A 60,948-nucleotide genomic window follows, 5' to 3' on the forward strand; every position below is an offset into this window, starting at 1 on the left:
GCAAGAGCCTTTTTGACCCACCTCCTAGAGAAACGGAAATAAAAACAAAAATAAACAAATGGGACCTAATGAAACTTAAAAGCTTTTGCACAGCAAAGGAAACCATAAACAAGACAAAAAGACAACCCTCAGAATGGGAGAAAATACTTGCAAATGAAGCAACTGACAAAGGATTAATCTCCAAAATTTACAAGCAGCTCATGCAGCTCAATATCAAAAAAACAAACAACCCAATCCAAAAATGGGCAGAAGACTTAAATAGGCATTTCTCCAAAGAAGATATACAGACTGCCAACAAACACATGAAAGAATGCTCAACATCATTAATCATTAGAGAAATGCAAATCAAAACTACAATGAGATATCATCTCACACTGGTCTGAATGGCCATCATCAAAAAATCTACAAACAATAAATGCTGGAGAGGGTGTGGAGAAAAGGGAACCCTCTTGCTCTGTTGGTGGGAATGTAAATTGATACAGTCTCTATGGAGAACAGTATGGAGGTTCCTTAAAAAACAGAACTACCATACGACCCAGCAATCCCACTACCAGGCATATACCCTGAGAAAACCATAATTCAAAAAGAGTCATGTACCACAATGTTCATTGCAGCTCTATTTACAATAGCCAGGACATGGAAGCAACCTAAGTGTCCATCAACAGATGAACGGATAAAGAAGATGTGGCACATATATACAATGGAATATTACTCAGCCATAAAAAGAAACGAAATTGAGTTATTTGTAGTGAGGTGGATGGACCTAGAGTCTGTCATACAGAGTGAAGTAAGTCAGAAAGAAATACCATAGGCTAACACATATATATGGAATCTAAAAATAAATAAATAAAAATGGTCATGAAGAACCTAGGGGCAAGACGGGAATAAAGACACAGAACTACTAGAGAATGGACTTGAAGATATGGAGAGGGGGAAGGGTAAGCTGGGATAAAGTGAGAGAGTGACATGGACCTATATACACTACCAAAGGTAAAATAGATAGCTAGTGGGAAGCAGCCACATAGCACAAGGAGATCAGCTCGGTGCTTTGTGACCACCTAGAGGGGTGGGTGGGAGGGAGACACAAGAGGGAGGAGATATGGGGATAAATGTATATGTATAGCTGATTCACTTTGTTATAAAGCAGAAACCAACACACCATTGTAAAGCAATTGTACTCCAATAAAGATGTTAAAAAAGTAAAAGAAATTAAACAAAAATGTTTTGGCTGACAAATAAAAAATTCGGAAATCAAAAAAAATATACAGATGTCTAGTGTTAATAGTACTTCAGGGAAAGACGGAAGGGGGTGGGGTCCCCATAGGGGTGAGGTGACAGGAGCAAGACCTGTAGCTGCAGGAGGTGAGATGAGGAACAAGACTTCATCACAGCCATTCAGAGTGAGAGTGACTTGAAGAACATAAGCCAACACGGCTCCCACTCGCGCTGCTCCTCTGCTGTGAGCCATGCCACACCCCTGAGCACCTGCACTTGTGCACGCACACAAGCGCACAGAAGTGCCTGACCCACCCCACAGGCCATCTCCCCTTACCTGTCATTAAGGTCTCTTCATTTAAGTGATTGAATTTTAGTATCAGATGCTGTGTGTACTCCCCGATTCAGTGTGTGTAAAACTAGGAACACTTAGCACGTGACTGTAACAGAAGTAAATATACAAGATGTGACTTGGGTCTCGAGGGTCTTTTTTTTTCTTTTTTTTTGGTGTTTTTGGGTTTTTTTTTTTTTAATAAACTTATTTATTTTTGACTGTGTTGGGTCTTTGTTGCTGCGCTCGGGCTTTTCTCTAGTTGGGGTGAGTGGGGGCTACTCTTCACTGTGGTGCGCGGGCTTCTCATTGCGGTGGCTTCTCTTGTTGCGGAGCACAGACCCTAGGCACACGGGTTTCAGTAGCTGTGGCACGCAGGCTCAGTAGTTTTGGCACACGGGCTTAGTTGCTCCGCGGCATGTGGGATCTTCCCGGACCAGGGCTCGAACCCATGTCTCCTGCACTGGCAGGAGGATTCTTAACCATTGTGCCACCAGGGAAGCCCTCGAGGATCTTTTTTATCCTAATTCATTCTGTGTCAACTGAAGAAAACCGCACAACCTAAAATTAGCGAGTTAAGTTTTATTTGGGGACTTTACTGAGGACTGTAGCCCTGGAGACAGCCTCTCAGAAAGCTCTGAGGAACTCTTCTGGGAGGAGCCAGTATACACAGGAGTTTTTACTGGGAAAAAAAAAAAAGTGTAGTCGAACATCAAAAGATTACTGCTATTCACAAAAAAACAGACATCTCAAGTTAATGGTTTTAGTGCTTTTCTATGTACGGGAAAATGCAGGAGTCTGGGCTCATTGAAATTATGGGCTTCTTAAGTATTTAGGGCCAGTATTCAGAGCACAGAATGTTTTCTGGTTTTCTTCCCCCTGAATTCCCCTCAGGGCGCACCATCAGGAGGGCAGCTGCAGTGGCTGATGACTTGCTGGCTGGCAACATTCATTGTTTATTGGGATGGCAGGGGACATTCCATTTCCACATCTGTTAGCTTCCATGACCACCGCAAGCTAAAGAATGGTCCAAACCCTCTGTACTCTTGCTGCCCTTGTAAAAACAAAGTTTAAAGTAGAAGATCATGAAACCATTCTGTGAACCAGAACTTTCTTTGGTTATTCATGAACATATGTGAGTAAATGCCTTTTGGGTAGGATGATTATAAGTGGAACAAGATGGGGGGAAAATTCTATTAGCCACTGGTGCAAGCATCCCTCTCAGGGAGAGCTTGCCTCCCTTAGGAAAATGCCATTCTTGCCCGAGCTAAGAGCTGAGTCTACGGTGGTGGGGTATGTCTTGTTACTCTGCAAGGAGCTCCTGGGTGAATTTGGGAGGGGTGTGGGGAGAGGAAGAGAGGGAAGGACAGAGGCAAAGGGAGAGAGGAGGTGTCCAGTGCTGTGCCACGACTGGGATCTCCTGAATCCTCAGAAAGTTAGAAGAAACCCAACACAGAATATTTGGTGTGATTGCATTTCTCGAGGAAACCCTCAGTGGGACTGAGAAGCCAAGTAGCTAACGCCCATGCAGTCACAGGGAGAAGAGCCCCTGTGCGGGTGGCAGACAGGATCAGCCTGCTCGGGGGAGATGGAGGAAGAAGCTTAGAGAACAGAAGCCGAGGTCTTCAGCAGGCGTGCACACTCGGGAAGTGGACTGAGATGGTTAGTGAAAAGATACAGATGAAAAGGACAGATGAAGGAAATGTCACGGGTTTGAGGGAAGGCTTGAGTGGAAGAGCTTGTCCTGTCCAACAGGAACATAGGAGCCCAATCCTTATAGGAAGAAGAAAAATATACCTATCTTATTGTCTGTTCTTAAGCAGAGTGCAGGCATTCTTGGAAACTGTGTCATAAAGTGGAATGTTACAAAATAGAATCTATTTTCTCCCAAGGAAAATTATTATAGCAGAGTAGCATCCCGACTGAGAACTCAGCATTGCATAAACCATAAATACAACCAACACATATCATGAAAGCAAAGATGCATATAAATTTACATAACCACTTAAAACTGTAACATTATTCTTGAGTTCTTTAAAACAGACATAAATGTAATATACACAGAATTTTATAGAAGACTCCAGTATGCTATAAAGTGAATAGCTGTAAAAACAACTAGTGTAACCAATTTAACATGAAATACGTTAGTGATAATAAAAATTAAACAATAATATTGTGTTTGCCTTCTTAGCACTTAAATGTAGTTTTCTGGAACAGTAAGTATAAGCCTTAAAGGGGGTTATTCAAGAAAGTTTGAGCTAATGCCTTCTTTTTTCTATTAAATGTCCCTGAATTAAGCAATGCTGCTGGCAGTCAGTCAATTAATCAAAAGTTTCTTAAGGAACATAGTTGATACTCACTACTTGCTTGCTGTTCTTGTTGAGGGTGAAGATGATGTCTTGTCAGAAAACCATGAATAGCATATTTAGAAGAAAGAAGCAGAGAGGAAGCTATGAGAGGAGGATTCTCCACTGTGTCACTGAGTTGAGTGGGCTGCAAGTGGTTATTTGCACTCTTAGGAGGTAGGACATTGTATCAAGTGAAATTCCTACTATGGTTTAATTAGTGTGGGCTGACTGGGAAGTAGTTGTTTAGGGGTGTTTTAACAGTCAGGGTTGCATTATATTGCATGTAATGGACACCTGTCTACAAATAGGGGTTTATAGTTCCCAGTAACAAGAAGTGCCCGCAGCCCTGGGCTGACCTAACTGCTCGAGGCAGTCATCAAAGACCCAGTCTTCTGTACTCTCCTGCTCTGAAGCCTCATGCTTGAGCTCAAGATGTCTTTGGCACCTCCAGGCATAATGACCACACTCCAGGCAGGAAGAGGGAAAGGGCAAAAGTATGTTAGTTCAGTTTATCCCTTTTTATCAGAAAATCAATAGCTTCTCAGAAGTACTAATGAACTTCTGCTAGTCTCTCATAGGCCACCATGAAACATGGCCACCTACACCATGGAAGCTGAGCATATTCCATCCCAAATGAAACCAGTGTTCCATAGTGAAGAAGGAGGGGAGAATGGATATTCCATAGACAGCTAGCAATGTTCTTCCACAGGTTGATTTATTTGGGATAGGAATTCAGGGCTTTGTGGTGACATATTCCATATTACAGGCTGTGTTCAAATGTCAGGGCCATTAACATCTTTCACATACATTGTCTGAGTTTAAACTGATGTGCTGCTTATAAACCTGCCCACCTGCCCTCTCAAGATTATTATTTACCATTTTAAAATATATAAAACTAAATTTTAGGTTAAATGACTTGTCCAAGGACAAGTGGGCTCAGTACGAACACTAATTACCTTCATCTGGCATTTTACATGGAGAAAGTTGTCAGCTGTGGATCTTGTACTTAGAGATAGAAAAGGCCCTAGAGATTACTGGGACTACAAATGATGGAACAGAAGCCCAGACAGCAAAACTGGTTTAGCCAAGGTCTAGTCACCAATAGAGACATAACTAAACCCAAACATTTTGACTTCAGTCTCGTATACTTTCCAAGATCTGCCTGATAAATATTCATCGAACTTTTGAACTCCTTTCTTTTGTGAGGAAGAAGAAATGAGTTTCAGAGCTTTCATTTGATCTCCATCCATTTCAGGCTCTCCTAAACCACTTCTTATTTACAGAGCCCCTCAAGACAACCCTAATAACAAGGCTTGTTACTTTGCGGACTTAGACACATACATCATGGGATAAATTCTATTTCCCAAAATGGTAGGACTATATAAATAACAGCCTGGCGTGGTCCAGTTAGTCTCTGACCCTTGAGCTTATTCTGTGTGCAAGAATAAGTGTTCTTTAGTATTTTAGTTCTCAAGGCTCACCATCCAAGGGGCCAAATAGACACCCTCTTTTGATGTGGTGATTTTGTCTGGGAAGGTTTAGAATTAATTTTTATTGCAGTATAGTTGCTTTGCAATGTTGTGTTAGTTTCTGCTGTACAGAACAGTGAATCAGATATACATATACATATATCCACTCTTTTTTAGATTCTATTCCCATATATGTTGTTACAGAGTATTGAGCAGATTTCCCTGTGCTATATAGTAGGTTCTTATTAGTTATCTGTTTTATATATAGTAGTGTGTATATGTCAATCCCAATCCCCCAATTTATCCCACCCCCTCCTGGGAAGGCTTTGTGTGCACACCCAAGTGGCAGACTGGAAAGGACCATGGAATTCACATGGTCCATACTTTCCCCAAGGAAGGTAACCCCTCTCTGCATCCCTACATGTGCCTTTCTAAGGCATGTGTAGGAAGATCTGAATGACGAGGAGCCACTATTATTTAGGTGGCTCTAAATTATCTGAAAGTTCTTCCCTCTCTTGAGCTGAAATCCACTGTTCCATAGCTTCCATTCATTGATTCTAAGTCAGTGGTTGGGAGCTATATGGACATTAACTCCATCTTCATGGGACAAATATTTGAAGAAAGCCACCGTGGTCCTGGTTAATCTTTTTCAAGTTCCTTCTGTTATTCTTCCTGGGGCATCTCTAGATCCTTCATCATCCTAATCACCACCCTCCAAATAAAATCCAATTTGTCAAGGCCCCTAAGAATCAGGTACATTTGGAACCAGACACCATGGATGAGTGACACATAGTAGGGCCATTCCCTCCTTTCTTCTGGATACTCAATTAAAGTGGCCTTAACTTGCATTAAGGAAGTTAATACTCCTCCCACTGTTGTTCCATCTTGAGGTTGTTGGTCAATCAAAGGTATTTCTCTTTTTCTGGAGCACCGTTGTTTGGCCACGTCTTGTCTTCTGGACTGTCATATCTATACTCACCGCAGGTATACACAGAGGCATTCAAATAAGTGAATGTGTCACATCAATTTGTTTTGAGGTTGTCAAAACAGTAATTCAGTCACAGTGATGTACATTCATTGTGCACTTACCTGTTCCAGGCTCTGTGCTAACAACTTTATGTGTATTATCTCCTTTGATCCTTACAATGACCCTCTTGAGACAGTTATCTTCTAGTTTGATAGATGAAGAACAGACTCAAAGAGGCTCATGATCACATACAAAGGAAACAGAGAAGTGGGGAGTTCAGATCCACGTCTCTCAGAATTCAAAGCTTTTTCTCTTCACTACAATTCTATTCTGCCTCTTTATGGTAGGCACACAAAAAACCAAAAAAGGGATGAAATGAGGGCTCTTCCTGCAGCTTTATAATAACCAAAGAGAGAGGGCATAATAAGAGAAATGGGTTTGAAGTTCTGGTTTGGTTAGTATCTAGGATAGATACTCTGGTCATAAGATCTCATAACCCTCTACCCTCTGGGGGTTAGAGCTACATTGCTCTCGTAAGTTACAGAAGTATTGAAAATGTCAATTTAATAAGTCTACCTGGCAGCTGGCATTGCTGTGCTCATAATACAAAGCAGCTGAAAAGGACACATGGAATGACACCCAGACATTTATTAACATATTGGGAATCAAAGTGCCATGGAAACACTAACTACAAATATTTATCAAAATATTGGGAATCAAAATGCCATGCAGACAGTGGCTACAATTATTCCCAATGAGAGCTGGCTTGAGAAAAATTCAACAGTGACATAAGGGGAAAAAGAGCTCTACGATTTATTTTAAAACTATTTTTTAAATGCCCTGGTCTACTAACAGCTGTTTTTTCCTGCTGTGTTAGTTCTGTCCTTCAGCTCCTCACGACAAGAGTGGCTGCAAAAAGAAAACTGCTAACATGAAAACATGATCAGAATAATAGGCGGCCCCCAGCAAGGAGCAGACCTTCCCCAAGTAGGACTGGGGCCTTGGATTTGGCTTTGGCTTTGTGTTCTGAGCTTGGTCTCTCTCTCTTTTAGGTAACAATCCTTTGAAACTATGTGTAATGATGGCTTTGAGAAAGGCTCCAGAAAATGAGAACTGTCCAGTGGATGGAACCACATTTAGCTAGCTAAAACAAACAAAACTAAATCTTGCTCTGGTTGTTGCAACGGGGAAGTAGATAGAATCCAGAACTTAAGTTTTTTCTTGCTTTGAAACTGTATGCTTGACGCTAAGCAAATCCTCTCTTTACTGTTGGTAAGTTCTGTCAAATGGCCCACCCCGAGCTCCTGTAAATGGAGTTGCTTCTACCTCAGGGCCTTTGCACATGTTCCTTCTCTCTGGAAATCTTCACCCTCATTCCCACCCCATCATCCTGGCTGACTTCTGCTCATCCTTTATATCTCCGCTACCCTCCCACAATAGGCCTTACAAGGCTACCCAAACTATTTTAGGTACTGTAGGTTTTATGTTCTTTTACACTGTACATTTTCTTTTAATTGCTTGTGGTAAGCAGAATAATGCCCCCCTCCAAAGATAGTCCTGTCCTAATCCCAAGAATCTGTGAATACATTACCTTACATGGTAAAAAGGACTCTGAAGATATGATTAAGTTAATGACCTTAAGACGGTGATTATCTGGTGGGCCCAATAATCACAGGAGTCCTTATAAGTAAAAGAGGGAGGCAGGAGAGTCAGAGGCTGAGAGGGATTTGAAGATGCTACGCTGCTGGCCTTGAAGAAAGAGGAAGGAGCCAAGAGCCAAGGAATCCAGGTGGCATCCTAGAAGCTGGAAAAGGCCTCGTATCCTTAGGACCTAGCCCAGTACCTGGCATGTATAAGCACTGGATAAATATTTGAAAATTGATTTTGCTCCATAGGAGCAAGCAGTAATGGCATCACAAGATCTCCCCCAGTCTTCGTGATAATAGACAATAACTCTGACCAGAATACCCCTTCATTCATTCATTCATTTTCATTCCTTCACACATTTGCTTTTTTTTTAAAATTTATTTTTGGCTGTGTTTGGTCTTAGTTGCTGCAAGCAGGTTTTCTCTAGTTGTGGCGAGCGGGGGTTACTCTTCATTGTAGGGCACAGGCTTCTCATTGCGGTGGCTTCTCTTGTTGTGGAGCATGGGCTCTGGGCATGCGGGCTTCAGTAGTTCTGGCACGCAGGCTCAGTAGTTGTGGCTCGCGGGCTCTAGAGCGCAGGCTCAGTAGTTGTGGCACACGGGCTTAGTTGCTCTGCGGGCATGTGGGTTCTTCCCGGACCAGGGCTTGAACCCGTGTCCCCTGCATTGGCAGGCGGATTCTTGTGCCACCAGGGAAGTCCCTGCTATTATTTTCGAGGTGCAATGCCAGACAATTGAGATAAGAGAGTAATCAAAACAGACCCGATCTTTCCCTTAATGATGAGTCTAAGTGGTGCCACCTGCTACCCAGGAGCTTCCTTTTCTGTCACACGGTTGTGCCCAAGTATCCAAAGTGATTGATTGTGGGGCGGGGGGGAATGCAAATCTTTGGTGAAAAATCTTGTTTATATTTGCTATGTCATTTAAACATGGATTTGTAACTGGAAGATGTATATGAGAAGGCTGTTTGTAAGCTCATAGTTATAGGATGTAGTTTTAGTAAGCAGCAGGTCACTATATATAAATTCCATCATTCTCTCCCCAAGGAAAAGAAACAGGTACAAGTTAAAGATGATCAGACTGGTTGAGACCAGGCCCAGTGACAGGCTTGACCGTGGCTCTCTGTCAGGTCAAGACTGTGTGTGATTATTTTTTTCTGATTCCATCAAGTAAAAGAATAAATATGAGATATAAACTAGAAAACTAATAGCATCATAGTATTAAAAAGTACAAATATTGTGTAAACAAAAAATAAGGGGGAAACATACACGTGTCATCACACTTATACATGCTGAAAACCTCTCTTGTAATCTTGCTTAATATAGAGGCCTCACTCATGTAAAACAAACTCTAAGAGAATCTAAGAAAAGAACGTGGGCTGCATGGTTTTGGAAACTATATTGCCTTTTGCTGAAGGTTTAAAGTTACCACATTAAAACATATAACATATAGTATTAACATACAATATAGTATTAACATACAGTATAGTATTTACAATATAGTATGTCACATTTTACATTATGATATATCGTATATCATAGCATATAAGGAAAATATCATACAGAGTCCCATTTGGTGAGATTATATTTATAAAAGAGGCCTTACATACTCTGGATAATGTTTTTTTTTTAAGATTTTAATGTAAATGTGTATTTTATTAAAATGAAGGAAGATTCCATAATCATTAGATTTTTCTTTTTCTTTTTTTTTTTTTTTTTTGCGGTATGCGGGCCTCTCATCGTTGCGGCCTCTCCCGCCGCGGAGCACAGGCTGTGGACGCGCAGGCTCAGCGGCCATGGCTCACGGGCCCAGCCGCTCCGCGGCACATGGGATCCTCCCAGACCGGGCACGAACTCGCGCCCCCCGCATGGGCAGGTGGACTCCCAACCACTGCACCACCAGGGAAGCCCAATCATTAGATTTTTAATGAGCTTTTTTTTCCTCGAGACATGACCTGTTTTGTGATTCCCTCTCTTATATTTCTACTTTTAGCATTCAATTCCCAAACCTGGCTTGAAAAAACCTCAGCATTACATATACGGGGAGGGACAGTAGAAGTGAGGAGCGGTGACAAGGTCAAGGCCCTGAAGTGCGCCGCTAGGGAACCCTGTCCCCAGGCTCTGCAGCCCAGGGAGCTCAACACCCTGGAAAGCTGGACAGAGTTCAGCATGCGCTCTACTGCCATCCGCTGTCACCATTGCTTCAGTCAAACAGGGCAGAGACGTCGAGTCTTAACATCTTTGAGATACCTGGAAAATAGTCCAGTCTAATAAGACAAATCCTCTCACTTTATATAACATAGCATCAGTCATTTGTTCCACTTCCTTACCAACAGTTGGTATTTTAAGTTTTAAGATATTAGCCATTTTGATGGTTTGGTAGTAGTTACCTCATGATTTTATTTTGCCTTCTCACGATGACTAAGGTTGAGCACTTTTCACATGTGCTGGTTGGTCATTTGCGAACCCGGTTTTGGGAGATGCAACTTCAGTTTTTTGCCCATTTTTCCATTAGATTGTCTGTCTTTTCCTTATTGATTTGATGAGTTCTTTATTCTGGATGGAATGCTTTGTCAGATATATGTTTATAAATTTTTTTCCTCATATTGAAGTTTGTCTTTTCATACTTATAATGCTATTTTTTGATAAACAAAGTTCCTAATTTCAATGTAAATTGAAAATTTACATTTACTGTAAATATGCATAATTGTAAATTTAATGTAAATAGTGAAGTCCAACTTACCAATGGTCGGTCTTTTCTGGGTCTTAAGACATCTTGGCCTACACCAATGTTATGAACATATTTTCCAATGTTATCTTCTAGAAGTTTCATCATTTAAACTTTCACATTTAGATCTACCATCTGCCTGAAATTGATTTTTGTGTGTAACACTGGGGTAAAGATTCATTTTTTTCCCTTGTGATATTCAATTGAACATTGAGAAACCACCCTTTCCTCACTGCACTGCATGTCACCCTTGTCATAAATCAAGTGACTGTATACCTGTGGCTCTGTTTCTAGTCTCCATCCCACTGGTCATTTATCCTTGGGCCACAGCCATGTATTTCTTTTGTAATTAATAGAAGTAAAGTCACTTTTTAAATCCTACAGATTGCTTTGATTGGGCAGTTTGTCTACTGTTCTAGCACTCCCGGCAATGTGACAGTGTCTTAATACAGGCTCCCAGGGGACTAATCTGGGTCTTTCTTTCATAATTAAATATTCATGGGACTTACTACCACCACCACTACTATTACATAGCTAACGTCTACGTAGCATTTACTATGTGCCAGGCACTCTTCTAAGCACCGTACACCCATTAACTCATTTAACCTTCCCAATAACTGTACGATATAGGTACTATTATCCCCTTTTACAGATGAGCAAGATACCCCAAATCACCCAGCTACCAAGTGGTGGAGCCAGGACTTGAATACAGGCAGTGCGGCTCCAGAGTTTGTGTTCTCAGACACTATCCTTTACTGCCTTACTGCCTCTTATAGGCAATGTATTTTCTTGTGGACCATGACATGCAGCCAGGCAGTCTCCTAGCCCATGGACCACCAATTCTACCAGAGCAGTCTGCCTGTGGAAGGTCCCCTCTTGCCCCTCTGTCCATCCACTCCCTCTTCGGGGTACTGAGTATTCATTTGTAGGCAGGCTGGGAAACTTAGCTTGGTTAAACTCTGCATACACTGTGACTTGATGTAAAAGCCTTTAATGATATGGCTCCTGTTTTCCTTTCCAACCATCTCCCTCCGAAACCCCCAAATGTACTGTCGTGTGTTCCTTTATGGGAGAGTCAGTCAGGTTCGGCCACAAGAGGTGACACAGTAGAGGCTCAGGAAAACAAAGTTTATTATACTCACAGGTCAGAAACCGGAGGCACCCACGCTATGCAGAGCCACATGGGGAAGCACCAGTGTTGGTCAGGAGGCAAAGGGACAGGAGCGAGGGGAGAGCCTAGGCCATGGCCTTTATTCGTTTCTGCATTTCTGCAGGAAAGGCAAGGCAGGGCAGGGTAACAACTTAGAACTGGTTACTTTGAATAATTACAGCAGGCTCTAAGCTATAGGAGTGGTCCCTGGTTGCCTGGTACCTGGTCCTGGGATGACTAAGGCAGAGGACTATTGCTTCCGGGGGTGTTAAGGGCCAGATAGTGCAGGTATGGCTCTGGATTGGTGAGTTTGCATATCAGAGGCCTGCTTCTGCCTGGGTCCTTTGCTACCTCTAAGAATTGGTTAGTCCCAGCAGGGCAGTCTCTCCCCAGTCAGAAAAAAATTTTAAGATGTTAAAACATCATAATGTACAGAATATTTTTTAAAAAAAATATAAACAAAATATGTATTCCGTATTCAAACAATCTGTAGTAGCCAATGGCCATGTGCTTCACCTCAGAGTATATACTGTTCCTTGCTTTCATTGCACTTGTCTTGTTTATCTTTAAATCTTAGATCAAATACCACTCTGTCAGGTCAAAGCCCTGATGACCACAGATGCGCAGTTACGAGCTTTCCCCACATCACACCCTAGTGGCTGCAGCACTTTTCAGATTGCTGTAATTATTGGTTAATATACCTGTTTCCTCTACTAATTGTCTTACCCTTCTGAGGGGCTCGGGAGTGGGAATGGGTAGAAATGTTGCTTGCATGAATGTATAAATGAATAAGCAAGCGGAATAAACCCTCCCTTCCAGAGACAACATTCCACTCTCTACTCTTTTCCAATCTGTACCACAAACCACACCTACAACATGGGGTAACAGCTCCTTCTTGCCTCCTTTCACTAAAGGTCTGACATCTACCAAGGCCTCTTCCTTGTTGAGGCTGGCGTGACTGAGGCAGAAGGTCCAGGATTTTCATTGCTTAGTTACTGAAATCAGTAATCTCAGTTTTAATATCATAGAATTAATTTATTAGCAAGATAGAATATACATTTGAAGGCACATATTTCAAACTAAAATATTTTAAAATTCCAGGGTTCATAGTTTACTATTATAAGCCTATTTTAATGAAATAATCCTTACAACAAGTGGTAAGCAAAGGATATTATTTCCATTATAAAGATGTGGAACGAAGCTCAAAAATGCCAAAGAGCTTGGTGTAAAGTCACAAAGCTAGTAAGTGACAAAGGGCAAAATTCTAATTCAAATCCATGGCTTCTGTTACTAAATTTGGAGTATTTTTCCATTAAGCCACACTGCTCTTCAACTTACATTTATTTCCTCTCAGCTTTTTTTGTCAATGTTTACCAACAACAAAAAGGTACATGTTTCATGCTTGCAAGCACTGTGTTAATGGTCATTTTGAATGCTTCTCAATCTAGGTAAACAGAAGAGCCTTCTCAAAAGGCAGTTTGCTAGGGCAGCAGTATGAGAGAAGTAAGCAAGTATAAACATCTCATAATAGAGAGACTGATCTGCAGAATTATTTCAAGGGCCCATGCATTTCTAAGGAGGATAGAAAGCACACAGAAGCTTGTAAAGAACCTCTAGGTGAACCTAGGGTCATTATGAAATGACCAAGAGATTTATCAAATGTTTCTATGTAATCAGTAAAATTAAGGATATAATATACAAAGTACAGTGGGTTGGTTTTACAGAAATAGACAAAAGATTATGGGTCTAGTAGAAAATTAAGCACATGATCACAAAGTTTAAATCGTGGCAATATGAACACAAGAGTCAATAGTGTATGGAAACCTGTACATCCTTTTATGTATCTAACCAAAATAAAAATAATATTGTACAAAACTACTTTAAAATGATTTTAAATGTCTTTTCTCTGTCTTAATTTATCAGCAGGTGAGCCAACCGATCATATTTTTTGAAATTTCCACTTAGATACATTCACACGAATATTAACTTCTTTTATGTAGAATGAGAGTCGTATTTCTTTCATAAGCTTCTGAGTAGGTGGCTTTAAAAATCCATGCTGGTACATTTACTTATCTCTGAGGCTTTTAGAAAGGCATTTCTGTACTGTGACCCTTAAGAAACCAGAGTTTCAAATCCTCAACTTATTAGCCTCCCCTCTTCTCAGTCATCCTCAAGATTCAGAGAATGTAAAGGATTCAGCTTTAGCAATGGCTGGGGACACCCGCCCCAATACTGTTGTATTCCTAAATGCTATTTCATAAAATACATATTAATAAAACAGGAAAGAGAAACACCAAATGTTTTATTCTACATTTTCAATTCAGTAATATAAACAATATTTACATAGCATTACATTTAAGTATTTACACAGCATTAACATAGAAGGGAGTAAGAAATGTTGCTTTGGGGGTTAATGACCATTATACTTGAAATAAGGTGACTTTCAAGTTCATGATACACAATGAAAAGGATTATTAAAGAGCATATTGAAGAAAAATAATATCATGGAAAACTATTAGCTACATGGCTCAGGATTTACATTAATTATATTTTGGCTCCCCATATTTTTTTCCTTATTTAAAAAAAATACTAGCCTACTAACTTATGAAGCCTAAGTTTATTTTCAATAAATCACCTTGTTAACATAACTTACAGTTTGTTATTTACAATCTTTAAACATAATTGAAGAGCAAAGCTTTGGGAGTGCTCTTAAAATGTTATGTATAAATGTATAAAAAACTATATTGAGGAAAATGTCACATATTACAGCTCAATAATGTAAATGATATTAGAGATATAAACATACTTCATGGAAAGAGTATGTTGACCTAATAACACAGGTATACAAAGGAATGACTACGTACCAGTTCACGAGGTGCCTATTAATCCAATAGTGAATCAGTCCACTGCCAAACAGGGTGAACAATTAAAATGAGGCAAATTGATTCCGCCCATATACAATTTCAAATTTCTAAGTAAACGTGAAAATATTTTCAACATTTATTTAACCATAAAATATGTAAAACAAAATACTGAATTGAAAACCAGGCTTGAACTTGGAATCAAAATTCTTTTTCAATGTGAGAAAATATAGACAAATCTAGTTCATAAAATAATCTACAGAGACAAATGATGGGGACTGTTTTGAATATCATTAAAAAATGTTATGCTGAAAGCAATATTTAGATTTTTTTGGTCCCATTGTCAGAGCTATCTAGTCTATGAGCTGGTGAATTAAATGCCATGCATAATAGGAAAATAATATCTTCCATTGTATCACACTACATGTTCACAAAGCAAGTTATGTATCTACAAGTTATAAAAATAAATCTTTCTGTAGATTAAAAAACAAATAAAAATAGAATAATTTGTATTACAAGTTTTAAAAAATATGGCAAACTAACCTGATAATCATGACTGTTTTTGCCATGATTATAATTGTCTTTATCTATTCAATAAATTAAATCAGAAATCTTTGATCCACCAGTGTTTTGGATGCCAAATTCTTCTGTCCTACTGTATTACGAATAAATCTAAAAATCTGAAAAAAAGAAGGAAATATATATATATAAAGGAAATTAATTGTGCACATCAATTAAAATATCTAAATTAAACTAGCTAATTCTCTCAACTATTTATTTTCATGTATCAGACATCTGAATTCCATGGCGATACACAAAATTATTTCAAGCCTATTAACACCTTTCATAATACTGAAGCAGTGTGCATCCCTATTCAGAATATATTTTTATAAATTAATAATACAAATCCCCTTATGTTCACAGGAATATACTTTTAAATATTTGGCAAGACAAGTTTCCTCTAGCTCTAAAAGCTATGGAAACATCAAAAGAACTGTTAGGAACAGAATTTGTTCATAATTCTAGATCTCTATCAAAAACTAATACATTATATCTTATTAACTCATATACTTTGACATAGTGGGGAATATTTGGGTGATGTGAATACTAACATTTCTAGAACAAATTTGGTTTTTCTTGAAGTCTCCATTTCAGGCTCCACACCCATCCACGCAATTGTTTTCTAATCCAAGCAGATAGGGGATGTGTGAGAGTTACAAGTTAAAGTGGCTGAGCCTCGAGCTACATCTCAGAGCTTGCCTTTTTGTTACAGTAACATCTGGTGCAGAGGGTGAATGGGACTCTAATTACTGCTCACTGCTGGCATGTAGGAGAGATGGGTAATTTAAATGTCTTCCTATTAGGTTCCTTTCACGTTTGCTCAAGCAACTTATGCCTTCCCCGAGACCTCAGTACTTCATTGACCCGGAAGGAAAGTGTAGAATGAACCTCGTTGAAATGTTTTTCCTTTTTTTGGCAGGGCTAATCATATTCTAAATCTTTATAAATTCCTAGTGAGAGTATACATTTGTTATTCTCTGCTATAAAAATAAATATCTACTTCTAACATATGTCGTTTAAATGAAACCCAGAAAAAATTCTTAAATTTACCTCTTGCTGTAGGTACGTAAGGAAGGATGCTAAAATAAAATTTTGGCAAGCCAAATCCACAACACAGAAGAACATCAGATCATAAATAAGAAGAGTGGCTTCATTTCCATAATACAGAACACTGCTGAAAGAATAACTTTCATCTATCAAAAAAAAGCAATTTATAAGACATAAGTTAGAAATTTAAAAATAGAATAAACCTGTGATAAATTTCTGGTGATAAAACTTGGATATTTAAAAACAACTAGTTACTATAATACTTCATGGCTATTGTATGTCAATTATACCTGAATTTAAAAAAAGAAAAAAATACTTTATGGTTTACAAAAAATAAACAAAGGGTATTAAAATTTGCTAATCTAAAAGGTTAATCAAAGAACTCTGCTCATAAAAAGCAGTTTTATCATTTGCACCAAGGGTTGTAATCGCTAGTAGTTTAAGTATACAGTCAATATCTTTCAATGATCAGGTAATGAATATCCCTTCTCTATTTGTTTCCATAACTAAAGGTTAAAGAATCTTAGAAAGATTCTCTAAGATAAAGTTTAAAAAGCAAAACTCACTTTTCTGTACAGCAGAGAATTAACACAGCATTGTATATCAACTATACTTCAATTAAAATAAATAAATAAATAAAAAGCAAAACAAAACCAGCAAGGACTAGAATAGTGTGCTATAATTTATGTCTCAAGTAGTCCCCTAAGGTTCTTCTCTGGGACTTCTTCTCTTCTCGCTCCCCAAGTAGGGGTTCATCCTTTTCGGGATGTGAACACCCTTTTAAGATTCTGATGAAAGCTACAGACCCTTTCACGAGAGGAAGTGGGGGAAGTACACATATACGAATCTTGCACACAATTTCAGGGAGGTACAGAGAATCACTTCAGTGATTCAGCTGCCCATGGATACCCAGTTAGGACCTCTTGTTTTATACAAGAGGACATCTGGCTTGCTGCTAACATTCTTTTTTGATCAGGGAGTTAGTTATAGGAATATATTCAGTTTGTGAAAATTTACTGGCCATTAAGCTATATCCTTACAAGATATGCACTTCTGTACATATAGTTGTATACGTATTTAAAAAAAATAAACAAGCCAGCAATATACACTCTTCGTGGGTGACCTTTCACTGCCATTGCTCCAGCAATGACCTCATTTGATGAGACTCCCCAGCTTACTGTGTGCCTTTACTTTCTCCTAAGATCTGGTCCCCCAGTTCCTTACATTTAATGGCTTACTGGACATCTCTTCCTAGATGTCCCAAAGGTACCTCAAGACACAACATATTCAAAACCAAATTCATCCCCTTTCCTTCAAAACCTGGTCCTCCATCTGCACTCCCTGTCTCAGAGAAGGGTGGCACCACCACCAACCACCTAGTCACACAAGCTGGAAATCCGGATGATTTCTGACTACTCTTTCTCTCCTACGTTTCTCTTCCTTAACGTCTCTGGCAATCTTTTCTTCTTTATCCTCATCACTACTGCCTTAGCTCATATTCTCCTAATTTCCCAATAGAGATGAAGAAGTTGTTGATGATGATTGTACTATTATTATTAGAAAAGGTAACATCATTTTTCTGAGTGCCTACCCATACCAGGTTCTTTACACAATGATTACACATGTGTAAATGCAACAACCTTTAGAAGGTTATACTTAATTTTATAGAGAGGGCATTAAAGTTCAGAAAGGGTAAACAACTTTCTCAAGTGCACAAAACTAGTCAGATTTTGAACCCAAGACCAGAAAACTTTATTGTGAAAGCTATATTCTTAATGACTAAGTTATAATGACTAAGCTATATTCTTTATTATGAAAGCTATATTCTTAATGACTGTTATATTGTTATAGTCTTACATCTGTTTAACTCAACCTATTCACTACTGCCAGAATAATTCTTCCAATTTATAAATCAGATATGCTGAAGGCTTTCTGACGACATTCATTAGCAGTGGTTTCCAAATTGTATTGATCATGTATCCTTATCAGAATAAAATGCTGAGCATGCATCCCATAATAGGCGTAGTTTATTAATTACTACATATAATTTTTCCAAAATATAAATTAAGAATGATGGAATTGCAAATATACAAATAGACTTTTTAATATTTTCTTCCCACACCTCCATGGATCAACCTGCACACACCTTGTAGGACAAAAAAATTTTTTTTAAATGTTTTTGGAAACAAGTGCTCTATAGGATAAAGCAAAACTCCTTAGGGTGTCAGACAAGGCCTTTGGGATTCAGTCTCTTCCCTCTTTATTGTTCATGCACTCTCTCTCACTGACCCACTTCATTCGAGGCTTCAATCATAAAGTTCCTAAGTGTATAATGCCCTTTCCCCCTTCTGTACAAACGTCTTCACCTCTCTTACCTGGACCCTCCTGTATGACAACACCACCTTATTTTTTAAGACCCAATTCAAACTTCACCATGTTGCCTCTCTGGCTTCACCCTGTATCTAGTTAGATTTTCTACTTTCCTTTCTGCACCCAGTGCAGCCTGTATCTGCACAGACTTCTATCCCAGCATCACTCCACTCACCCATCACATGCCTACTTTCCACAGTCTACTAAACAAGATGCCCAAGGGAGGGACCATTAGTCTGTGTATCCCAGGACTGACACAATATGTGACACTCAATAACACAAGGGTAAGTGATATCTAGGCCAGGACACTGGTTATACCATTTCCATTCTTCCCAAGCCACACAAGAGGTTATCAGTCACATTGACAGTGACATATATACTTCCTTTTTAATGATAAAAAACCATGTTTAATCACTATTCCTGTCACACAGATGTGTACAATTTTTAAGAAGTTGGATAAAATGAAAAATTAAATGTTAAAGATAAATCATGAGCATTATTCTTCTTTAAGTGTTTCATAAGTGTGCCACTGAATGAACAGTCCAATAAAATCTGAACTTTATGTATTTGTTTTACTATCTCTTCCATGTCTACCACTGATTTTGTTTTGTTTTGTTTTGGCCGTGCCGTGTGGCATGTGGGATCTTAGTTCCTTGAACCAGGGATTGAACCCGTGGCCCCTGCATTGGGAGTGTGGAGCCTTAACCACTGGACCACCAGGGAAGTCTTGTTTGATTTTGAAATTCAGCTTTTTTTAACTTTCTTGTAGAATAATTATCTTTTATATATTTGTTTCTTGCTATTGATAACATGACATAATAAAACGGGACACAGAAAACTACTATAATTCCTTGAAGTTAACTAAGTTCATTATGTTTCCTATATAAAAGTATAAAATCAAAAGACAGGAACTACAAGAATGTTTCTTCAAACTTGGAAAATAATAATCAAGTTCAGCAAAGGCATTTGAAGGATACCATTGTAAAAGATGCTTTTTTCCATTGGTTCCATGAATTCCATTCCAAGAATTCTTTCAAGAAGCAATTTATCTTTTATAAAGTAGTCCATTTCCTTATGAACCTAATATAAAAAATGAGAGTCATTTCAAAAATAGCAGTGAAATGAATGCTTCCCAATTTTTGTAAAATCAGAAGGAGAGAAAAAGAAAAATGAATAGAACACAAAGAAAATCTGTTCTTCAAAGACAATTTACTACTGGACTTTATAACAAAATACTCTTTAGGAATGTTTTAAATTTTAAATGCTATTAGTAGTACTTAGGACTAGATATACTGAAAATCAATTTACAACAAGCTTTTTAGGAATACAATCATAGCATATTTCTACAATAAATAATTGATAATATTTGTTAAGTAACAAAATTCCAGTACAGACATATTTTAAGGTAATAATCATGCTAATAGACAGGTAAAAATCTTTTCCTTTTACATAACTTAACTCCATCCCTAAGCCACAGTATTAGTTTTTACAGCAAAAACAAACAAACAAACAAACAAAAAACCCCACAAGGCATAAGTCCGTTGACTTGGTTGACTGAAGAAATAATTGACACCCCTCGTTAACTTTTTTAAAGTTGCATTTTGATTCTAGTTTAAAAATAAATGATACATACATGATCGATGAAAGAGCCAAGAAATTTATTCATAGTATGATATGCTTTTATACTCTGCTCAAAAGTACTTCCTGATGAACTCAATAGTCTAGCAGGGCCATTTTTCTAATGTGAAAAAGAGACAAGGATAAATGCAACATGCCTTACATCCTTGGTATCTAAGTAACATGAAATACTGACAGAATATATGTGACCTGTACTTCATACAAACCCTTGTTAGTGTCTCATGAATTCTGTCATACTGTTGTCTCATGTGGCTAGAAATAGCAATTTGAAAAGTTTGACCATCTGTATTGGGTATCAAACCTCTTTGGCTACACAAATTTTCCTGAAAAGTTAAAAAATTTAAATTAAGATCAAGATTATGAAAATTTTGCCTATCTTTAAAAGAAAATACAATATTTAACAAGATTTGGAAGCCAACTGAAATTGTACGGAACTATTATGTTTGAGACAATGAGATTCTAACAGTAATCAAGGTTCTCCCTCCCCTCTAGGTTTTACTAATTTCTATTTCATCATACTTCCTTGCAGGTGCTAGATCATCTCCTTTACTCTGCCCTACTTAAAAAAAAATCTCATACTAAGTTCACTGTATATTGATATTCTTAGCTTTTTTATAATTAATTTATTGCTCTTTAATAAATGACAAAGTCTAGTCTTAGAATTAACTACTTTTATAAATGGTCTTTCCTTAATTAATTCCAATAAAAAAGGTAGTGATACATGACCCAATGGTTAATGTTATAGACCAGTTATCTATTTCAAGTCTCTTTGACATAACTTGAATCCTGAGAACCACATGCCTGTAACAGTTTGCCCTACCCCTGACCTAGCCAATTCTCATAGATGCTTTAGGGTTCAGCATAAGTATTCTTGCCTCCATTCTCGATTTTATTTGCCTACTCTGGAGCTTAACATTCTCCTCCTTTATCTAAACCTAAGCTGGAAACATAATGTAACACTTGGTTTTCTACTGACTTAAAGGTAGTCTATGTGTAGTGAATTTCTCTATTTTTTTTTTAAAGTTTTTTTTCCTGATTAAAAAAGCACATGCTGCTACAGATAATTTATAAAATATGGAGAAATACAAAAAAATTTTAAAAATCACCTATAATCTCAACACCAAGAGATAGAGGTATTTTAAGGTATTTCATTTCCAGTGGTTGTCTAGGCATATACGTATAGATGGCATAAAACTGGGATCGTACTGATTTCTTTTTCACTTAACATTATATCCTCAGCAACTCCCCATGTTATTAAATGTTCTATAAAACATGATTTTTTAATGTTTACCTAGGGTTTCACTGTATAGGCAAACCAATTTACTTAATATTCTCCCATTTTTACATATTTTTTGCCCTTATAAATAAGCCCTGTGATGAAGATCCTGAACCTAAGTAGTTATTCACATTGCTAATTATTTCCTTGAGTTAGATTAATAGAATCAGTAAGTCAAAGATAATGAACTCTTTATTTTTTTATTTTTGGCTGCATCAGGTCTTAGTTGTGGCATGCTGGCTCTTCCTTGTGGTGCGTGGGCTTCTCTCCAGTTGTGGCATGCATGTTTTTCCTCTCTGTCGCTGTGGTGTGTGGGTTCCAGAGCACATGAGCTCTGTAGTTTGCAGTATGTAGGCTCTAGTTGAGGCACACGAGCTCAGTAGTTGTGGCACGTGGGCCCAGCTGTCCCGCGGCATATGGGATCCTAGTTCCCCGACCAGGGATTGAACCCACGTCCCCTGCACTGTAAGGCAGATTCTGTACCACTGGACCACCAGGGAAGTCCCAAAGATAATGAATTCTTAGAAAGCTCTTGCCAAATGCTTTCCAGCAGGTGTGTAAAAACGTATTCTGAGACCAGTGCCCATTTCACCCTGTCCTTTTTTTTTTTTTTTTTTTTTGTGGTACGCGGGCCTCTCACTGTTGTGGCCTCTCCCGTTGCGGAGCACAGGTTCCGGATGCACAGGCTCAGCGGCCATGGCTCATGGGCCCAGCAGCTCCGCGGCATGTGGGATCTTCCCGAATTGCGGCACGAACCCGTGTCCCCTGCATCGGCAGGCGGACTCATAACCACTGCGCCACCAGGGAAGCCCTCACCCTGTCCTTGATGCTACTAACTATTAGCTTTTTTTAAAAAAGTTCGGTAATTTGAAGAAAGTAAAAATGTTACTTTTACATTCATTTCTTTTATGATTTATGAGTTGAATATTTTTTAGAGGTTTATTAGTCTCTTCTGTTTATTTACATATTTTAAAAAATCTTTTTGTCATTTTTCCATGGGAGTTTTTTGTTTTGTTTTGTTTTTGTTTTTTGGTCGCGCTCTGCAGCATGCAGGATCTCAGTTCCCCAACCAGGGATTGAACCTGTGTCCCCTGCAGTGGAAGCGTGGAGTCTTAACCACTGGACCACCAGGGAAGTCCCTCCATTGAGGTTTTAACTTAGTCTGCTTACAGATTTATATGACTTTCAATAGTTATCAATATGTTTGTCATATTTACTATGAGAATTTTACCCCATGTCTTTTATTAATATAATTATTGTCTACACAAATGTTCTACATTAATAAAGTAAAATCAAAAAATGTTACTTTTTTGATGCTTTCTGTATTTTATGCTTAGATTGTCATCTCCCAATCTGAAATACTCTTTTCTAGGTTTTCATAGTTTCATTTTTAAATTTAACCTTTCAGTCCAGGTATAATTTCTAATAGTTAATCAACTGATTCAGTTCAATGTATTAAACAAATTGTTCTCTGAGATGTTGTTATCATCTATTAAGTTCTTGCAAGTCACAGGTATAGTACCTTAATCAATAAATCCTCTTGGTTTTTCCTCTTAAGTATATATTTTTCTTTTTAAATTTCCTTATGGAAGTTTTCTAATATACATAGTAGAGAACAGTAAACCATCCATCACCCAACTTCAACAATTACTAACGTTTTACCAATTTTCATCTATCCTCCCAACTTTTTTCTTTTAAAGCAAACCCCAGATACCATGTTATTTCATCGGCAAATACTTCTGTATGTATCTGTATCTGTATGTACCAAATGTATCTGTATGTACCAATAAGACTTTGAAAAAAAATGCCATTTTCACACCTAATAAAATTAATCTTTCCTTAATATAATTTAATATTTAGTCTATTAAATCTCCAAGATTTTTCCCAAAGATTTTTTTATAGCTGGTTTTTTTGAATCAGGATCCAATCAAAGTCTACACATTCTATTTGATTGTTTTTTTTCTTAAATTTCTCTTATATCTAACAGTCTTCTTCCACCATGACCACCACCACTTCTCCCTTTCTCTTCATGCCTTTGATTTGTTGGAGACACTGGGTCGTTTGTCCTGTGAGACATCCTAACATTTTGCATCTGGCTAATTGCTTCCTGTGCTATTATTTTGTCTCTATCCCCTCTATTTCCTGTAAACTGGTGGTTAGATCCAGAGGCTTGATTACATTCAGGTTCAATTTTCTTAGGCAAGAATATTTCATTGGTGATATTATGTACTTCCCTACTGCATCATAACAGGAAGTGCATAATGTCAGTTTTCCTAATTTTTACTTGTAGTAAGGTTGAGCCAGTGTGTTCAAATTATATCAACCTGATTCCTCATTATAAAGTTCCCTGTCATCCTTCACTTAATTTTTAGCATCCATTGATGATTGTAACCTATAGGCATTAATCCATTAGTCATTGCAAAATGGTGATTTTCTAACTTAGAATTCCTTTTACTTTCTTCCAACAGGAAGATCTTTCCCTCATGAATTATTTGGTTACTTTGAAATACAGTCCATAAAAAAACTATAGGATGGAATTTGATTTATTCCCTTTCAGTGTTCAGGGTAATGAGTTGGCATCCCAGAAACTTTCAAAAGTAATCAATGAGGATTTTTTTAAAAGATTACTACAAATCCCAGATTAAGAGAACCCATCTCTCAACTTAAAAAACAAAAAGATATAAAATACATTCATACCGCTTCTCTTTTAAGATTCATATTCATTTCTTCCATATTAGTATCAGCATGCCCATGTACTGATCTACCATGAATGTAATAACCAAAACATCTGTGGGATAACAGAAACACTGATATCTATCAAAAGAGAAGAAGAAGCAGTTAGCAACTCATCTGCAAAACAATAAAAATTAAGTTCTTCTTAAAATTGCTTCCTTTCTCTCAAAATAATGAGGGTTGAATTCTTGGAAAACATATAAAGAGAATAATAAGATAATAAAGGATAATGAGGTTATTTTAAAAAGTAGATGCAAAAGAGACTGGAGACACTCCCAAGGAAGGAAGAAACAGGGTTGATATATGAAAACTTTTCAGGGACTTCAGGTCGACTCAACTGTTTGGTGGCATAAGCAATTCATAATTAAGAAACTGCAAATAAAGAAGGAAAAATTAAGACAGTAAATATTAACTTGTAGCTTGTTATAACCATCTCTGGAATTAACCATCAGTGGAAATCAGACTAAAAATACAATCATAGCACATCACTTATAAAGCCTCTCTTAGTGTACTCATGACCTTTAAAAAGGGAGAAATAACAGTTGCAAGATAAAGTCAGAAAGTACTTACATTGCTCATACAGCACAAATCAACAAACTGTCCAATTTTATCTTCTACAAATCTCTCATAAAAGACAGCAAAGAACACAATCTGAAACATTAAGCCAAGTTCATGTTTATTAGATTTTAGGATTTAATTTTCTTTTATAGCCACAGTATAGTGTCATAAGAAAAAAGAAGTGCCAACCAAGAACATAGTGGCCAATAACAATTCCTGTGGGATAAAATCCTACTTATCATTTCTGATTCTTCTGTCAAAGGAAGAGTGCTTTGCAATTGTGTTAAGATTCACTGAGGGAGCTTTTGAATTTAAAAAACTTTTCTGTGTCATTAAAATAAGATAGGACAAACACAGGGGGAGGAAGTAAGGGGCTTTAAAAGCTTTAGGATAAACCGATGCATTAATGGGCAGATTTAGGTATGGTTCTAAATTCAAAAAGCCACTAGAAAAATTGCCGTTTTTCAAATTAATCTTCTCTGATAAGAGTAGCACATAAAAAACATATGTCAAGTATTCTGTTTCAACTACAGATAATGTGTTAAACATTCAAATGGAATGGTTTCAAGTGTTTTCTTAGATAGATTTAATAACAGTACTACAAAGGGAAGTTTTATAAATCACAAGAGAAAAGTTTATATTGTAGACCTTCTTAGATACACTTCAGAGAAGGATAACATTTCCTAACCACCCAATTCAAAGCTGTCGCCTGCTGTCGCATTCCTAACCTCCACTGCCCTTACCTCCCCCTCTACTCACTATCTCATCTCCCTGCTGATGCCCTTCACAGCACTTGTCACAACGGTGACTTGTTCTTGTTACTGCGTATCTTTGAGCTCAGCACAGTGCCTCGCACATAAAATGTACTCAGATATGTAAATGAATATAGCAGGTGAACACTGAAAAGACTTTCCTAAATACTCTTATGTACCCATTTTAAAACTCCTTTAAATGACATAAAAATAGTAACATTCAAAGTTTAAAAACTAAAAGATGCCACTTAAAAATTGAAGAAGCTGGGTTTGGGGAAGTATAAGGAGTGAACAATAAAGCCTAATATTATGAGAATCAAGAAGAGTTTGTATAGACAAATTTATGGAACTGTAATAGGCTAAAGGAACTTTTATGGATATTTTAGGAATAAACACTGATAGTTTGAGAATGTGACCATGGAGAGAAATACTTTCCTATCAAATAACAGCAAAGTGAGAAACAAAGAACGAGGTTAGACGGTAGTGCCCAAGACAGCTGGTTGCTGCCCGAACAATCCTTTCCCTTCCCCTTAGTGACAGACCCCTTCTTTGAGTGGGCACACTGCTGCCCAGCTGACAGTGCAGTGAAGTGTGGCCATGTGACCAAGTTCTGACCAAGGAGATGTCAAAGACACTTCTGAAAGGGCTCTCAAAGAGGAGAGGGTGAGTGTCCATTGCACTCCCCCGATCGGCAGGCCCACCAATCTGCACACAGGACCAGACCCCGGCCCCTATGGTCCTTGAGTTGGGGCTGCCCTTGCCCCACTGCCCGCCTCCTCATCCAGTCATGCTGGAGCATCTGAGCTCGCTGCCCACACAAATGGGTTACAAGGGCCAGAAGCTAGTTGAACAGGGGTTTCAGGGAATTATTCTTTTCTGCAATACTTGGATTTATCTATGGGTATGTGGCTGAGCAGTCTGGGTGGACTACATAGTTATGGCAGGATTTGATTTTTCATGTTTGCTGACATTTTCCTTCATGGACCATTTATCACTGACACCCCCTCAAGTGGTTCGAGACTTGTTCTGTTTGAGACTCTGGCACACAAGACAAGAAACCAGGGGAAAGAAAAATTAAGAGGCATGCTAAAAATAACTGATAGGGGTTTTCATGATTCAGCTTTACTACTTTACCTGCTTGTGTTTCATGTGAAATGAGCTAAATTGTTTTCATACCTAAAACGTGAGCTAAAAACCACCTGTGCTCAGCTATATATAACTTTTGTCCTCTGTATATTTTACTTCTCAGTTGGGTTTTGATTTATAAAACTTTTAGACTTTCTCTTAATAATCTTCCTCTGACATGCAAAACAGAAAACAACACAAGTATGCAAACTTTCTTGCAGGTCTACAAAATAAGGAAGAATAAATGCCTCATAAATGATAATACAATTTAACTATTACAGTTTCATAATTCATTATGAGTAGTTAAGCTGTTTTAATGTTTTCAGTTAAAACTCATAGTGAACAAATAAAGAGGAAAGGGTGAGGTCTTCTCCCCGGCTCACTCCTGCAACTCCATCAGCCATTATGGACTGCGAGGTGACCTTAGAGGTGAAGTCCTGAGGGGCAGAGCAGAACAACAGGCATCTGGGCCTGACAGCAGCCACCCTGCTGGCCCTGCATTGTCGACCTCTGCTCTTCTTTCTCACGGGAGACAGAAAAGTCACTTTTATTTCAGCCACTGCTATTTGGGGTTTCTGTATTGTTGTACTCAACCAATATGAAAAGCTTCAGATGGTATTCCTTTAAATTCTCTACACCCAGATAAATCTGATCTATTCACAAAAACTTATATTGGTATATGTAAAAATAAATATTTTCTTACTATTACACTGATGATAAACATCAAACCCCATAATATGGTTGACAGACAGTAACTAGACTTATTACGGTGATCATTTTGAAATGTATAGAAATATCAAATCACTATGCTGTGTTCCAGGAACTAACATAGTGTTGTAGGTTAATTATACATCAAAAACAAACAGACAAATGAACAAACTCTTAGAAGAAGAGATGAGATTTCTGGTTACCAGAGGTGGGGGCTGGAGGGGGAAGTGGGGGGAACTGGATAAGGACAGTCAAAAGGCACAAACTTCCAGCTATAAGATAAATAAGTACTAAGGATGCAATGTGCAACATGATAAATATAATTAACACTGTTTTAGGTTATACATAGAAGTTAAGAGAATAAATCCTAAGAGTTCTCATCACAAGGGAAAAATATTTTTCTTTTTATTTCTTTAATTTTGTATCTATATGAGATGATGGATGTTCACTAAACTTATTGTGATCATTTCATGATGTGTGTAAGTTAAATCATTATGCTGTACACCTTAAACTTATACAGTGTCGTATGTCAGTTATATCTCAATAAAACTGGAAGGGAAAAAAATCAAACCCCATATTCTTTTAATCGAATTTTATTTCAAATCCTAATTTCTGTTTCTCTTTCTTTTCCGACTGTCAAACTATCCCTCACTAGCTCTATCTTATAGCTTCAAGTTTGAACAAGTCTCACCAACTTAAAATAAATGCAAATTTAAAGAGTCTATTCTTAAGTCATGGAATGACACCTGGGTCCAATTCTGTAGGAATTTTGGGATTTCAATCCCAAAGATCTTTTAAAATAAGCCTTTAAGGCAAATATTTGCTCTCCAGTTTATAGGAAGTTCAACCTATTCTTTCTAGAGGTCCCACCTTCATTTGCTTACTTAAAAGTTAAAAAGATCTTAATCAAACAGAAAGCCTTTTTCCACTCATGGGAGTGTCTGTTAAGCAAGAGAAAGAAATGCAGAGATCAGAGTTAAGCGCTGTAGCTGCTGCTTCTTTCTTTTCTTCCTTGCATTCTTTTTTTAAAGCTTTAAGAAGATAAGGGAAGTAAGCATAGAAAAGATCCTCTGCTAAAGCCCTGGGACCTGAGAAGATTTATTTTTAGTTTCAGCTATTCCAATAAATATTTCAAAGAAGATTTCAGAAGGGGTACTGGTTTTTGAGAGGTTTAATGATATATAAATAAATGTAAACTATAAGTTATATTTCAAAGAAAAGAAAAGATTAAGGATACCTTAGCAATTCCTATCATTATATATAAACTAAATCCTGTGACTAGAAAGCTGCAGACTCTGAAAGACCCTTCAGAGCCCCACTATTTTTTTTTTTTTTTTTTTTTTTTGCGGTACGAGGGCCTCTCACTGCTGTGGCCTCTCCCATTGCGGAGCACAGGCTCCGGACACGCAGGCTCAGTGGCCATGGCTCATGGGCCCAGCCGCTCCGCGGCATGTGGGATCTTCCCAGACCGGGGCACGAACCCGTGTCCCCTGCATCGGCAGGCGGACTCTCAACCACTGCGCCACCAGGGAAGCCCCAGAGCCCCACTATTGATAAGAAATGAACTCTGAAATCAGATTGCCTGGGTTCAAATTCCAGTTCTGCCAATTTCTAATTGCATGACTTTAGGTAAATATTTAACCTTTCTGGGCCTCAGCATCCTCAGCTATAAAATGAGGATACTAAAAGAATCTATCTCTGAGGGCTACTATAAAGATTAAGTTAATTTGTGTAATGCAGTTAATTAACACAGTGCCTAGATTATCATACTATGTAAAAATTAGCTATTAGTTATTATTATTGTTGTTCTTGTCACCTTCTTTATACTATAGAAATCATATTGTGGTCAATATTTGAGGATTAGCATGTAAACAGAGTTAAAAATATAGAGAGGCAATGTTGCTTAAAAGAACAATCTCCTGTTACCTGTATAATTCCAATGACTAGCCAAAGAGCGGTAGACACTGCATATCTCAAAATGCGGCTATAAGGAGCTATGTAGCTAGGTGGGCTTCTGGAAAGACTAGAAGATGAATCCATTAATGCTAAGTTCTTGAATCCCACAACCTGAAATAATAAGAAAAAGTTATTTAAACAAACATAAAGAAAACTCCTCTAGTCTGAAAATGAGACCCTCCTCTCTACTCCTTACCTTGAAAAACTAAAGTATTCAAGTTTGTATAAATGGTAGAAAATCTAGATAAAAATAATTATCCAGTATTTTAATTACAAAGTATTTAATACAAAATATTTAGCTAGTTCATTTGGTAATCTCTTCAATATGACTAAAGGCCAAATATAACCTTATTATCATATACACAGAAAAAGCTCAAAAATTTCTGTCAAGAGAATAAAGCTTTCTTCAGTAAACTACCAATGAACAACCAGTATTTCATGAGTTTTAACATATGCCAGGAACTATGTAAAATACCTTTTATACTTTAAAACAGTATTTTCCAAAATGTCTTTTGAGGAAGATACCATCTTTGATAAAAGGAAACCATGATCAAATAAGTTTAGTTAGTATATTATACTCACCTCCATGCCTTCCACCCTCATAGAATAAAAGCTCTGGGAAGTTTTATGGTAAAGGAATCTACATGACTTTATTGAATCCAGTGTTTTCCAAACTTACTTCGTTATAATACTGTTTTCTCACATAACACCTTTTAAAGCTTTAAAAAACACTACTATAAATGAATTTTTGAGACAGTGTTCATATATCCTAGGGACACACACATTCCTCTAGGTTTAAAAAGGAAAGGAAGGAGAAAAGTGGGAAAGAAGGGAAAAGGAAGGCAGATAGACATACAAGTTAATAATTCATATGTAACCTTACTTAAGAAGCTAATTCTAGAGAAAACCTGCTACTCATACAGTTTCCGTATTTCAGTCTCATATTCAGTACTGAATACTTCTTTAATAATTCTACCCAGACCCATGAAATAACTGTAAAGGGATCATAAGCATGTACCCATTCAGTGTGTCTTGTTAAGCTACAGCCCCAGCTCTTAAGACAGAACACAGTCCACAGTAGGTGTTCAATGATAATTTGTTAGAAAATTTCAACCTTCTAATAGTGGCTCTAATACAGGAGTGAGAATATGAATAACGGGGGACGGTTCTTAAAATACAGATACCTGAGCTCGCCTCAGAGCTACGGAATTGAACATAATCTCAAGGCGTGAGGTAAGGCGCAGGTATTCTGCAAAAGCTTCCTATGGGGTTCTGCTACAAACCAGTGGTTTAAAAATCACTCCTTACCTACAGTAGACAAATTCAAAGAGACAGAAAGTAGAATGGTGGTTTCCAGGCACTGGGGAGAGGGGAGAAGACGGAGCTGTTGTTTAATGGGTACAGAGTTTTAGTTTTGCAAGATGAACAGAATTCTAGAGACTACTGCACAACAATGGGAATGTACTTAACAGTACTGGACTGTATACTTAAAATGATTAAGATGGTAAATTTCAGGTTACGTGTATTTTTTAATGGCTTGATTACAATATTTTAACCTTTAGAAAACTCTTCCACTGACATGAAAACTTAGCTGGAATTATATTAACATTTATGAGGTACCCATAAATTGTATACAATTACATCAAACAGTTTATACCTCCAAAAGGAAGAGGACAGTAAGTACTTGAAAGAGTGGGTTAATTTTTCTCACAGTCTGAATTTCATTCCATTCATTTGCCACAAAATATGTTCTCCATATGCTTACGGGAACGGTAGCACTCCGAACACCACCCTCATCTGGTTGGGGAGATACAATGAGTAAAAACGTTTCACCTTATTTGCTCTACAATGGTGGCAAAAGAATCTTGGTACAAATGGTTACTTTCATTACCTTCAACAGCTTTAAGAACCTTTCCTTTAGGTCTCTCCCAATCAATAAAGAATATGTCTATGGTAATCTGGGAGATGAGCTTATGCAAAAATTGCAGAGCCTGAGAATGACAAACAAAGCACCTTAAAGTATCTGCATTAAGCCTGCTTATGAAACCAACAGTGATTCTTTAAGAATGTCCATCGACAGATGAATGGATAAAGAAGATGTGGTACATATATACAATGGAATACTACTCAGCCATAAAAAAGAACGAAATAATGCCATTTGCAGCAACATGGATGCAACTAGAGATTATCATACTAAGTGAAGTAAATCAGAAAGAGAAAGACAAATACCATATGATATCACTTACATGTGGAATCTAAAATATGACACAAATGAACTTATCTACGAAAACAGAAACAGACGCACAGACATAGAGAACAGACTTGTGGTTGCCAAGGGGAGGGGGGCAGAGAGGGATGGACTGGCAGTCTGGGGTTAGTAGATGCAAACTATTATATACAGAGTGGATAAACAAGATCCTAATGTATAGCACAGGGAACTATACTCAATATCCTGTGATAAACCATAATGGAAAAGAATATAAAAAAAGACTGTCTCTATGTGTATAACTGAGTCACTTTGCTGCACAGCAGAGACTGGCACAATGTTGAAACCAACTTATACTTCAAAAAAAAAAAAAGAAACAAACATACTGTAATCACATGAATATATAATTTTCACAAGTTACAAAGTCGTAATACCATTAGGGGATCAAGAGAAGCTCACGAAATAACGGAATCACCAAATTCACAGAATTTTTATATACATATTAATTCGACTTCCCTTTTTCTGTCTTTCTTTGAAATAGGGATATGAAAGGAGACACACTACCTCCTCCTCATACAGGGACCTTGCATTAATTGTTTCTCTTTCCCAAGGTTTCCAAAAGCATACTTTGTTTTCTAGATCACCTAACTTCTTTATAAGTAAAGGTATTTCCAACTATTATTTGCTTGTCCTAATTAAAGTTTTAGCATGTTCTCACTGTTGTTTTTTTCCCCTATTTCTGGTATTTTCATTTACAGAATATGTTTAAACTAAGGCTTCTTCCTAGCAGGTACATTATTGATCAAACAAGGGAAAAAAATCTAAGTATGGGATGATTCCTCTCTTCGTGGAGCTCACAGATCAGTGGGAACATCAGACACTTAATAATCACAACACAATTGGATGAGATCTACCACAGAAGCATGTAAAGAGCTTCACATCCATCGACAGAACAATGAAGTAGGGAGGGGGGTTGCCATGGGAGGAGGAGGAAAGCAATATGGAGGCAGAGAACAAATGCTAAGAGCTCAGCACTTTATCCAGCATGGTACCTTTTACTCTCAATTAACAGGTTAAACTAAATAATTAAAAAATATTTAAGGCAGATCTTCAGAATAAGATATCTATTATAAATAAAAGTAGACTTCCTAGTAAAACAGAATTAATTCATGCTTTCTTCCAAAATTAAACTAAGTTTTACACCAAAGATTTTGAAAGCAGTTTAATTTTAAAGACTTATAATACTTATTAGCAGGTCTTTTAAATTCAGTAACCCGTGCTTTGAAACTTACCTTCAGAGCAAAAGCACATCCCACATAAGTAACAAAACCTTCTTCCTGAGCCGGCATTGGTAGCAAAACAGAGACAGACTTCTGTGCCTATGATAAAAATTACACTGCTAAATATGACCATACAAAGTTTTTACTAAACACAAGTTATAACCCAAAGAAAGCGTAAAAGAGGAAGGTGGTGATGCACTCAATAAACACAGCACACTCAGGGAATGGTGAGTTTAGCACTTGCCCCAATACTCTTGATCAGAAATATCCTCCACTGAAGACAGTTCCTTTATAAAGAAAGCTTACAAGTTATTCAGGTACTGGCACTTAGGTTAAATTCAGAAAATCACTTACTTTGAAGAAAATAAGCCAGTAAAGACCTGTTCCCACAGTGATGATAAAGAAAACATTGGCCAGATCACCAGCATAGTAAACCAAGAATTTCATAACTGTCTGCAATTTAAAAAGAGAATTATAGCCATTATAGACACAACCTATTTATACTATTACTTTTAATAACATGTTATTTACCCAGTTTCTCAAGCTTGAAGCCTTGTTTCATGTATACGTGGATCAGTTAGAAAGACCAACTGCAGCCACTTCCTAGACATCTTTTGGGTCCTAACCTTTTGATCCATTCCCAATAGCCTCTGTTTTATTCAACCCTTCTCATTTTTCACCATCTAAGAAATTTAGAACCGCTTCCTAATTTTCTTCGAGTCTGGAATCCTTCTCTCCAATGTATCCTCTACACTACCATCAGAGTTGGCTTTCTAAAATGTAAATTGGATTGTGTTACTCTCCTTCTTAAAAATGTACAGTGACTCCTTATTAAAATATAAATTTCTGACTCACAAGGTCCTCCACAACCTAGACAAAAATTAAATTTTTAGCCTCATCTGCCAGTTCCAACCACTTACTCAATAATTAACTACTCCACACTTTCATCTCAAATGTTTTGGGGAATGAAATGGGCATTGATTCTACAAATATTCTTCCCTTCTTCTCTCTGGCAAACTCATGAACTCTGAGGGCAGAGACAATGTCCTCTTTGCTCATTATCACAACCCCCCCCCCCCCAGTGCCTAGTAGAGCACCTGGCACTCAGACAGTAGGCTGTCAGTGACTATTTGTGGAATGCGCAGATAACCCAGCTTAAAATTCACTTCTCTTGGAAGCCTTTCTTGACTATCTCAGACAGTAAATCAAGCTCCCCTCCTCCGATTCCTTGGCACATTGGCTCTGGAGTCAGGAAGACATCCCAGCACAAACAAGTTTACTACGTGCCTTTCTCATGTTCTTAATCAGCTAAATGGAAATACCAGCTATTACTTTGTTGCTATAAAAATTAAATGAATAGGAAACTTACTTAACTTCTGCCACAATTTCAGCATGTATAAAATGGGAATGATAATAATACCTAACTTCATAGAGCTATTGTGAGGACTAAATGAACTATACATGTAATGCTTAGAAAAGTGCCTGGCACATAGTAAATATTCAAAAAATGATAGATAAAAATAAAAACAAACATAAAAAAGATTAATTGAGAAGAGAAACTATAAAGTTAATAGAATAAAATATGGGCGAATACCTTTTTGATCTTGAGATAGGGGAGGCTTTCCTAAATAAGATCCTAAAAGCACATGCCATCATATGAAAACCTATTCACATGTGACAATATTAAAATCAAGAGTTTCTGTTAAACAAAGTAACACATAGATAAAATAACACATGAATCACTCTTGGAGAATAAATTTCAACATCACAAACCAAAAGTGGATTTATATTTAGGAAATACATAAAACTCTAAATAAATAAAATATAAAAACTTGTTTAAATAAACAAGAAAAACTGAAAACTTAATTAGAAAAATGGGCAAGGCATATAAACAGGAAGTTCACAGAAGGGGAAACCCAAATGATTAATAAAGCATATGAAGAGTAATCAGAGAAATGAAAATTAAATCAAGAATAACATACTACTTACCTCACCAAATTGCCAAAAAATGGAAAGACGTGAAAAACAGCAAGTATTGGTGAGGACGTGAGGAAATAAGAACAGCTCTGCTGTTGGGTGCAGACTGGCCCACAGCAACGTGGGAGGGAAATGAGCATACACCTCTCATAGTCATATACACCAGAGAAACTCAAGGCAACTTTTTACTCATTCTCTAGCTGTGTCTATTAGAAGGATATAAAATAGCCAAAAGATAAAAATATACTTAAAAAATTCCTGTGATCATACCTGTAAATCGATCATGGGACTCCCAATGCGTCTCTTCCAACCTGCTGTCTTCAAAAGAGACAATAAAACAGCTAGTCCACCCAACACACCCAAAGCAATCTAAAGGAAAAAAAATTTTTAGAATTTATGTAATTTCATAATGTAATTTCATCCATGTTCAAAGATATTGTAAATAGAAAGTAAGGAAGTACTCAAAAAATGGTGGTGGAAGGTGGCTAAAAGGACATAGGAGGCAAATTTAAGGAACTCCCAATGGTCAAATCTGGGACAATTTGAGCAAGAAAATAGATACTAATGAATTATTATTGCTAGAATAAATAAATATCCATGAGTCCATACTGATTTAAATGAATAAATAAATCAATGTGGACAAAGGGACAGTTCCTCCCTTATAGTAGAACTTGAAATCACAAATATAGAAGAGGGCTTCCCTGGTGGCGCAGTGGTTGAGAGTCCGCCTGCCGATGCAGGGGACACGGGTTCGTGCCCCGATCCCGGAAGATCCCACATGCCGCGGAGCGGCTGGGCCCGCGAGCCATGGCCGCGGAGCCTGTGTGTCCGGAGCCTGTGCTCCGCAACAGGAGAGGCCACAGCAGTGAGAGGCCCGCGTACAGCAAAAAAAAAAAAAAAAAAAAAAAAAAAAAAAACAAATATAGAAGAAATGATGGAAATACACAATCACCATCAGACAAATGTCACAGTAACACTTTTTACTGGCAAGAATTAACAATGGGTGCTAAAATTAGAGGGCAAAAGAATAATGAGGAGCAGGATATTTGCATAATCTCAAGTATCTCCTCACAAGATATAAGATACTTATTAACTATAAGTGGAAAAATACAGTGGAGAACTCTGTGGACACCATCTTAGCCATATGATCGAAGGTGACATCACTGTTAATAAGATACACTGACATCAAGTATCTTCTGATATGATGTGCTGAGAAGGGTACAACATCATTTCTGTGGCATTTGTGCTAAAACTACATTTAATCATGGGAAAATATCAGATAAACCCAATTGAGGTCCAAAATACCAGTGTCAGTCATGAAAGACAAAGAACGACAGAGCACCTGTCACAGATCTAAAGATACACATGATGGCTAGAAGTAAGATGTGACCCTGGGGCTTCCCTGGTGGCGCAGTGCTTGCGTGTCCACCTGCCGATGCAGGGGACACGGGTTCGTGCCCCGGTCCGGGAAGATCCCACATGCCGCGGAGCGGCTGGGCCCGTGAGCCATGGCCGCTGAGCCTGCGCATCCAGAGCCTGTGCTCTGCAACGGGAGAGGCCACAACAGTGAGAGTCCTGCGTACCGCAAAAAATTAAAAAAAAAAAAAAAAAAAAAAGTGACCCTGGACTGGGTCCTGAAACAGAAGAAGGATAGTGAAAAAAATCTGTAAAATCCAGAGTATTTAAATTAGTTAACAGGACTACATCAATATTAATTCTCTGATTAAGATCACTGTACTACCATCATGTAAGATGTTAACATTAGGGGAGGCTGGGTGAGGGATATATTGCAAATCTCTTTATTTTGACAACTTTCCTGTACATGTAAAAACTTTTTTTTTAATTAAAAAATATACTGTAAGTATTTTTAACAGGTTAAAATAAACTCACATCTGTCTGGACATGTGCTTCTCCTTGATCCATTTCATATGTGACCGAGAAAGAAACCTGATATTTAAAAGAAAGCAAATTAGCCATACTTAAGTTATATAACACAAACCTACTTTTACTATAAAAATACATTTGTAGCTGAATTTTACCATATATGCCATACTTTTGAACTATCAATGTTACTAGAGTTGACCCTTATTTGTATCAATACATAAATGAATACACTTTTGGGAATTATTCATGCTACTTTAAACATCCCCTTTGAACACATGTTAAAGAAAGAGGGCTTCATTAGGAGCTAGGTTAGGTTCATTAATAGCAGTCAAGCCAAATTAACCATATTTCATTTTCTGATAGGTTTCTGTAACTGAGGAGTGTGACTGATCTTATATATCAAGAATTCAGCAACTGGCTAAACAATCACAGCCTAAGATGGCAGATTAATCAAAGGGCTGAACAAGAATCTTAGGGATACCATTATATTGAGACAGTAGAAAGAAGAACCAGTAAAGGGTTAAGAGAAACAGGAGTGTGAGAAGTAGGAGAGGAAAGATACCCAAGTCTTACAAAGGTCATGAACAGGGAGTTTCAAGAAGGAGGAGGTCACCAGTAGTGTCAAATGTTGTACAGCTGGCCCTTGAACAATGCAGGGGTTAGGGACGCCAACCCCCGTGCAGTCAAAAATCCAGATAGAACTTTAGAGTTGGCCCTCTGCATCCATGGATTCAACCAACTTCGTGTAGTGCTGTGGTACATATTGAGTGAAGAAAAAAAAAAAACCCATGTATAAGTAGACCCATGCAGTTCACACCCATGTTGTTCAAGGGTCAACTGTGTAAGTGTCAAGTTAAAGAAATAAAGCCAGTGTATGTGGAATTCATTGCTGACTTCATGAAACAGGTTTTCAAAGAAGCAAACGGCAAGAGCAAAACTGCAAATGATGAAAGAGTAAATGGCTGGGAAATCAAGGAAAGACACACGATAGCAAGCTGAACAGTTGGCAGAGTTGATGGATGATTTTACTGTTTGGTTGTGTTAGTTTGTTTTTAAGATGGGGCAACCTGAAGGGTATTATAAGCAAAGGAAAGGGACCAGGAGAGAAGCTGGCTGAATAAAGGGTTGTGGGTGGAACAGGATGCTGGAGGAAGTACCCTAAACAAGTACAGGTTGAAAATTCGCTTAAGGGGGAAGGGTCCTTTTTTCTTAGAAATAGGAACAAGAACAGGAGTCAGGAAAGATAACGAAACAGAGATACTTAAGTATTAAAGAGGAAATCTGAAGGAATTCGTATTGGATGGTTTTGATCTGCTCAGTAAAATACGAAGATAGGTTATTTGCCTTTGATGAGAGAGCAGAGATGTAGCTGGATACTTAAAATGAACATAGAACTTTTACAATAACTGTCATGAGAAATTAAGAAATGATGAAAGAACTGTACATTCTACAATTAGAATGAATTTGAGGTGGACTTCCTCAATATGGTTTTATGATTCTCTCAACTTTTTTTCTTTTTTTTCCAATTTGTCAAGACTTAGTTTAGAATATTTTGGACAAGAAAAATACTTAAAGAAAACACCCAGAAGTGTTTTATATTAAGATAAATATATTCTTGACTACCCAAGAATGACCATTCCAGGAAGACGTAAACCAGGCAGTCTTTTGTTGTTACTAAGCATGTTTCTGGATTTTCTTCTCCTGTCACTATACTGTATACAAATATAGGCAATTGAAGCTAATTTTAACATGAAATCAGGTAATACAAATGAGGATGTGAAATCTTTCAGAGAAAAGTTATTTATGTGCCTACTTTTCACTTAATGAAAGCCTGAATCCAATAGCAGCTGAGCACACGTACAAGCGCAACAGAGAGGCCAAAAGCCAAAAGAACTAGAATACTGAAATTCAGAAAAGTAAAATAATAGAAATTAAAAGCTATTAGTGAGTCTTGGAGGTAAGGAATGCCCACCTTCCAATTCTCATGTTTCTGGAGAGGAGAGGGAATGAGGAAGAAGAACAGAAGGATCAGCCTGCTTTTTATCTCTATCCTCTCTCATTTACCCCTCATCAAAGCAGGGACGCTTCATCTGCCTGGCGAGGTAGAGAGGAGGAACTGTGTCGTGCGGCTCGGCCTTTCCCAGGCTCATTCTCTTTGGTGTAGCCTGCTTTCAGTGTGTACATGGTATCGCTTCCATATACAGGCCCTGCCAGGCAGGGGAGGATTTTAGTTCTGTGGTTAAACTTAACTGAGTTGGGAAATAGCAGAAGACTAATTGGCTGCAGGTCCAAACTGCATTCTCTAGCTCACTTTAGCGCTACTAGTTATAAAGCTGATAATCTGATTCTCTTTCTGCCTGTTGAACTGTGTCTCTATCAAGTGGGCGAGACCGGTGAGAAGAGGAACACACATGCCCACTTAAGGTTTGAGTTCCTGGTTTAGTTAGTCAAGGAGGCAAACTCTTAACAGAAGCAAGGTGGCCAAAGAGGATGGGAGCAGATGCTGCGTGGCTCAGCATACCCCAGGATACTGAACAGGGAGGCCCAGCTGCTGGTGATGCTGTCTACTGACAAACATAATTCTTGCTTTTTTATACCCAGGATCCATAAGAGCTCACCTCTTACCACTATTAGTAAAAAATAATTAAGTCTTGACTATATAAAGTGCTATGTTTATTTAAAACTTTAAAAAGGACTAATTGTCTTTTGACCATAACACAAACTCTATCAGCATTATACTAACACATAGAGAGGCAATGATTAGGAAGGAACTCACCTTCACAGACTGGCTGTTGGGATCTTTGATATCAATGTCACTGTAGGCAATGGTAATTAAGGGAGGGTAGATATTTCCATTTTTTGTGTTGGGTACAAGGTGGATACTGTTTAAAAGAAAATTCATTTTTAGTTATAAATACATCTAGGTCCTTAAACATAAATTTAACTTATTGTTTCTTCTGAATTGGATATGGATAGTCTTGGTGATCTCAGAACTACCAGTTACTAAAAACTAGAGGTCAAACATAAACTAATGGTAACAACATAGGCTATTTGAAATGGTCAAAACTTTATATTGAAATATAACCTCTGAGACAAATTAGAAACTCTTGCTGATCTAGGTCCTATGAAGTTTACAAATGAAATCAGTGAAGTACTGTGCACCACTTTTGAGGACTGCTCAAAAGAGAAGTGTTACATGAAGCCTAGAGGAAGGCAGATAATATCCTAATTTTCAAAGAAGACGAATTCTTAACAAAATACTGTGTCATATCTAATACTGTTTAGGGCACATAATGGGGTACATTTTGCTGAATTCAATGCATTAGTAATGTACAGTTTGTAAACTCAGAAAGGAAAATGCCAAGCACCAGTGGCCAGCACAGTTTCTCCAAGAGCAAATCAGGCGTGACTAGTTTCAATTTCGTTTTCACTAGGGATACTACATTAGATTGAGGGACTGCTGAAAACAGCACAGTTGGATTTCAGCAAGGTATATGACAAAACTTCTGTACTGCCTACCTCATAAGACTATCATAAAAATCAAAGTGAAAAAAATAATGTATGTTGAAGTGCCAGAAAGAAGATGGTGTTGATTTTCATCAGTGTATTCAAGGTGCACATCATAAAATATCGGAGTGGGAAGGCTGGTTAAGGTCTTAGAGATAGGAATCTCACACTGGAGAAGACACATGAGGGCTGCAAGGCACTACCCTAAGGCAGGGTCATCATTAAAGTATCCTAGGAAGGGACTTCCCTGATGGAACGGTGGTTAAGAATCCGCCTGCCAATGCAGGGGACACGGGTTCGATCCCTGGTCCGGGAAGATCCCACATGCCGCGGAACAACTAAGCTCGTGTGCCACAACTACTGAGCCTGTACTCTAGAGCCTGCAAGCCACAACTACTGAGCCCATGTGCCACAGCTACTGAAGCCCGCACACCTAGAGCCCGTGCTCCACAACAACAGAAGCCACCTCCATGAGAAGCCCACACACCACAACGAAGAGTAGCCCCCACTCGCTGCAACTAGAGAAAGCCCGTGCACAGCAAGGAAGACCCAACACAGCCAAAAATAAATAAATAAATTTATTATTTTTTTAAAGTATCCTAGGAAGAGTGAGGTGTTGATAATTAATGAGGGCCAACCTAGAACAGTAGCTGTTAAGGGAGATGGAGCCGCAGGAGGCCTGCCTATTGCAATCACCTGGCAGGCTCTAACATGTCTGCTTCAGCCCACTGATCTTCACTTTCCCTCTCTCAACCCATTCTAATTCAGCAGGTCTAGAGTGCGCCTACAATATGAATTTTGGCAAAAGTCCTTAATCTCTTCTGACGTAATTCTCCCCTCTATTAGTGCATCCCAATCTATCGGGACATCTAAAAACACAGTATGTATTATTCCAGTTCAGGTGTTCTTATTGTTTTCACCTGATAATTACAGGTCAATACTTTCACTACCACAATTTTCCATATACTCCAAGCCTCATTTAGTGCATTAGACGTTTGTTTACCTCAGTGATATTTGGGTAGCAACTCGAATTAATCTTGGCTGACTTCCTAAGTCATTTTCTCTTCCACTTAGTGCATCCACTAAGAAAATGCGCCGAGTCAGAAGCCACTTGCCAGAGCTACTGTCTTTTATAATAATAATAAAAAAAGAGATGGCATTTAAAAAATATCTTCAATTCTTCAAGATGGCTCTCAAGGACAACTTTTTCAGTTCTACTAATTTTTCTATTAAAATTAGCCCTGATTTTACAGTTCTACTAATTTTTCTCAGGATACACTTTTAGCAATAACATAATTTCTTAATAATAAGCCTGATATATTTAGTAAAAATTTCTAAATATACCAGCAACCTTACTGTTTTACTTTTAGGCATGCTATATAGACGCTTATACTCAGAGAGAATCTATGACCATTCTTATAATCTGTGATTTATTAAATTATCATGTTGGTTGACTGGTTTATTGATTTCAGCTCAGAGAAAGAGTGGTATGTATGGATGCCTTACCTTGGTTCACAAATATTTTATTGTGCTGAAGATTTAAGTTTAACACAGGCACAGCCCAAATATACTGGTGTTGATTTTCATCAGTATATTCAAGGTACACATCATAAAATGTAGGCATGGGGAAGTCAGTTAAGATCTTAGAGATAGGAATCTCACACTGGAAAAGAAAATGAAAAATGAAAGTATCCAAATTGAAAATTAGAAAGCATATTTATTATCTTTAAAAGTTTTTTTAATTGTAAAATGAAGTATCTTTCAGTTATCTTGTTTATACACATTTCCATGTGTCTTTCAAAACATGAATACTATGTATGATTCTTTTATAAGGGCCAAAATAACTAACAGTAAAGAACCACCTGGATCTTGTCCTACAACCCATTCATTCTCAACAGTCAATGAAAAGGTTTAAAAACCCCTATCCTATGGGATGAGGTTCCAATTCTTTTTCCTGATGTACACTGCTGTTTATGATTTGGCTCCCCTTAACAGAGCCAGGTTTATCTCCCACTGCTCCCTCTCTGTCTATGGTCCAGTCACACTAATCTACTTACAGTCTCTAAATATGCTATGCTATTCTACATCTCTCTGACATTGCAAATGGTGTTTCTGCTTGACATTCCCTTCCCCACTGTGCTCTCCTGGCAAACTCATATTCATTCTACAAGCTCAAGTATCACTCACTCTGTAAAGCCTTTCCATATTTCCCTAGGAACTGCTAATGAACCCTCCTTTGGACCAACATGGTACCTTGTTCATATCTATAGAACAACACATCACATTCTTTGCAATTCTTTGTCTGTCTATATAGCTGTTTTCTCTACTAGACTATGAACTCCTTGAGAGGCAACCAGGTTCAATGGAAAAATCATGATTTTCAAGCCTAACAGAACATTTACTTGATGCAACACCTTGAGTACATTACCTAATCTTACTGAGCACCATTTCCTCATTTATAAAGCACAAATAATATGTATTTCACATAGATATTTCATGGATCAGATGAGATAAAAATGATAAAATGCTGAGCATAGAGCAGCGGGCATTTAACAAGTGTTGATTCTCCTGGCCCAAGGTAGACACACAATAGCATTTAAAAAAAATAACATAGAAGTCGTTTCTGATAATAAAAGTAAATTCAATGTTCATGATAGAAAATTTGGAAAATATAAAAAAGAGAGAAAATCACCTGTAATCCCACCATTTAGAGATAACCACTGTTAAAAATGTTTATCTTCTTCTAATCTGTTTTCCCTGATAGTGTTTTTCATCATGGTTTTAACAAAACTGGAAGCACAGTTTTGTTCTATGGTGTATGTATATGCATTTTATCAAGAAGTATTTTTGTAGACTAGTGAATTTCTTTCAAACGTTTAATGGCTCATAATATTCCTTTGTACCATACTGTAGTTTTAAAATGCATTACCAAAGGAAGGAAGGTCAGGGAGGGAGGGAGGGAGGAAAGCATGGAAGGAGAGAAAAGGAAAGCATTTTTATTTGTTTCTGGAGGGTAGAGGGAGGAGGGAGTGATAACACTTTATTGTTCATTAAAAATGAAGTAATACTTTTGCTTTATTCTAAAATGCTCAAAAGTAGAGATTATTTTTATGACCTATATGCCTAGAAGTAAATAAACAACTGATTATGATGTTTAAGACTCTATGACAACGTACTCTTTTCATGCTGATTAGATTAATAAAAACTATATCAATCGGTGAAATTATTCATTACTACAAAAAATTTCCAATTTCAAAAATTCAAAGATATTCCAATTATTGCTGATGTGAAAAAATGAAGCTAAAATACAGACAGCCTAAAATAGTTTCAACTTACATTCTGCTGATAGGTTGTTCCAAAGGAATAAGCAGCATTTAATCTTGTCTCTGTGTCTGGACAAAGCTACAGCAAAAGAATACAACTGATAAATATCTCTCACAAATGTTTTCTTTGCTTATAGTCAAGGGTTCTCAACACTCAACATGTACATATACTTTATATAGTACTCATTCAATGTATCAAGGGAATGAAAAGTTAAGGGAGCATCTTTGTTATAAGTCAGAACTTAAAGTAGTTTTAAGAAATTCCAATTTAAAACACATGAAAAAAATCAACTCTACAAAGCAACTGATGCTCTATCCAAGCAATAATCTAGTTTTTTTCTCATCTTTGCCTCAGTCAAAAAAAAGACACGTTAGGAATTCTCTAGCTAGAATCATACTCACCTGTAAAACACCTCCTTCTAAAGTTTGCCACTTGAGAAAATTTCCTCTTACATCATAAGCAGCAGCAACAAACTTCAGTTTTGTATTCTGATTAAAGAAAAACAAGAATAAAATAATGTCACATACTCTGAAACTCTATAAATATATATATTACATATAACAGTCTATACAAAAACCAGAGTTTAGACTTCCAGAGTATATATTCAGTAAAATAGTCTAAAAAATTTTTTTCATTGTTGATTGATCTTTTCTTTTTCCAGAGATCAAATATTGAATTCAACTATCTTTACTTTGAAGCAACATTAATCTAAGTATCTCTATGATTAAACACACCAAAATAAATGGACTGGGTTTTCGCACAAAAACTATTATTTCAGAATTGAGAGGCAGTGCTGGTGACAGATAACTTCTTTTGAAACCTGTTAAATGTGTGTGTGTGTATATGGGGGGTGAGTAGGGGAGGGAAAAATCTGTTCTTTCATTCTAGAAAGTCAAAAAGTTGAGGTAAGAATTTGGAGCTGTGAAGTGCTAAGGAAAGGCATAAGAATCCCAGTCAATCTTTGGAAGCCCTTTTTAAACATGTGGAGATACAGGACAGAGACGGCTTTGCATATGGTGATGAAACCTGTCCTTCCCAACCCCACAAGTACTACTTGCTGCCATAATGACATAATCCAGAGGTATCATATACTCAAGTAAGGCAGCTAAACTTTATATTTTTAGTTCCTCAGCAGCTAATATTTAGATTTAGTTTAGTAATTAAATTTTTAAAAGCCTATCAAGAATTATGACTAGCAATATTCTTGTTACCTTTTAAAATTGTAAATCAAAATGTAGTTATCCTTCAATAATATAGTGACTTGTACCTGGTTTTCCCCTTTAAAACTGAAATTTGTAGGAAGAGGTGTAGTACTGAGTACTTGAGGTGCTAATCCTAGCTGGTCTCCATAGAACAGCCATGGAAGATTCTGTCTCCTATAAACAATCACAACTGTTTTAATAATGGGGAACAATTCTTAATATGTATTTGTGACAGTAATTGCACTGAATTTCGTCAAAATGATGGCTCGTCAATTAGAATAGCCTTACCAAAATGAAACAGAATGAACAGTGCCCAGTCCAGCAGTATTTTCAAAGATAAACTGAAACAGTCGACATGCATCAAAAGTGGTAGAGTCATAAGAATTCATATTCATCACACACATATTTCCAAGAGCTTGGCAGGATGTTAGATTGGCATACACCTACAAGAGAGCAATGACAAAGAAATGTATGGACTTCAACATCCTAAGCAAAAGTTGACACAAAAATTATGCTCGGTTTTAACTTTACTTATTCTGCAAATTCTTTTTTTGGATATTCTTTTGCTTTTCATACCTTTCCTCTAATTTAAGTAGAAAAGAACTTTCTATATGGCAGATAAATAATTTGTACATTTTAACTGTAAATTTTAGGTGGAAATATAAAGACAAGCAATTAAAAGAAGAACTAACAGCATGACATTTAAAAAAACTATTATGCAGAATAATTATTTTTGAAAGAATAATAATTTGTTCCTATATTAGAGCTTATGCATATAAATCTAATCCATTTTAAGTAATTTGTTTATGAACAGCAAAATAAGATCATTTGTTGAGTTTGCTCTCAAACTTCTTTTTCAGTTTTCCCTTTCAGGAAAAGACCACTCCATTTTTAGTTATTCAAATAAAAATCACTGCAGTAATATTCTTTCTCTCCCTTCTCGTATCCAGCTCATCATTAAATCCTACTGGCTCAATCTTCAAAGTATATCCAGAAGCTAAACATTTCTCAGACTTCCATGGCACCACCCTGGTCCACGAGTCCACTTTCTCTCACTTGGATTACTCTAATACTCTCCTAAATGGTCCCCTCGCTTCTGTCTTTGCCCCAACAAAATCTGCTCTCCATATTAGAGTGATCTTTTCAAAACCTGAGGTCAACCATTGTCTTCCTTTGCACATAATCCTCTACATCCCTTCCAGTAAACTCCAAGTCCTCACCATAGTCACTCCCTTCATCTGTGAACTCATCTCTCCACTTTCCCTGCTCACTCTGCTCTAGCCTCTCAGGTCTCCTTCCTGTTTCTTTAGCATGAACACCAGAGAACTCCTGCTTTGGGACTTCTGCACTTGCTGTAGTCTCTGCTTAGAATACTCTTCCCCTAGATATTTACAAGGCTCTCTTCTACTTCCTTCAGATCTTTACTCAAATATCACGCTCCCAGAGATGCCTGTCCTGACCACCCTCCCTAAAACAGCACCACCTTCCACTCTCTATGCTCTTTATCCTGATTTACTTGTCTTCATAGCACTTAGCACCACCTAACATTTACTTACAATATAATTCCACGAGGGATTTTTCTCTGCCTTTTCCTGAAATAGATAACTTAAAGATTTGAGAACAGGGCGTGGCATACAGTAGGTCATCAATAAACATTTACTAAATGATAGTATGAATCAGTTTCCCCTAACATTCAATTTCTGCTGAATAAGTTTGGACACATTCAATTTACGAATAATGAAATGTGAAATGAATAACATTTTCTTTAGTATTCTCTTTCAGTCCACTTAGAAAGGGTTTATTTTTCTTATAGAAAATGACCAAGGAGATATATCTACTTAGAGAGAAAAGTTTTATTAACTGGGGAAAAAAATGGTATCACAATTCTTTGAAATGAAATAAAATTATTTTCTAGAAATTCTAACATACCCAACAAGCAGCTGCTGATGATTGCAAATACTCTGCAAACCATTCTGAAGTGAAAGACATGCCCTGTAAACACAAAGATGAATTTTAGTTTTAAGTTCAAATAGAAATTCCTTAACCCTACACTGTTTAGAAGACATTAATATGCATATTGCTGAGTCAGAAATAACTAACATTACTTTCTCAATATTATCAGAAAAATAGATTCTAATGGGAATATAAGAATTAATTCTAAGCAATGTCAGTAATTACAAATAGGACTGAATTACAAAATCACATTACTTAGGCAAAGGATATAAGGAAACAAAGTATGTCTATAATCAAAAAAAAAAACCAAAAAAACATTATGCCCATTTCACTAAAACAAAAAACAAAAATCAAAGTGCAAAAAAAGAAAAACTAGATTCTGACTTAGTATTGGTTAATATTTGCTGATTTAGGATTATTACACTGTATTAAATTGGCAAGTAATAAAAAAGAAATATTTGTGAATGATTTCTAAGCAACTGGAGACTGGGGATATACAGAGTAACTAATATGTAAAATCTCCAAAGTGGTGATTCTCAAACAATGATGGGTATCAGAATCAACTGTGGAATTTCCTAACAACAGAAAATGCTTGGCTTTATTCTAAACCAAATGAAACAGAATGTCTAGGATGAGACCAAGGCATACATGTGCTCTGAAAGCTGCAGATACAAGCCTCTAGTTAAGCACCACTATCGTAAAGCTCATCTGCATATCTTGCTAAAAAATGAGACACCGAGAAGCACCATTCAGAATAAATTCTCTGAACATGGACAACGGAGATAAAACCAAATTATATGAATCGTGACACCACAACTGTCAAAGAAATCTAAAATAAAATGATGAGTCACTTCATTATTCATTATTTTCATCTCTTCAATAAGCAAAAATTCTCATTTTGTAAGAAAAAAACCTATGCATAGAAGGTTGACTAACACACACAAAAAAACTGAGTAAAAATGGAAAGCAATAACAACAGTACTGGCAAATGCATATAAAATGAAGCCACAGACAATGCCAGTGATAAAGTTGTATGATCCTTTGTAAAACAATATCCACGGAATTTTTAGAAACATTTAGGAAATTTGTTTTAAGGCAATAATCTCTCCAAAAGGAAAAACACATCTTTGTGCATAAAATGGTTGACAGCAATATTATTAATAACAGAAAACCTAAATAGTCAATAGACATACAATTACATGAATTTCAATGCATAAACTAGAGTATTACGTGACTATTTAAAATTATAATTACATTGGTTGAGCCTGGAACACAGTATAGAGAAACCAAGGTAGTGTCTAAAGACTGAAAGAGACATGTCAAAATAACACAGGGGCTATACCAAAGGGAAGTCCAAATTTGAGACAATTTGAGCTTTGAAAAGAAGAATAACAGTGACAGATTATAACACACTCATGATACCTGGAGTTTGCAGTAAAGCAAAAAAAAAAAAAAAAAAAAAGCACAGAGAGAAAAGAAAGCACTCTTTATAGAAGACTGCTAACTAAAAATATAAAGGGAACAACAGAATTGTGAAATCATTTTGAAATAACCAATTTAATAATTGATTCAGGTAAGGTTCATCAATAGCTGCTAAAACAGATATGTATATAGTCTGAAAGTAAAATCTCAGACTAACTTATTACTCACAGTACCTTTCCAATGGAGAGAGGTGGCAGACAGCACCATGACCAGGCAGCCAATTTAGCACCACAACTAACCGGACATCCTGACATTATGTGCTCCTTGTTGATGCAACGGGCTATACACAACACCTATATCATATTTTTGCAAAAACACATTTCACTGAGTCTAATCATGAGAAAAATCCAGAGTGTGGAATGCTCTACAAGAAAGCTGGCCTTGACTCTCCAAGAGTCAATGCCATAAAAGCAAAAAAAAAAAAAAAAAAAAAAAAAGCCAAAACAAAAACAAAAAACCCAAAAAGCAAAACAGAACAAGGGTCTCTCTGTTCTAAATTAAAGGAGACTAAAAAGATTAAGTCAATGCAGGGTTTTTCACTGATCCTGGGTCCCCCTTGCCAAAAAAAGTGGGGAGGAATAAAAGACTTTATTGAAACAAGTGGGGAAATTTGGATATGAACAGTATATCAGGTAATTCTATTATATTAATTTTAATCTTATTAGGTGTGATACCAGAAAAATGCCCTTGTTCTTAGGAGCTACATAATAAAGTATTTAGGAGTGAAATGTTATATAGCTACAACTTATTTTCAAGTGGCTCAGAAAAAAATATGGATTTGTATGTGTGCATATGCATACATTCACATACACAGAGAGAGAGAAAGCAAATGTGGCAAAACATTAATAATTGGTTAAACTACTAAAAGATATATGCACAGTTATTATTTTTTTCAACTTTTCTGCAACTTAAAAATTTTTCAAAATTAAAGTTGGGAAAACAAACCAAGATGTAAGCTGTTTTTGGAAAAAGGGAATGGGAAGACACTGATTCATATATTTGGAAAGTTTTTATTGATTGGTATATTACTTGAAGAGGATTGGATGTCTCTCTTATAAAATTATATAAAACTACAGAATAAATACAGAAATAGTTATAGATGTGTGTATGTATATACATAATGTGTGTATATATTTTCTAGCTATGTCTGCTAAAGAGCCCACAACAGTGAGAGGCCCACATACCGAAAAAAAAAAAAAAAAAAAACCTACCAAATACAAAGGGAAAATGGTAACTTAATAGCAGATGTGGTGAGTTTACAGCAGGGGGTGACCATTAGGTTGATATCACCAGTGGTGGGACAGATGGACATCATGTGTCTCCTGATGTGACGCAATGGATTGAGAAGAGCACAACATCTTTTTTGTGGTTTCCTGCCAGGCATGCCCTAATTATGAAAAAAGACTGGATGGACCCAGGTTGAGGGTCACCCTCTGTATTGTAAGGCCTGTAGTCTTCAAAACTGTCGAGCTAGGGGACTTCCCTGGTGGTCCAGAGGTTAGGATTCTGGGTTTTCACTACTGTGGCCCAGGGTTCAATCCCTGGTCAGGGAACAAGATCTCACAAGCTGTGTGGCATGGCCAAAAAAAAAAAAAAAAAAAAGTAAAATGACAAAACTGTCGAGTTCATGAAAGGCAGGGAAAGACTGAGGACCTGTTCCAGACTGGAGGAGACTGAAGGGGACATGACCTCTAAATGACTGGTAATCTGAGACCAAATATGAAAAAGAGACATTGTTGGAATTTTTGGCAAAATTATTTTTACTTATTTTGAAAAGGAAAAAATGAAAATTAAAGGCCTGCAAATTTGATAATGGTATATGTCACTATAATCCGAGACTGGAGAAGAATGCCCGAGAAAACATGAATCTGATTACAAACAAGCCAATTTTTGGATGATCTTAAGCTCCCTATGTATATGTCTATTTTAGTGTTTGTTTTTCTGCAAATATTTGGTACTTGCCTGTAATCTCACAAGACTATACTGGAGGAGAGGAATTTTTACTTTATTCCTGAGGATTCCAGATTCCACCCTCATCACAGCTATCCTTACAGCCCCCCTAGTCACTCCCATTTATTCAGTGATGATTGTAGCAACCAGATCCTAGCCTATCCACACAAGCTCTACTCATTAACTGACTCCTAGTTAGTCATCTAACTCCTATTCTCTCGGACTGATGACCTCCTCAGTTCCAATTCATCCACTTCCCATTTTACATCCCAGATCTTGTCATCTCCAGATTCTGTTGCAAAAGCTCTAACTATATGCCATCACATCATCTATAAACAAGGAACTTGGCTGGATACAAATAATTCTCAAATCTCCAGTGACTACCATGTACAGGCTCTGTGAGGTAGGTATTATTATACCCAACCTACAGACAATAAAACTGACGTTTAGAAAGTCCAAAGGTATAAAACTAATGACTGGTAAATCCAGGGTTCAAATCTATAGAGTCTCTGGTACTCTTAACTATAGTATACTGCATTCTTTATAGGATCTATAAAAGACCTTTCCAGCTTAAACATTCTGAGATCCACTGAAAAAGAAATGAGCTAAGGTAGAGAAGACAGCAACTGTACTTATAAATTATAATGCTGAGTTGTGGTCTAATGTTTCTTATTGACTGATAATTTCTGTTTTAAAGTGATTTACACATAAATGTTTCTCATTTTAGCCCCAAATTAATTACCAAAGGAAGAAATGCAGAAATATCCTTAACAATAGAACAAAAAAAAACTGAAGCATACTCACAAGATCTCCATAACGTGCAGCTGAAATCATACGTGGAGGGAAATTCCCTGTGCTGCTGAAACATAATCCCCCTGTCTTCATTAATAAATAAGAAAAAAAACGTTTATGGAAGAATATAAGTAATTTAATTTAAAAGTATATACATTATCAATTTGATTAGACTTACTAAAATGTTAGGTTCTGAACACACACAGGACCTGCTGGTATTAATGAATGTTGGTTCACACTGGACACACCTGTCAATATAACAAAAATAATTTGTTAAATGTTAATAAATTACACTAGCCCTAATTTAATTGAAAACTTGTCTTCCTGATTAGATTAGAATAGATTCATTCAACTAAGCAATTACTTGTAATAAAGTAAACATATTAAAAGTATTAATGCTGATATACTACTCTTTGTATTACAAGGCAAGGTATAAATAAATAAAATTAACCAATAATAGGCGAATATTCTTTTGAAACCGCAGGTAATATAAAATAAATAGTACTGAATAGCAAAGATGGTTAAGTCACTCAAATAACAAAAGAGCCCAACAAACTCATATAAATGAAACCAAATCCATTTTTATAAGTAGTTATTATCTAATATACTTTGCTTATTTTTCTGCCACAAAGCAAAAAGGTAACATACGCTGAAAAGAAACGAGTATCTATACCCTCATCAAACCTACAACAAACACTCTTAGAGTCTTTTCATCGTCTTTATTTATTTTAGGAAAATACTTTATATTTTTCATTAATGAATGATATAGAGGGAGGGAGGGAGGGCAGTGGACTAGTGGGGACACTGATAGGTTTCTATAGGTACTCATTACTTACAAAACAGAACAGGTAGGAGGAGGAGCTGGGGCACAGCACAGAACTCAAACTAGGCTTAGGGAGGTTTAAGAAGGGAGGAACAGGGGATCAACCCAGTAGTCTGTATTAGGATGCTACAAGCTAGGTCAGCCTGAGAGAAAAGATGATCCAACACTAAGTATCCCCAGGAGAAACTGCTCAAGTATTTTCTATCTCAAATTTGGGAACTGAAGAGAAAATGGTACTTAGAGGGAGGTCAGCATGTAGGCATCTAAAAAAATAGGGATGATGTGTTTGAGTTAAAGAAAGGGAGGGGTGTGTGTGTGGTGTGCAGGTATGCATGCATAAATGGGGAAAAGGAAGTAAGAATAAGGCTATAAAAGAATAAAAAGAAAAGAAAAATAAAAGAATAAGGCTATAAACCAGGATACCTGGGTTATGATAATTATCATCACATTTATTAACATATTTTTATGTAATATAATATATAAAGATAGTACCTAGTATATAATAAGTAGATTGCAAATAAAAGTTACTATTATATACTATGCATTATATTATAGATTATGTACAAATTACATGACAAACAAAAATAGCTACCTTTTACTGAGCACTTACTCTGTAGCACTTAGCTAAGAACTTTAGATATGTAAAATATGTTTCTGAGCTGTGGTAACAGCCTATGAAGTGGGTGGTATGTCCCCATTCTGAAGACAAGGAGACAGACTTATCGAGTGAGGTCAAACAACCAACAAGACACTGAAACAAGAATTAAACCCTATTCTGTCTCATTTTCTGCGCCTCAGCTTCTTTACCTGTTTATTTCTATCCTTCCTTGGGTTATTGTGAGGAGCAAGGAATCTGATAGGAAAGGCACAGATTCTACATAAATATAAGATATTAATGAAGTCAGCACCCAGCACACCGCTTACCTGTTTCCTAAAGCATTTGCTACTGTAAAAGAGTTTTCACTTTCCTCACAGAGCTTACAAGTTGCTTGAGACAACAACGTTCCATTAACATCTCTTTCCACTAAACAATTTAGAAACAGTAAGATGTTAACTCATAGTCAATACATAAGCTTCTATACACTTAGTAAAACCCAGTTGTAGTTATTATTCTAGTAATTCTCAAAACAACTTGTTTGCATAAAGACATGTCAAGCACCATCCATAATAAAGTATCGAAAAGTGAAGCCTTCCCCATTCCCACATAAAAAATACAGAAACCAATTTCCAAATCATCATCATCATAATCAATTAATATGTTTTCCTCAGAGAATTTCTTACCTCTTACCTGCATGTTCCTGTTACACTGGATTTGGGGAAACAAGTATTTTCATAGACTTCTGATAAGTTTCACAACTTAGAGGGCTTTTGGTGGTATCTATTAAAATTGTAAATTCACATACCTTATAATACTACAATTTCATTTTCAGATACCTAACCCACAGAAACACTTGAACATGTGCATAAGAATATTCATCAAAACATTATTTGTTAGAAATAATCTAAATATTTTAAATAGCAAAATGCTATGAAATACCATGGAGTGGATTAAAAAGAATGTGGTAGATCTAACAGATCATACCATTAACTGAAAAAAATATGCTGGAGAACAATGTTTTTGGTATGAAATATTTACATAAAAATACCACTTTTATTTCCTGTGGTTACAATGTATACAATGTACATTAAAAACAGGAAAAAAAAAAGTCTATAAGGATACATTCTAGAATCTACTTCTTACCTAAAATATGGCCAGTGGGACAGTGGCATTTTCCTTCTGCAGTTAAACCACCAGGGCAAGAAATACAGTTCCAGCCATCTCCAGTAACACCTTTCTAAAGTAAAAAAAAAAAATTATTTTCCCTTTCTTAATTAATGTTCTCCTTCTTAATTTATCATGTAAGTTCAAAAAGCCATAACAGTGTACAATTTGCAGGAGATATGCAAATAAATTATATAAATATGAGCCACATAAAGATTTCCTGGATAGACAATTTGTGCTTATATTCAAAAATCAAGCTATACGTTATTACTATAAGTACTGACTACTATATTATTATTACTGTAAGTACTGACTACTATTAACTCCAGGCAATTCTTTCTTCCTTATGATTTTCAATTTAAATGAGTCCTTACTCTCATAATTAATATTGTCATTCAGTTTTTCCATTTACAAAGGAAAAATGCAACGAAATTCAACACTATTCAACAGATAGCCAATTAATAGTTTAGTCTTACCTGTTCTAAAATAGTTATTCTAATTTTTAAAAATTCAAATATAATAGCTTTTAACAATTAAGTTATGATTTAAAATGGATGAATTTTATGGTAAATAAATATACTTAAAGTTGTTTAAATTATGAGATCTTTCCTTATATCCACTAATAGTTTGTACTAGTAAAGGTTTTTGATAAAATATGACATCATCAAAAATTGGGCTTATAATATTATATGGTTTAGAAAAAAATCTGGGGTAAAAATACAGTAATTTTATTACAAATATGGATGTAACCAAAATTAATAGTAAACAATGGTAACAACAAAACAGTGCCACAGATTATTTTAGGTTTTGGTTGAAAAGACTGGATATATCAAGAAATGCTCCTATATTTGTTGGTACATTTATACATGTAGGACTATTTTAAAATTATGATAGCTTAGTAATGTCACTGAAAAATAAATCTGCTTTGGCACCATTTCATATTAGCAGCTTTTTATCACTGTAATTCAGCTAGGGTCAATGTTTCCAAAAATATAAAGTTTCAAAATGATCATCAAACCTGTAAGTACTAGTCATAAACAAGGACTGGTTTATATATTAAATATTAAATTCCCAGACTCAATTTTTTTTAATACAATGAGAAGAAACATTACTATAAAGGCAGAACTGGCACACTGACTCCTAATTACCCAAAATGATTCAAAGATATATTTCTGTTAATTAAGAATCATCATATATAGTAACTATTAATTTACTAATTTTCCAAAAATTATGACATAATGAAATGATTAACAAAACAGCAACAGATATTAACCTATTTACTGATGAAACTGGCATTTCATGAACTTATCACTCAGATATAATTATGAACATGAATATTATATAAAACTGTTGACGCTAATTCTAAGACACTGAACTCACTCTGTACCAAATGATACACACATGTAAAACTGCTCTAAATATGTATCATTCACTCATCTATTGATATTTGCTTTTATAACTCAGTTTCTCTATGAAATAAAAATAAAGACCCTCAAATTTTCACAGCTTTGTGTTTTTTCAGATTTCAAAAAGTAAAGCAATATCTTTGTTTTTTTCCAAGTTTGCAAAATTTCACTGATCTCCCAAAATTTACTCTAGTAAAAACAAAGTTGGCTTAATAATTTTAAAATCTGTGGTAAAATATTAGAGTACAGCATTAAATTGTAGTTTAAAAAACAAAGGTATTTAATTTACTATTTTTTACAGTAAGATTATTTTTTAAAATAAATACTCCATACCATGTTTTCTGGGCACTTTTTACAAATAATATCAGGTCCTCCATTATTAGAGATCATCTGAAATCCTGGTAGACACACACATACAGTTCCTAAAAAGAAAAGAGCCAATTTTGACCTTGATAAATAAAACTCTAAGATAGGAAAATTTTAATAACTCTTAAGATTTTGAGAAGTAGTAGTTAAGAGCAAGACAGCAGAGGGACTTCCCGGTGGAGCAGTGGTTAAGACTCTGCGCTCCCAATACAGGGGGCTGGGGTTTGATCCCTGGTCAGGAAACTAGATCCCACATGCATGCCACAACTAAGAGTTTGCATGCCACAACTAAGGAGACCACAAGCCGCAACTAAGGAGCCCTCCTGCCACAACTAAGACCCAGCGCAACCAAATGAATAAATATTAAAAAAAAAAAGCAACACAGTGGAGCCAGTACTGCCTAGGTTCTAATATTGATTCTGCTACTTAGTTGTGTGACCCTGAACAAGGTACTGAACTGCTCTGTGCTTTGGCTTCCAATTTGGTAAAATGGGAACAACAAACAGTACCTACCTCACGGGGTTAATATAAGTTAGTTATTATCTGTAAAGGTCTTAGAATCCGTCTGGCACACAGTAGGTATTGTGTTTGCTACCATTTGAAGTGCAAGCATAAATAAACTATTAAGTTATAACTATTAAACTAATAACCAAACTACTGATTAACTGCTATGGGGGATTTTACATTTCTATTTCATCCAACCATACACATATATTCAATGAATTCAAACTTACTTTGTCAAAACAAAACCTTATTAGGAAAGTTATCTCGATTCAAATAAATCACTGTTTTCCTCTGTTTGGAAAGATAGTAAACTTTATGAGATAATCACTACTCAATTTGCTGGATAGGTAAGGACAGCATTCTCTAAGAAGGCTTTAAGTGGATACAGCACCCATAGGAATCCATGTAGTAGAATGTTTATGATATCAGGGTTCATAACTATGAACCTTACACTTTAGAGTCTGGGAAATGCTTTCTCATTCATATTTCCTCACCTGAGAATCCTGACCTGTCCTACACAGTGACTTAAATAAAGATACATCAAATTTCAAGATGACAGAAAGTTAATACCTGGGTGCCCAAACCGAGATTAAAAACATTCTAAACTTTATAATATGGGAAAAGTCTTATTCTGAGCAGTTTCAGTGAGGACAACTAGGACCAAATGATGAACGTCTCAAGAAAAAAAAAGTTAAGTTTAATCTAAAGAGACTTTAAGGGCAATCAGTAATATTCAACAATGAAAGGGCTAAATCCTAGGGAAATCTATAATATTACGGACAGACTGTATAGTGGAAACACATAGGTCAAGATTGAGGGCAAAGAGACAGGAGTTCTTCCTGTCCCCAATTTAGAAGACAAAGAAGACATTACGACCTCATCTGGGCTTCCATTTCCGTATCTGTAAAACGAGAAGACTGGACCTGATTACGGTTAAGGTCCCTTCCAGCTCTAAATTCTGGGATTTGAAAAGATCAAAAACGATCAAAGTTTACAAGCGCTAATTTGCATTCTCTCCCTGACCTGTTCTGTCACCTGCTTCTCTGCACCTCAGATTACTTCTCTATTTTTCTTCCTTCGGTAGTCAGCTTTCCAGGTGCCTCCCTAAAGACCCCCCCCGGATGAGGAGCTGGGGACTGGAGCCGAGAAATTAATTACGACAGCCTATGAGGTAGCGGACTCGGGGTTTCCCCAACCTCACTCGTTGTGTGCAAGCTTCAATCTTCCAAGGAAACCCTCCTCTCAGGCTTTGGCAGTTAATCTTTCTGAAACATTCTTCCGCAGACGAAAAGATATTTTAGTGACGAGGGGTCTGGGGACAGCATCAAGGCGGAGGTGTTACTTTGGCTAGGGCCCATCCCGGACCGTCTCACCTCGAGCATCCTGCCTCTGATTGGCTCCACACGCGACACAGGAGAGCGCGGAGATATCGAAGTACTGGTTGTGGCCGCACGTCTCCGGCTGCCGGAAAGGGAAGAAGAAGGTCTGAGCCTGTGAGACGGGAAGAAGGACCAACAAGAGGAACAGAGTCACACCCGCAGCGTTTAAGGTGGACCAAGCCGCCATTGCCAGCACAGTCCCGCGTTCGCCCGTCACCATGATGCACACACTAGCGGCCGCGCAGTCTCCGGCGCCCCATCAGCCTCCGCGACAACTCTGCAGAGCTGATTGGACAACTGCGGCCCGGAAGTGTCTGCCTGCGCTGCCTGGTTGCTAGGTTACCAAAGCCGCGGGAAGCTGGCTGGTCTGGGAAAAGATGAGTTAGAGGCAAGGTAACCCTGGAGCCTGGCAGGTAGGACCGGCTATTTAAAACGTTTGCTTCAAACTGTGCTATTCGACCCATTAGCGGGACGTGAAATCAGTTTAGGAGGTCGCGAAATAGATAACCACAGCAAAGAAAATATCTTATTATTATCACACAAATTAAGTATTGCTTCCTTAAACTGTTAAATGATATTTACATCAAAATTTACACAGACTAGGTCATTTTCGTGTTAAAGGAGACATTCCAACAATGTATTTGTCAAAATACATTGGTCAAAAAAGTAGGAAAAACACTGATTTGAAATATGCAATGTTGGAAGATTGGCTCAAGCACTAAAAGCAGATCTTTCCTGACAGACCTTTCTTTGTGTTTCCATGTTCTGTGTTTTAAGCATAGACATCATGTTTATAAAATGAGATCTTTAGTCCAGTTGTGAATAAAAAAGGAAGTTATTTTTTAAAATCAAATATACACATACATGATTGTTGGCTTTCAAAATGGGCACTCTTGGAAGCTGTTAGCCCTGAAACATTTTGGAATTACCTTCAAAGCCAGTTTCTGGGTCATAAAAGGAAAAAGTTATTTCTTAATATTTAAATTTCACTTCTGCTTTTGTTGTATTCTATTTGTTTTGTTGTTGTATTATGTTCTCCCCCCCCAATAAAATCTGGCTTATTTTGAAGCCACCTTATTCATCAGTGGTATCTTGAAATGACTTTTGGCTTTCCCCCAAAAACCACAAACTTCATAATAAAAGTGATGATTTATTACTAGTAAGGAAAATACACACACACGTATAATATTCTCAGTACGTGTGGGAAAATGCATCTAAGGAAGTTAGATAACTTTAACTATTAGCCACCATTAGGCCTAGTATTTGTCATGTGACCTTCCCCAAAAGACCAGCATTCACTCTGTCGCTAATACCTATGACACAGAAGGTGTGTGTTATGAAAACTGTTCCCTAAATTTTCAGTTAGAGTAGTAATCACTTTTACATTACTATGACTACTTAAATGCTGCTCACATTTGAGTCATGTACCGTACCACAATTTTTATCTTTCTCTTATTTGAGTGTCTTCTTTGCTTCTTTAGTTATCATGTGCTATCATTAAAAAAACCCTCAATCCTTCCTCAGAACTATGAATCTCCTTTCAATATATTTAACACATTTACTATGGGCCAGGTTCTCCTCCAAGTGGTTTTAATCCGCACAGTAGCCCTTTGAAGTAGATACTGTTATCCCCCATTTATAGATGAGGAAATTTAGGAAAAGAGAGAGCCAATAAGAACTTGTATTAGGATCCAGGCATCTGTGTTCTTTTTCTTTTCTTATTTTTTAAGGAAAATATTTTATTTTATTTATTTATTTTTATTGAGGCACAACTGACATGTAACATTAGTTTCAGGTGTACAACGTAATGATTCAGTATTTGTATATATTACAAAATGATCACCACAATAAGTCTGGTTAACATCTGTCACCACACATAGTTAAAACTTCTTTTCCTCGTGATGAGAACTTTTAAGATCTGCTCTCTTAGCAACTTTCAAATATACAATACAGTATTATTAACTATATTCACAATGCTGTACATTACAGCCCCATGACTTATTTATTTTATAACTGGAAGTTTGTACCTTTGAACACCCTCCACCCATTTTGCTCACCCCCTGCCTCTGGCAACCACCAATCTGGTCTCTGTATCTATGAGTTTGGCTTTTTTTTTTTAAAAAAATTCCACACATAAGTGAGATCATATGATCATATGGTATTTGTCTTTCTCTGTCTGACTTATCACTTACTATAACGGCCTCAAGTTCCATCCATGTTATTGCACATGGCAAGATGTCATTCTTTTTTGTGGCTGAATAATATTCCATTGTGTGTGTGTGTGTGTGTGTGTGTGTGTGTGTGTATATATGTATGTGTATATATATATATATATATATATATATATATATATATATATCTCGCAAATTCTTTATCCATTAATCCATTGATGGTTGCTTAGGTTGTTTTCATATCTTGGCTATTATAAATAATGCTACAGTGAACATGGGGGTGCATATATCTTTTTGAGTTAGTATTTTCATTTTCTTCAGATAAAACCCAGAAGTGGGGGCTTCCCTGGTGGCGCAGTGGTTGAGAGACCGCCTGCCGTTGCAGGGGACACGGTTTCGTGCCCCGGTCCGGGAAGATCCCACATGCCGCGGAGCGGCTGGGCCCGTGAGCCATGGCTGCCGGGCCTGCGCTTCCGGAGCCTGTGCTCCACAACGGGAGAGGCCACAACAGTGAGAGGCCCGCGTACTGCAAAACAAAACAAAACAAAATGAAACGAAACAAAACCCAGAAGTGGAATTGGTAGATCATATGATAGTTCTATTTTTAATTTTTTAGGAACCTTCATACTGTTTTCCATAATGGCTCACCAATTTACATTTCCACCAAGAGTTTACAAGTGTTCTCTTTTCTTTATATGCTGGCCAATACTTATTTCTTGTCTTTTTGATAATAACCATTCTAACAGGTGTGAGGTGTTATCCCATTGTGGTTTTGATTTGGATCTCCTGAGTGGTTAGTGATGTTGAGCTCCATTTCACATGCCTGTTGGCCATCTGTATGTTTTCTTTGGATAAATGTCTATTCAGATCTTATGCCCTTTTTAAAATTGGATTTTTGGGGGAGTTTGCTACTGAATTGTATGAGTGATTTATATATTTCAGATAGTTACTCTTATTAGATATAAGATTTGCAAATATTTTCTCCTATCTGGTAGGTTGCCATTTTATTTTATTGATGGTTTCCTTTGCTGTGCAGAAGACTTTTTAGTTTGATGTAGTCCCACTGGTTTATTTTTGTTTTTGTTGCCTCAGGCATCCGTGTTCTTAACCACTATATTATATGATCTCTCCTTAAGGGAGTAAACCAAGATTGAAGAGAATATGCACTCTATTAAGCTGGAAGAGGGAAAGAGAGATCTCAGGCTTAGTGGATTGTATATCCTCTTATTTCCTGGTTTACTTCTTTCTTTGGGCAGAGCACATACTTCAGCAGCTTCCTGAGAGAGTTCATAAGATGGACATTTTAGAGACCTTGGATATCTGAAAATGTCTTTAGTCTTCCCCCACACTTACTTAGTAGTTGCTCCCCTGTTGTGCTGATTGAATTCCCCAGAAATAATCTTCTCCCTGAAGGATTTAAGCTTGGTTACCAGTTTTAGTGGGGAAAGAGAGTGTGAGTTTCATCATTCAATTTCATCATTCACATGATGCCCTTCTTTTCTATATAGAGCCTCTGATCTCATCTGTACCCATTGTCCCTAA

At 36.9% G+C, this 60,948-nt stretch overlaps 1 protein-coding gene and 1 pseudogene across 4 annotated transcripts; one reads left to right on the forward strand and one right to left on the reverse strand.

Annotated features, from left to right (window-relative positions):
• Positions 1-14,143: 14,143 nt before the first annotated feature.
• Positions 14,144-57,479, reverse strand: TMEM67 (transmembrane protein 67). 3 transcript variants are annotated; one of them, XR_014291570.1, is made up of 29 exons: positions 57,230-57,479; positions 55,320-55,408; positions 53,560-53,653; positions 52,743-52,842; positions 51,174-51,243; positions 51,008-51,082; positions 46,748-46,810; positions 45,107-45,261; positions 44,884-44,992; positions 44,018-44,104; positions 43,629-43,694; positions 41,799-41,955; positions 41,296-41,419; positions 39,562-39,667; positions 36,792-36,848; positions 35,172-35,270; positions 33,279-33,377; positions 32,937-33,023; positions 31,330-31,429; positions 31,096-31,235; positions 29,409-29,549; positions 24,910-24,990; positions 24,304-24,420; positions 20,537-20,653; positions 20,326-20,430; positions 19,670-19,772; positions 16,326-16,468; positions 15,258-15,394; positions 14,144-14,759 (listed from the first exon to the last, which is right to left on the reverse strand). XR_014291570.1 is itself a non-coding variant. In XM_082600973.1 (28 exons), the coding sequence occupies exons 1-28, from the start codon at positions 57,453-57,455 to the stop codon at positions 15,314-15,316; spliced, it is 2,991 nt and encodes a 996-aa protein (XP_082457099.1). In that variant the 5' UTR covers positions 57,456-57,479; the 3' UTR covers positions 14,144-15,313. The 3 variants fall into 3 exon arrangements, 2 of the variants coding, with proteins under 2 accessions (XP_082457099.1, XP_082457100.1); XM_082600973.1 differs by having other exon boundaries at positions 14,144-15,394; XM_082600974.1 differs by lacking the exons at positions 53,560-53,653; positions 55,320-55,408; positions 57,230-57,479 and adding an exon at positions 53,100-53,193 and having other exon boundaries at positions 14,144-15,394.
• Positions 25,988-27,115, forward strand: LOC309792145 (signal peptidase complex subunit 1-like; annotated as a pseudogene). Its single transcript has one exon. The product of its transcript is annotated as a signal peptidase complex subunit 1-like (transcript).
• Positions 57,480-60,948: the final 3,469 nt, after the last annotated feature.

The sequence above is a fragment of the Mesoplodon mirus genome (genome assembly GCF_964341445.2).
Source record: "Mesoplodon mirus genome assembly, chromosome: 16".
In the NCBI taxonomy this organism is placed as follows: domain Eukaryota; kingdom Metazoa; phylum Chordata; class Mammalia; order Artiodactyla; family Ziphiidae; genus Mesoplodon; species Mesoplodon mirus.

What these genes read in the sequence shown, in the direction of transcription:
- TMEM67 (XM_082600973.1), bottom strand. Translation starts at nt 57,455, where the DNA reads ATGGTGACGGGCGAACGCGGGACTGTGCTGGCAATGGCGGCTTGGTCC. An exon ending in CATCAGCAGCTGCTTGTTGG is followed by an intron (nt 45,262 to 46,747) that starts GTATGTTAGAAT and finishes GCTCTCTTGTAG; the next exon opens with GTGTATGCCAATCTAACATC. An exon ending in GCTACCCAAATATCACTGAG is followed by an intron (nt 39,668 to 41,295) that starts GTAAACAAACGT and finishes TCTTTTAAACAG; the next exon opens with TATCCACCTTGTACCCAACA.